Here is a 72,089-nt window from a genome sequence, read left to right as displayed (position 1 = left end):
CCAAAAGAATACAAATTTTGCAATATATCTTCAAAACGGTTGAAGCAGAAATTGATATCTAAAAGGAAACTTAAATACACAATTATAGTTGGAAATTCTAATACTCCCTCTCAATTACTTTTCAATGATGTTGCAAGAAAATCAGTGAGGCTTAACAGCATGATCAACCAACCTGACTTAATTGACCTCTATGGAACATCAAAAAGCATTCCTTCTGACTGTACATAGGACATTCAACAAGATACACCACATTCCTGGCCAAACACCTTAGTATCTAGACAAATTCAAAAGAATACAAATCATACAAAGTATGTCTCAGACACAATTGAATGAAATTACACATCAATTGCAGGATGATATATCAAAAATATCCAAATATTTAGAGATTAAACAATACACTAGTACATAATTCATATGTCAAACAGTAACTTGCAAGAAAATTTGAAAAATATGATTTACTTAAAAAAGAAACATAAAATATCAAAATTTGTGCATTGTTACTGAACCATTACTTAAAAATTTAGAGCATTGAACACATATTTTAGCAGAAAGATTTATCATCAAAGCCTAAACGTCAAATTCTTCAAATAATTAGAACAAATAGATTTCAAGCAAGAAGAATAAAACAAAAGATAATGAGTAGGTATAAATTAAGGTGAAAATAGGAAAACAATATATATGTTTATTTATATGTTTATTTTTAATTTTTTTAACTCTTTGTATTTCAAGTTTTTATTTAATTCTAGTTAACAAATAGGGTAATATTGGTTTCAGGTGTAGAACTTAGTGATTCAACACTTACATATTACACTCAGTGCTCATCACAACCAGTGCCCGACAAAGGAGAGAAGCAGACTCCCTGCTGAGCACGAAGCCCAACACCAGGCTCAGGACCCTAATTAAAATCAAGTTGGACACTTAACTGACCGAGCCATCCACATGCCCCAAATTTGATTTATTTCTAAGACTATATTATAGGCCTATCTCATTTTATCACATTTTATTAAACTTCACAGATACTGCATTTTTTATAAATTGAAGGTTTGTGGCAACCCTGTGCTGAGCAAGTCTATGAGCACCATTTTTCCAATGGCATTTGTTCATGTTGTGTCTCTGTCACATTTTAGTAGTTCTTGCAATATTTCAAGCTTTTCCATTATTATATTTTTATGGCAATCTGTGATCAGAGATTATGAGTTACGGAAAGCTTAAATAATGTTTAGCATTTTTTTTAGCAATAAAGTATTTTAAGGTGTATATATATATATTGTTTTTTAGACAGAGTGCTGTTGTATACTTAACACACTACAGTATTATGTAAGCATAAACTTTTATATGCACTGGGAAACCAAAAAAAATATATTATTTTCTTGCAATATTCACTTTATTGTGGTGGTCTGGAACCAAACCCACAAAATCTCCAAGGTACCTCTTTATTGCCTCTGGGGAAATAATTAGAAGTGGAAAAGGAATCTAGAAAATGATTGTATTTGTTAAGAGAAAAGGCCATCTATATATGTCAACAAAGTAATATTCATGATTCTATTCAGACTGAAAAGGAGTAAAAGAAAAATCCTTAAATGATCCCAATAACACGCTGCATACTTATTCCCTTAGAGAGAAAGTTCTTATTATTGCATCAAGTTTTTGAGTTGCTTATTTCTGAATGGCAAACTTGATTTTTAAAAATATTTTAGTTCCTATGAATCCAATTTCATATGTCATTCCTTCAGTGTTCTGAAGGACCTGGGTGATTGAACTTCCCTTCTCTTGCACAAGTGTCCAGCAGTGCCAGGTTGCTTCTCTGGCACTAAAACAATCTTACTCTCCATCTAATATACTAATAGCTGGACCAGTTTAAGATGTATAGATGTACTGAATACCAACAAACACACTTGATTTTAAATTTATAGCCCTCTGAGGCTATTTTTTCATTGCTAATAGGATAGATCTTCTTATCTCCGGAGTTATTCATCTTATATGAGCAGTGCTTTCAAGGTGAATTGATTTCAGCCTGTGAAAACAAATACATTGCTCCACGACAAGCTTTATTAATGCTGCCTAGTGTGCTGCCACAGTCTTAAGAGCCTGGTTATAAATAAAATGACACATGATGAGTAAAAACACTTCTATGCTACTAAATTAGCCCAATCAGAAAACACAAACATGCAAAGACTTTTAAGACTAAAAACGTACAAAATTTTTAAAAATGGTTAAGATTGAAATCTAATTGTATAAGCTTAATAATTTATTTTCAAGCTAAAAACAATAAAAATAACAAGTAAAAGTGATGCTATATACAGTGTTGACCAGTCTTGAAAAAATCAAATAGATTCTAAAGCAAATAAAATCAGTAGTGAAATAGGACAAGCCTAGTTATTTATCAGGTGTTATACATAAATACATGAATTAGAATTAATTAAAAACTATTTTAATAACATTTGAAAACAAATTTATCATTTCTGAGGAACAAAAAAATGCATTTATCAATTCAATACTTAGTAACAAAATATTTAAAGGATAGAATTTTGGAAGGCTGAATTAATTTGGAACGTACTTTGAATTAATTCTCATCAATTCTTAGGGGAACAGAAATTGATATTTTCAAAATCACTATCTACATAAATATTTCCCAAGTCATATTACTAACATTTCACACAATGCATATGATTTATTCCCACTCAGACACTTTCTCTTATGGATAAATACCAATATTAGGAATGAAAAAGGATAACTGCATTGGTCAAAGTGATCTATGACAGATATTAGAAATGAGCTTAAGAAAATAAATTTGAAAACTTAGATGAATGGACATTTTCTCAGAAAAATATAACATGATAATTTAAGCTAAAAGACCATACATAGGGGATCCCTGGGTGGCTCAGCAGTTTAGTGCCTGCCTTCAGCCCAAGGCGTGATCCTGGAGTCCTGGGATCGAGTCCCGTGTTGGGCTCCTGGCATGGAGCCTGCTTCTCCCTCTGCTTGTGTCTCTGCCTCTGTGTGTGTGTGTGTGTGTGTGTGTGTCTTTCATGAATAAATAAATAAATAAAATCTTAAAAAAAAAAAGACTATACATGTATCAATTGGAAACTCTCCTATATCCTTGGTCTTCTCATTTAATGAAGGTACATTTCACTTTTCATAGTCACTTTCTTTCTTTCTATCTTGAATACTTCAGTCAATAACCAAAGCTTCTCTGCTTTAGATTTTTCTGGCATCAGTCAAATGCCAATCCTTCCTGTTCCCCAAATCTAAAAGACATATATCATGAACTGTGCATTTTTTTCTTACAAATCATGGTTCTTCACACATTGTTGAAATGCTTTAGTCAAATCAGTGTTTTCTAGCATTCAATTATCTCCAAAGAAATTCTCTAGTGACTTCTTCAAACTCAACACTATTATTCCCTCCATGTGGATTTTAAGCTAGGTTTGAGATGCAGAAACATGTACTATTCATACAATGTGTGTTCATTCCTCTGCATTTCTCATCTTCAAATTACTTGGCCAAACAACTAATTGTGTCCATAGTACTCTTGTAGGTGGAGTGCAGAATTTCCTGCAGATGCATTTCAGAACTTGTTCCAGAAAAAATAGCTAGTTTCTCCAATTATCATAGTGACTACAGAGAAATTATTTTCTACATTATTAGTTACATAATTTTAGAGGTCGTCAGCCAGCGTACTTTAGCAACTGCAGGCAAAGGCTGCTGAACTACGTAGCACATAAGGAATGAGTTCAAAAATAATTTTGTTATGGTGAATCATTGAGAGTTTAACCCCCAAAATCTCTACTATATCCTAAATACTGCAGATAGATATCACCGGTGAGTGTTTTTATAAGAAATACTTAAAATATTGGTGTTACAGGTGATAGGGCAAAAATCAATACTTTTGTTTTTTTTAAATTAATACTTTAAGATGGAAAGTAAGTTTTTAATTTTATGCAGTGGCAAAATTTTTGGTAAACTGTAATAATTTTGAGACAGATCACACATACTGAGTAATTCTAGGAGTAAAAGCTTACAGTGACTATTGGTTTTTATTGGTTGTGTTTAGTAAAGTGCTACAAAGAAATGATGTTAAAAAAAAGCAGGTTTTCAAGGAAATATGAAAGAGTTTGGACATTAGGTAACTTGGAAAATTGTAAAAGCTGATTCCTGATAGAATCCAAAAACCAATATGCAGGAAAATAAACATCCAATGATCTCATTCTCTTATCAGATTCCTAATATATTTGTTTTCATCATCCAAACTACATATAGGAGAAATAATACTACAAAGAGACTAAAATCTTCCCTAACAATAGAAAAAGCTAGTGGATGTATGCTATAGTTTTATGACCAACGAGAAAGAGAGGGTAAAATGGCAGTGAGCAGGAACAATGGGTATTTTATTTAGTGTTTACTATGTAATTTCATATTCCCAAGGCCATAAGATAGTAAGTAAAAAATGCATAAATCATACATCCCACATGAGATTATATATATACAGATTTTATACATATAGATTTTATATACACACACACACACATATATATATCCTTATTTTAGCAAGTAATAGGCATTGTTTCATTTCATATGAATAGCATTTACTGATGTTCCATTTCTAGGCATTTTTTAAAAACATATTTACAACTGCAGGTAATGCATTCACACTTATATGGAAACTATACAAATCTGAATTGTGGTTTTTCACCTTTAATTGATTTTATTTATGAGTTAAAATTCTAGAAATTTTATAGAAATAACATTACCAGATATTTTAAAATAACTGATAATTCCTTCTGATATTTGGCACATTAAATGCTAAAATATGTAATTTAAAAAATATCTTATTTATTCATTCATGAGAGATCCAGAGAGAGAGAGGCAGAGACACAGGCAGAGGGAGAAGCAGGCTGCATGCAGGAAGCCCGATGTGAGACTCAATCTTGGGACTCCAGGATCACACCCTGGGCCAAGGCAGGTGTGTGCCAAACCGCTGAGCCACCCAAGCATCCCCCAAAATGTAAATCTTAATGAGAAAGCAAATTTAGTCTTATTCTTCATCTTTCTATTTTTTTAAGATTTATTTATTTATTTGAGAGAGAATTGCAGGGGGTAAGGTCTGCAGGAGAGAGAGAGTGAATTCTCAAATGACTCCCTGCAGAGAGTGGAGCCCAATGTAGGGTTGATCCCAGAACTTGGAGATTACCACCTGAGCTGAAATCACGAGTTGGAAGTTTGACTAACTGAGACACCCAGGCGCCCCTAGATTTCTTTACATATGACACAAAATACTAACTTCATGCATTATGAGTTGCCTTGCATTTAACAAATGCAGTATTTAGTGATATAATTAACTTTTTAATTAACAGATTTAAACCAAGTCTTTAACATGAAGTAACATGATATGGATGTCTGTAATCACTCTTATGAAAAAAAATATGAAATACTATTTGTCCCACACAATTGTTCCAACAGAAGAAAAAGTTGTTAAGCAGCAATTCTTTTTAAGTATGTTGAAATGAGTGAAGAAAAAAAACAGTTGTTCCCTGCATTTTTACTGTTATACCGTATGTAATTATGCTAACTGCTGATTTAGATTTTCAGATTTAATATTCATTAATGTTTAACAAAGTTAATGAATATGACCAAAATTTTAACCTAAGGAGTGTCTTAAACTTGGTAGTTTACTATCAATTTAGTATTGATAATAAAATGAATTGTTAATCAATAATATTAGTGACTTTAGGAAAATATTTTCACTTATTGCATATATACATATTTTGAAATATTATTTAAAATAGTAACTTTATGCAAATGAAAACTTTAAGTAAAATTTCCTATAAATTATAGGATGTAATACATAATTTTAATATACAATTTGAAATTTCTCATTTTAATAATTGGCATCTTTACATTCAAATAGATAGGTGGTTGAAAGACACAGATAAATAGATACTTTTTTTTAAGAAAAATATTCTTTAGAATCTCTGAAAGCATTGTTTTCATGTTGAAGATAGTAATGCGTTTTTCTGCATCTAAGTATTTAAAAAAAGGAATCCTGTTAATAACATTTGAATATTGCCAAAATTAAAAATAAAATGCAGGGGTGCCTGGATTGCTCAGTCAGTTAAGAATCCAACTCTTTATTAAGCCTCAGGTCTTGATCTCAGGGTTGCGGGATCAAGTACCACAGGGCTCTGTCTGTACTCAGTGGGGACTCCCCTTGGGATTCTCTCTCTCCCTCTCCTTCTGCCCCTCCCACCACTCTCTTTTTCACTCTCTCTTTCTAAAATAAAAAATCTTAAGAAAAAAATGCAATTGTTCCTTCCTCACCACTCTTGTTCTATTTAAAATATATATATATATATATATATATATATATATATATATATATATATATTTGTTGTTGTTGAAAGTCCTAATGTAATCTAGAAGATATTTCAAGTGTTCTTCTACCTTCTATTCTGTACTTTGGTTGTAGCTTAATAATTGAGACCACAGATTTTTCTGTATCTTACACATAAATCTATATGTGTCTTTTTCAACACCATTTTATTTATGACACACACTATATTAATTCCATTCCTTCTTAAAAGCTACTCCAGGATACTTCCAACCAATATAGGGCTATATTAAGTTATTTGTGCATTTTTATTTTGAAAGTTATCATGAAACGTTTATACCCTAATAGGTACTATCTATTCATCTACCAACACCATATTTGTGCCCTTAATTTCATATTTCACCCAAGTCATATACACTTTTTATTTAATATATTTCATTATATTTCTTTAAGTATGAATGATGTTGAAGCAACTTTCACTTATTAAATTGTGAAGGTGTCTTTTTTATATATTGTACTAATACTTTATGGGTTGTCATCCCTTTGTCATATTTTTGTAATCATATATTTTTTTTCTCTTTTAGCTTTGGATTTTGATTTTCCTGTTTTTAAAGATTTTATTCATTTATTCATGAGAGACACAGAGAGAGAAAGAGGAAGAGAAAGACAGGCAGAGAGAGAAGCAGGCTCCATGCAAGGAGCCCGAGGTGGGACTCAATCCCGGGACTCCAGTATCACGCCCTGGGCCGAAGGCAGACGCCAAACCACTGAGCCACCCAGGGATCCCGAATTTTAATTTTCTACATGATGATAATGTACTCTTCTGACAACGAAAATTTTACTTTTTCCTTTGTAATCTATGTAACTTGGTTTCTTTTCTTGTCTTGCTGCACTAGAAAGAGCTGCTGATACAATTCTATAACACAGTGATGAGAGGGTACATCTATTTATTTTTTTCCTGATCTTACCCAGAAAGACAATTTTTTCAACATTACATATAAAGTTAATTATAGATTTTTGTAGATGCTCTTTATGAAGATGAATTAGTTCCCGCTATATTCCTAGTTTGAGAGAGTTTTTAATCATGGATGGGTATTGGATTTTTATTTTTTATCATTTCTTATAAATTCTTAAGTTTGTATGTAAGGGAAAGAAACAGAATAACTCATTTATTATGGAATGAGAAGAAGAAAATTGAAAGACTGGTATCTGACTTCAAGCTAAGAGAACTAATTAGAAATGAGATGTCAACCTATGAAAAGACATGGAGGAAACTTATTAGTGTAGTAATTAATATTAAAAGTCTCCAAAGAGAATAGCATATTTTTTCTATTAATTGTTGTTGAACTATCAGGTTGACTTCATGTATATTGATGCTTTTTTGTTAGGCATAAACATGGTAATGATCATTATGTCCTCCTAATGAATTGACTCCTTTGTATGTTAGCAATGATCTTTTATATTGCTGATCAAGTTTCTTGTTTTGAAGTTTGTTTTGTCTGAAATTAATATAGCCATTCCAACTTTCTCTAATTAGTATAAACTTGTATGCCTTTCTGCATCTTATTGATGTTAATCTATTTGTGACTTTACAGTTAAAGTGAATTTGTGGGGATCCCTGGGTGGCTCAGCAGTTCAGTGCCTGCCTTTGGCCCAGGGCATGATCCTGGTGTCCCAGGATCGAGTCCCGTGTTGGGCTCCTGGCATGGAGCCTGCTTCTCCCTCTGCTCGTGCTTGTGCCTGTGTCTCTGCCTCTCTCTCTCTCTATCATGAATAAATAAATACAATCTTTGAAAAATAAAAATAAAGTGGATTTGCTCTAGACAATATATAGTAGGGGCTTTTCCCCCCCACAATGCTAATCTCTCTTATTTCATGCAGCTATACCATTTACATTTAATATGATTATTACTATGTTTAGATTAGTATTTACTATATTTAATAATACAGTAATTTATCTTTCTATTCTTTGTGCTTTTTCTTTGCTTATACTCCTTTTCTTCAACCATTTTAATTGACTTAAGCTATTTAATTTCTATGATTACATTACTTATACTTTCTTAATGTATCAGTTATACTTTTTACAAAATTTTTTAGTGCTTGCCAGAAATTTTGCAATATTAAATTATGACTAATCCATATACCTAAGACTATACCACTTCACAGGTAATATAGGTCCCTTATGAAAGAGTAAATTCCCGCTTCCTCCATATCATACTTGTAACATTGTTATTATTCATTTCATTTATCCATATGCTATAGTCATCAAAAATGTTGTTACTATTATTTCTTTGAACAAGTACCTAGTAGATCAATTAAGAATAGAAAATAAATGATTTATTTTGCTTTTACGTATTCATTTGTTAAAACTTTCTTTTTCTATGTGGATCCAAGTTTCTTTTCTTTTTTTTAAAAAAAGATTTTATTTATTTATTCATGAGAGATAAAGAGAGAGAGAGAGAGAGAGAGAGAGAGAAGCAGAGTCACAGGCAGAGGGAGAAGCAGGCTCCATGCAGGGAGCCTGATGTGAGACTTGATCCGGGGACTCCAAGATCATGCCCTGGATCCAAGTTTCTGACTTATATTATTTTCCTTCTCTTTGTAGAAGCTATTTTAGCATTTCATCAGAATAATTATGCTAGCAATAAATTACCTCAGTTTTTGTTTGATGGAGGGAGTTATATTTCCTTAAAGTTGATACAGAATTTAAGTGGATATAGAATTTAAGTGGATATAGAATTCTAGATTGTTTATTTTTCCTTTATTCCTTGAAATATCTTATTCCACTCCTTGATTGCATTTTTCTGATAAAAATTCTGATGTAACTATCATAATTTTTATTTTATGCTAATTTTTCCCTCTGGATTTTTTTTCAAGATCTTCTACATCTACTCATGATTAAAACTCTCTACAAAATATGAATATAAAGAAATTTTTGCAACACAATAAAGGCCATCTATACCTACTCTTCCACTTTGATTCAACATAGTAGTGGAAATCCTCGCCAGAGCAATTAGACAAGTTAAAGAAATAAAAGTTACCTAACTGGAAAGGAAAAAGTGAATTTGTGTCTATTTGCAGGTGACATGATAATATAAATGTATAAAACCCTCAAGATTTAACAACAGAGAACTACTAGAACTAATAAAATAATTCAGTACAGTTTCAGGATATGAAATCAACATACAAAAAAATCAATGGCATTTCTGTACACTAACAATTAGTTATACAAAAAGGAAATTAGAAAGACAAGCCTATTTATAATAGCATCAAGAATAGTAAAATAGGGATAAACCCCAAAGTGAAAAACTTGTACACTAAAAAACATAAAACATTGATCAAGAAATTAAAGAAGACACAGGTTAATGGAAAGATATCTCAAGTTCATGGAGTAAAATAATTAATATTGTTAAAATGTCGATTCTACTGAAAGTAATATGCATTTTCGATGAAATTCATATCAAAATCTCAATGGCATTCTTTACAAAGATAGAAAAAAATCTACAATTCATATGGAACAAAAGAATACAAAGAGCTGAAATAATCTTGACAAGAATAAAGCTGGAGGCATCACACTTCATGATTTCAAAATATATTATGAAGCTATAGTAATTAAAACAGTGTAGTGCTAACATAAGGATAGACACATAGACCACTAAGAAAGAACAGAGAAGCCAGAAGTAAATTCATGCATATGAAGTCAATTAATCTTTGATCAGGTATCAAGAATTCACAATAAAGAAAGGACAATGTCTTCAAAAAATAGCAGGTGGAAAACTGGATGTACACATGCAAAAAAATACAACTGAAACCTTACCTTGAAAAGAAAAAAAACAACTAAAAATTAGTGCAGAATAAAACATAAGACCTAAAAATAAAACTACTAGAAGAGGACATAAAAATTTTGACATAGCTTTGGCAATAATTTCTTGGATATGACTCCAAAAACACAGGAAACAAACATGTAAATATATAATTGGGACTACATCAATCCAAAAAGCTTCTAGAGGGCAAAGGAAACAATCAAGAAAGTGATAAGACAATCTACAGAACAGGAGAATATCTGCAAACCACCTGTTTGATAAGGGGTTAATATCCAAAATATATAAGGAAGCAGTAGAACTCAGTTGTTAAAAAAACCAAATAGCTTGATTTAAAAATGGGCAGTGAGGGGATCCCTGGGTGATGCAGTGGTTTAGGGCCTGCCTTCGGCCGAGGGCATGATCCTGGAGTCCTGGGATCGAGTCCCACATCGGGGTCCCTGCATGGAGCCTGCTTCTCCCTCTACCTCTGTCTCTGCCTCTCTCTCTCTCTCTCCCCCTGTCTTTCATGAATGAATAGATGGAATCTTTAAAATAAAAATAAAATAAAAAATGGGCAGAGAACCTGAATAGACATTTCTCCAAAGAACATATACATTGTACAATGTGTATATGAAAAGGTATTCAACATCAGTAATCATTAGGAAACTGCAAATCCTAATAAGATATCACTTCATACCTCTTAGGATGGCTATTATCAAAAAGAAAAAGATGACAAGTGTTTCCAAAGATATGAAGAAAAGGGGACCTTGGTGAACTGTTGATGGGAATGAAAATTGATGCAACCACTTAGAAAATAGTATGGAAGTTCCTCAGAAAATTAGAAATAGAATCATTATATGATCTAGCAATCCCATTTTTGAGTACTCATCCAAAGGAAATGAAATCAAGATCCTGAGAGCATATCTAAAGTTCCATTTTTATTGCTGCATCATTTACATTAGCCATGACATGGTAAAAAATTAAATGTTCATCACCAGAAAAATAAAAGAAACTGTAGTGCCTGTGTGAAGTAATTCAGCCACAAAAATGAAGAAAATATTGTCATCTGCTACAATGTAGATGAACCTAGGGAACATTATGCTGAGTGAAAGAAGCCACACAAGGAAAGACAAATACTGCATGATGTGGAATCTAAAATAGCCTAACTCAGAGAATCAGATAGTAAAATGCTATTTGTCAGGGACTGTGAGATGGAAAAAATGGTAAGATATTGGTCAAAATGTGCAAATTTTGAGTTATACAAGTTGAATACATTCTGGATATCTATGTACTACAATGAAATTTGCTAAGAGTGTAGGTTTTGAGCATTCTAACCAAGAAAGAAGGAAAGAGAAGGGAAGGGACAAAAAGGGAAGGAAGGAGAAGAGGAAGGGAAGGGAGGGAGGGAAGGAAGGAAAGGACAGGACAGTACAAGGGAACACAAGATAAAAAAGAAAAAAAAAGAAAATAAATGAAGGAGGGGAGGAGGAGGAAAGAAGAAGAAAGAGAACAAAGAAGAGAAAAAAGGAAAGAAAAGGTAACTATGTGAGGTGATGCATATGTCAGTTGATTTTTGGTCGTCATTTTATAATATATATTATATATAAATATTATATTTATATTTATAATATTTATATATTATGTATTTTTATATATTTCATATATATGAAAATAAGTTCTACAGTTTATTTTTTCAATTTTTTAAAATATTGTATTTATTAATTTGACAGACAGCAAGATATCACAAGCGGGGGGAAAGTCAGAGCGGGGGAGGGAGAATCAGGCTCCCTGTTGAGCAGGGAGCCCAATGTGGGGCTCAATGCTAAGGACCCTGGGATCATGACCTGGGCTGAAGGCAGACACTTAACTGACTGGGCCACTCAGGTGCCCCTCAAGTTGTGCACTTTAAATACATACAATGTTTTGGTCAATTTTACTTCAATAAAGCTGAAAAAAAAAGATGATTCCTCATTTGGAATGAAACTATAAACTTAGCCCACCCTTAAATCTAAATATGAAAAAGGCAGAGAAAATTAGAGAGTATCTCTATGTTTGTAAAGTTGAAAAGGTGTTTATAAACAGGGTACCCACATCTCTCCCATAAAAGAAAAGATTAATACATTGGATCTGTTCAAATTTAAAATGTCTTTACTTTTAAGATAATGAGATCATAAACTGCATTTTCTTTTAAAGATTTTATTTATTTATTCATGAGAGACCCATAATGAGAAACAGAGATATAGGCAGAGGGAGAAGCAGTTCTTTGCAGGGAGCCTGATGCGGGACTTGATCCCAGGACCCCAGGATCATTACCTGAGCCAAAGGCAGATGCTCAACCACTGAACCACCTGGTATCTCAATAAACTGCATATTAACATTGTCTCACATAGTAGTAAATTAATTCGAAATTTTTCTGAAAAAGAAAAAAAGCTCCAAATATTCAGGAATTAACTAATACATCTACTTATGGATTTGATAGTGAAAAAAATAACTCTAAAAATAACTACAGGTTTTTTTGGCATTTATTTATTAATTTATTTTTATAATTCTCTAAAGTAATTGATTTGATCTAGTTCCAATAATCTTGGTAATACCAGGTAGTTTCAAATCTCTTGACTATGATATTTCTTCCAGTATATTAATCTGCATTTCTAAAATTATGGCATTCTGAATTACTACATAAACCATTTTAGATAAGTAATTTTTACCCAAATTCATAAGCTGAATTCAAATTTGTACTTAGATTTTGAGCTAAACTATATTGCCATTCACACACACACACAAAAGATCATGTATTAACAGTGGTCTAACTTCTCCTTTTAGACTACTTCCAAAAGTTCCTTTAGCTTTTCTAAAGAAAAATAAACTATGTTTTCAACATAGAGAATATTATGTTTTTACTCAGCATATTTATATTTTCTCCGTATTTTTAGTATACTATGTATTGTTATTTTATGATTCTTCTGTGGTTTGGGACTCAGTACAAAAATTATCATATACTTAAATGTATACCAAACAATATTAAATATGTGGGTTTCTACAATACCTGGACCCAATTATTACTTTGTGTTTTGTTTTCTTATGTTTTGTTTTGTTTTCCCAAGCCCTTCTCTTTGACTCTCTCATTGATCTGATCTTCCAAACCCTTTTTATATTTGAGCTCTGCCCACTCAGGACAGTATACTAACTTTGTGATGAGGAACTCCTGGTGAAATTTTATAGCTTTTTCCTAAGGCTGTGAAACCCCTGAAATCTCTGTTCATCCATTTAACTTTTGCTAGACTCTGAGTTTATTATTTTTTTTTTAAGATTTTATTTATTTATTTTGAGAGAGAGAGCTCCAGCAGGGGTTGGGGGTGGAGGTGGGCAGAGGCAGAGGGAAAAGCAGACTCACCACCGAGCAGGGAGCCTGATACAGGGCTAGATCCCAGGACCTGGGGATCATGACTTGAGCCAAAGGCAGACACTTCACTGATGGAGCCACCCAGACGCCCTGGATTCTAGGTATGGACTGGAGTACATGTAAATTGTGATTTCTAGTGTCAATTATTTTTAAATAAGAACAAAAATTAAAATTGTGATTTTTAGTTTTCTTTGACATCTATTTATGTTTTCATTTGTCCTATACCTCCTCTGTCTTGTTAGGAAGAGATTTGAATCTAGGAAGACATTATGCTCTAGAATTGATTTCACTCATGAAGCCTGGAATGGATCCACTCCTGAACAAGTCAAATGGTTGTGACAAGCTGTACTGGCACACTGATAATGACAAATAGAACAAATATTTTCTACTGAAAATAAGTTTTTTGGTAGCCTGTTACTCACCATTGTGAGTTGAAGGTATGTTAGTGGTGAAAAGTGGGAAATATTTGAAACATTCCAACCTCCTTTGGAGAAATTACTGAATCTAGATTTGGACAGAAAATGCATTAAGTGAGTTTGAGACAGCTTGTGCCAGGAAGCAAAACTAATGAGGACTTATCAACATGCTAAAAGAAGCAAGTTTAAAGGCCTAACACAGTTTAGTTAGTGAAAATTTTATGGTAAAAATGATGTAAGTGTATGAAATACACAATATTCAAAAAATCCATGAGTCTGTAAGAAAACTACAGAAAGAGAAAGAAAGTTGAAAATTTCATTTTACAATATGGAAACATTGTTTACATCAACTTCTTACTCTAAAAGTTGGGAAATAAGAATATAATAAGTCTTTATTTTGCCTTTTACAAAGAATTTTACTAGATGGCAATCAAATAGCTCCAGATAATGAACAAGTATTTTTCACAGAGCAATAACATCTATATATGTAGAAAAAAAAGTATACGGTTTAAGCATAGTTTCACCATAACTTTGGTGAAAGGGAAAGCAGACATAAAAACAAATAAGCAACTAAAAATCTATGTTGATATATTATTTATAAAAACCCCAAGTACATTTTCCAATTTCTTTCCATCTACCTCAAATTTGTAATACAGAAATGATTTTCTAAATATGTTCAGTGTTTATTTTTTAATCATTCATCTGTGGCTCTCAAATGGATTTAATCTGGGATAAGGATGTAAGCCAAAACAAGCAAAGCACCACTTGACTCACAGAGATAAACAAATGAATCTGAGGTTATCAGAATATGCATGTGGTTTAATAAACTCACGGAGAATGAAAGTTTAAAATTTAATATGCCTATGTACATTATAATAACAAAGCTGAACATAGTGTGAATATTTTCCAGCTTGCTACATTAAAATAGTACTTATATATATATTTATATATATATATAAATACTCATTCCTATTTAACTGAAATTTTGCTGACTAGAAAGCATATCTCATGCTAAAGTAAATTCCAGTGTTAATCCAATAGTTCAATTACTCGTCATCTAACTTAGATTTGAAACATTAAAATTAAAATTTGTAAATATCAAGGGAAGCCAAATTCACATTTTGTCATTTGGAAAAGTTTCTTGGTAGTTTAGAAAGGCTATAAAAAGTAAGAATTATCAGAAGTCATCAGAATAGAATGAATGCCATAAAAGATAAATGGAGTTGTATGCCTTTTCCTGGATGAGACACTATGGCTAAAGAGCATATTGGTTTAAATACTAAATATGTTTGGGGATGTTTTCCTTGTTAGAAAATACAGCCAACATGATCATATAGTAAATACCTTATTTATTTAACAGGCTTTATTTCAACTTTACATTATCATTATTTAATTATCTTTTCAAATCACAATAAAATGTTCTCTTATTTGTATTAAATCCAAAGGTAATATCAATGCTATTACCTTTTTAGAAGTGACTACTTATTTAAAAAATCTCACTAAATATTCAGACAACAAAAAGAGTTGATGAAATTTCCCATGAAATTTTCTGAGGGATTCTATGTCAATAATTAAGCCATGCCTGCAAGGTACTGTGCTGCCAAGAAAATCTGGTTGTAGAATCAGAGTAAAAGATGTAGATAAATAAAATAGACTTTATAATAAAGGCTTAAATATTTTTAAATGAAAGTATGATTGAAAGATATTTAATCTTAAGCACCTTTATCTAGTTAAGATCATTATATGTATACAAAATAAATTAGTTTAAAGTTGTTTGCTTTTGAATATTAAGAAAGAAAAAGGAGAAACAAAACAAAACACAACAAAAAAACAGCTTTATTTACCAGTCTGGTACAAAAAAAATAACAAAGCTTTACATGAAAGTTCATAATGAAACTAAGTTGCCAAGGGCAAATGGTGAAAATTTCTCCCACAACTTCACCAGCTGCTTAACAGTTGAAATATAATTATTTTAGGGCATTCAATACATCTGCCATTTCATGTTACTGCAATTGAACAAAGCAATACGTAGCCCGAGTAGATGCATTTCCTAGAGATTGTATAATAGCAGAGGGGAGTGACTATGTATACAAGGTATGCCAAATACGTTTTTGTTAAGGGATAGAGGAATAATATGTTCTTAAAGTAAAATGACTGGCTGATCTAGAATGAGAAAGACTAATATGAAGGAGAAAATCTAAATAAATAAGAAAATCTATAGATGGTTAGTGAAGTAAGAATTTTTGCAGGTGTATGATGATGATTTGACTTGTATGTCAAAACTATTATTTGGGGTAAAATTCATGTTCATTTATTTGTACTATTTAAAAAGGACTTTTTAAAAGAAGCTTTAAATAATAGCATATTGATATAAAACCAAAGGATGATTTTCTTTATGTTAAAATGGCAGATTTTTTTCTTGGATTATTGGTTTGCTATTAATACATGGTTATTAATGGCTTTTCTTTACCTTCGGAGTCAGCTTTCTAAAGGTCCAAGATTGTATGTCTTATCAGAATAATTCACCTGGGTGGCTCAGTCAATTAAGTGTTTCCCCTAAGATCATGATCCCAGGATTCTGGGATACAGCCCTGCCTCAGGCTCCATGCTCAGCGTGGAGTCTGCTTATCCTTCTCCCTCTTCCCCTCCCCTTGCTTGTGCTATCTCTCTCTCTCTCTCAAATGAATAAATAAAATCTTTAAAAAAAGGAAAATTTTTCTGTGCTTTGTTCCCTTTATCACACTCTTGATTATTTTAGAGAACCCAGTCTCACTTTTTTATTAAAAGAGTTGAAGGTTTTATAACATTTCCTCCTACATCTAGTTTTTAATATACTGTCATTTTAAATAGTAATATTGTTTCTCAACCACCCATAATCCAATTTACCCAACTGGCCTTACCCAAAGGAAATGTAAACTTTTTTTTTTTTCCTTAACATAGTATTACATTAGTTTCAGGTGTGATTCAACAGTGATTCAACAAATCTATATATTACTCAGTGCTCATGATAAGTGTACTTTTTAATCTCCATCACCTATTTCACACCCCCTCCTTTGGTAATCATCAGTTCTTTACAGTTAAGAGTCTTGTTTTTCGGTTTGTCTCTCTCTCTTTTTTCTTTCCTTTGCGTGTTTGTTTCTTAAATTTCATATATGGATGAAATCATATGGTATTTATCTTTGTCTTATTTCACTTAGTATTGTACTCTTTACCTCTATCCACATCCTTGTAAATGGCAAGATTTCATTTTTTTTTACTGGCAGAATAATATTCCATTGCATATGTATATCACTTCTTTATCCATTCATCTAATGATGGGCACCTCGGCTGCTTCCTTAATTTTGCTATTGTAAAAAATGGTGCTATAAACATAGGAGGGCTTGTATCCCTTTAGTGTTTCTGTTTTGTTTTGTTTTGTGTGTGTGTGTGTGTTTTTCTTTTTTTTCTTTCTTTCTTTTTTTTTTTTTTTTTTGGTTAAATATCAGTTAGTGTGATTACTGCATCACAGGGTAGTTCTATTTTTAACTTTTTGGGGAATCTCCATACTGTTTTCCAGAGTGGCTGCACCAATTTAAATATTCACCAACAGTGCAAGAGAGTTCCTTTTACTCAACATCCTTGTTTTTTTTTTTTAATTTTTATTTATTTATGATAGGCACACAGTGAGAGAGAGAGAGGCAGAGACACAGGCAGAGGAAGAAGCAGGCTCCATGCACCAGGAGCCCGACGTGGGATTCGATCCCGGGTCTCCAGGATCGTGCCCTGGGCCAAAGGCAGGCGCCAAACCACTGCGCCACCCAGGGATCCCTCAATATCCTTGTTAACACTTGTTTCTTGTGCTTTTGATTTTAGCCATACTGACTGTTGTGAGGTTATAGCTCATTATAGTTTTGATCTGCATTTCCCTGATGATTATTGATATTGAGCTTTTATTCATGTGTCTGTTGCCCATCTTTATGTCTTCTTTGTATAAATATCTGTTTACATCAGCTGCCCATTTTTTATTTGTATTATTTGTTTTTTATTTGAGTTTTATAAGTTCTTTATTTGAGTTTTATAAGTTCTTTATATGTTTAGGATACTAATACTTTATATGTTTAGGATACTAATACTTTATATGTTTAGGATACTAATCCTTTATCAAATACATCCTTTGCAAATATCTTGTCCCATTTAGTGGTTTTCTAAATAGTTTTTGTTGTTTCCTTTGCTATATAGAAGTTTTTTTGTTGATGCTTTTGTTTTAAATTTGTATATAGTTCCAATGGCTACAAGTTAAATTTTTGCTTTTATCTCCCTTGCTTCAGGAGACATATCTAGAAAAATGTTACTATGGCCAATGTCAGAGAAATTACTGCCTGTGCCCTCTTCTAGGATTTAATGGTTTCAGTTCTCACATTTCAGTCTTTTTTTTTTTTTTTTTTTAGATTTTATTTATTTATTCATGAAAGACCAGAGAGAGAGGCAGAGGCACAGGAAAAGGGAGGAGGAGCAGGCTCCATGCACAGAGCTCGATGCAGGACTTGATCCCAGGAGTCTGGGATCATGCCCTGAGCCAAAGGCAGATGTTCAACTGCTGAGCTACCCAGGCATCCCTTGTATTTAGGTCTTTAATTCATTTTGAGTTCATTTTGGTGTATGGTGGAAAAAGCAGTGCAGAGTCATTCTTTGGTATGTTGCTGTCCAGTTTTCCCAACACCATTTGCTGAAGAGATTTCCTTTTCCTCAATGGACATTCTTTCCAGCTTTGTCAACGATTACTGAACCATATAATCATAAGTTTATGTCTAGGTTTTCTATTCTGTTGTATTGATCTATGTGTCCATTTTTATGCCAGTACTATACTGTTTTGTTTATTACAGCTTTGTAATATAACTTGAAGTCTGGAATTTGGATTGGAACCTTCAGTTTTGTTTTTCTTTTTCAATATTGCTTGTGTTATTCATGGTCTTTTGTAGTTCCATACTATTTTAGGATTGTTGGTTCTAGTTCTGTGAAAAAGGCTGTTGGTATTTTGATAGGGGTTGCATTAAATATGTAGATTGCTTTAGGTAGTATAGACATTTTAACAATATTTGTTCTTCCAAACCATGGAATGTCTTTACATTTCTTTTTTTTTTTAATTTTATTTATTTATGATAGTCGTACAGAGAGAGAGAGAGACGCAGAGACACAGAGACACAGGCAGAGGGAGAAGCAGGCTCCATGCACCGGGAGCCCGATGTGGGATTTGATCCCGGGTCTCCAGGATCGCGCCCTGGGCCAAAGGCAGGCGCCAAACCGCTGCGCCACCCAGGGATCCCTGTCTTTACATTTCTTTGCACCATATTCAACTTCTTTTACCAAAGTTTTATAGTTTTCAGAATATAGGTCTTTCAGTTCTTTGGGTAAATTTATTTCTAGATATTTTATTGAAAAGCAGTTTCCTGTATCTTCACAATAGAGGTAATTTCACAATTTGGAACAAGGTTCCTACCTAAATTAGATTCTTACCCACCCACAGAGATTGGGAGATTGCTGCTCTGTTTTCCTTGATGATTTAATTAGAAAGGAATGGCTCCCAGATCTTTGAGAAAGACAGTGCAGGTTTGCATGAACCCTTAGAACAAGAGGCTAAGCAGTTGGGAAGAAATCTAAAAGATCTGACAACTTTAGCAGATCACATAGGGTAAATTTAAAATCTGGAGCTGCTTCTATAAGGGCCATTCAAGCAATCTGCCAAAAAATTTTGAATGTTCCATATTCCACTTCCCAAAAAATCAGGATTGTGGACAATCTTAACCAAAACCACCAATATAACTGCCAGAGAACTATAGGAACTGAAGCAAGAGGGTCTCAACAATCATCTGGTATTAGTCATGATTATCGCTTCTTAAAGGGGTGCTTGTGTAGTGTATGGAAGCAACTGTTATACATGTCTCACAAAATCTCCCTACTGTCTATGCCACTACCAAAAATATTTAGACTACAACCTGGATATTCATCAGATTGACACTGTCATACTCTGTCTACCATTCAGAGACATTTTGAGCACAGTATCTTGGAATTGTCCTGATTGGCTCCCTTCATAAATCACAATTCTTAGTTTTCACTTAGTCAAAGTTTAGTAATTATTATCTTTTTTATTTCCTAGATACACCTCTCATTAAATACCTGATCTCTAAGGACTTCCAACTGTCAGTTCAACAACATCCTCAATAGATAATATAACTCATCTTTCACAACCAACAAGAATGTGAAGGGAAACCCATCATTGAAAAATACTCCGACCAATCTTAACCTTGGAATGACTTATGTCATCTTCATAATGTTAAGGACAGATTTTGTCTGTCTTTAAACAACAGGGAACTGACCAAATGTTCAGTTACCCATTTCTTATCCTTTGTTTTGTCTTGACTCAACTTTAACCAGGCTTCTATTCTTTCTAAGTATTAATTTGCCCCCAGGCCTGAATAAGCACTAAAAAATGGTACTATTATTAGCTTATCCTGAGAACTGGCTGACCACAGTGAGATTTTATTGTCAGACTCCACTGGTCATTTCTTCTTGCTTACCCAACTTCCCTTAAGAGTTTCTGCTAAAATTTTTGCTCACCTCTCCATACATTATAAAAGAGAAGCTTTATCTCTTTTCTGAGATTTCTGCAGATTTCTGAGATGGGGGCATTCTCCTGATTGAAACAGACTTCATAATTAAAATCTCCTTTTTATCTAGGTTCCGGTTTGTTCTTTAAAAAAAAAAACAACTACTGAGATATATTGATACTTAAAAACTACACATACTTAATGAGTTTGGACATATGCAGACACTCATGATAGCACATCATAGTCATGGTTAGAGATACATTCATCAATTCTAAAAATGTTCTTGTTCCCCCTTATTTACTTATTTTGCTTTTTCTTGATAAGAACACAATATGAGATCTATCCTCTTACCAAAATATTAGGTGTGTAGTACAATTCTGTTAACCACAGACATTATGTCCTATAGCAGGTCTCTAGAGCTTATTCATCTAGGATAACTGAAACTTTATATCCATCAAACAACAACTTCTCATTTTCATCCTCCACCCCTCACCTGAGTCTCAGACAAGTGTCAATGAGTATGTGAAGAAACTGGAAGACTTGTACATTGTTGGTGGGAATATAAAATGGTTCAGCTTCTTTGAAAAGTATTTTGGAAGTTTCTCACAAAGATTAAAAATAGTACTATGACAAAAATTAAAATTAAAATAGTACTATGATATGGTCCAACAGTCACACTTCTGGGAATCCAAAATAATAGAAATTTTGAACAAAAATTCTGAAGATACCTGCACCCCTATGCAAACTGTAACATTATTCACAATTGCCAAAATATGGAAACAACACAAATTTCCATCTATAGCAAAATGGATAAAGAAAATGTGATATATACATAAATGAAATATTTAGTCTACTAAAAAAAAAGGAGGGAATCCTGTCATATGCGATAACATGGATGAACCTGAAGAACAGTATAATACATGAAATCCTGCCACAAAAGCACAAATACTACATGACTCCACTGATATGCTGTATATAAAATAGTCAAACTCATAGAAGCAAAAAATACAACAATGATTGCTAATATATTTTTATGACACAAGCTATATAGACTGCTTTTGTTTTTCAATATAGATAATTAATAAGGGATATAACTACTATAAGAAGGATTTGAAAAAGTCTACTCTCTTCTCATATTCATTTCACCGAAATAGCCTTTATAAAAATAGAATCGACAGGTTGTTTAAAAAACAAAAAAAAAGGGCAACCCGGGTGGCTCAGCTGTTTAGCTCCACCTTTGGCCCAGGGCCTGATCCTGGAGACCCGGGATCGAGTCCCACATCAGGTTCCCTGCATGGAGCCTGCTTCTCCCTCTGCCTCTCTCTCTCTCTCTCTCTCTCTCTCTATCTCTCATGAATGAATACAATCTTAAAAAAAAAAAAGAAAGAAAGAAAAGAAAACTTATCTGAAGGGACTTTTAGTGACCATCAGCCAGAAATGTCTTTGTTCAACAATTTAAAAATACTGTGCAAATGTATATTTCCCTCATTACGTGTTCTACTTCCCCCATTAAAACCTAGATCTAAAAAAAAAAAAAAATCTAGATCTCATTTACCTTAGTACTAAGGCACAGAGATGTGACTTAGCAATATTACCAAAAGATAATTAAATCATGAGGACATGACTAAGAGGTAGTTGCTTAGGGCATTCTTAATATGTGTCATTTCTCTTTGTAGGCATCAATGGTGCAGGGTCCTAGGAGTCACCTGAGTTAGCAGACTCTTCATGTTACAGTGTTGGCTCTGGGTAGTGGGGACAGTGGCTTCGGCTACTTGTCTGGAAGACTCCTTCCTCAGTTGGATCAGAGAGTATTCTGAGCAATTAAGTTCGGAGATTTTTTTCCTGGAAATTTTGTGAACTAACATCTTTTAATAAATTTAATTTTCTGTTATAACCAGGCAAAGGACCTTCTGCTAATTGCAACTAGAACTCTAATTACACAGGGTTATAGTTCTGTATCATGTGGATAGGAAAAATAAGTGAAACGGTCTTCAGAAATGTAGCTAAAAAAACTTCATAAAGAAGTAGTAAAATTTAATATCTGAGACACAATACAAGTTTAAATAGTTTCTATATTTTTAATAGTTTCTCTATTTTCTAATAGAGAATACAAGTTTCTCTATTTCTAAAGAGGAAAAATGGAAAACTTAGAGAGGGAAAACCAAAGATACATTTCTATGCCAGTGGGTAAAGGAGGTAGACATCGATCAGCAAAATGAGACTAAGCACTTTGAGTTGAGAAATAAAGGAGTGGAAATTACCCCCTAGAGGATGGAGGGAAAATATTATTTTGTCAAAAAGAGGTGCATAAAGGAAGAATGGGAGTGAACTGAAAGGTTCATTTTGGTGCTATGTCAGAATAGCCATTAAGCTGCTGCTTTCTGGTATCATTTAACTCTTTTTTTGCCTAAGGTATAAATGGTGTTAGGTAGATAAATAAAAATGTTTAGAATGGGTATGACCATTTTTCTTTTAAAAGTAACCAATTGGTTCAAAATTACCTATGTATATATGCATGAATGTAAACTGACTAAAATGTGTTAAGTTTGTTATGTGGAATAAGGACAGGATGTATCCCTTCCCACACACAAAAAATTTGTTTTATGTTTTCATTTTTAAATAAATAGAAAACTAGAAAAAGTATTCTAAATTACTATGTACTAGCATAATGGTATTATTTTACTTTTTTTTTTTTTTTACACTTTCTTTCTTGACTTTATTTTATGTACAAATACTCCCTTGGGCTATTTATGCTAATCTTAAGAGCGTTAATTATTCAGAATTCTTATCTGACAAATGCACACTCACATACCATTTGTCTCCAGGCTTAGTAACATTTTAATGGTGATAAACAGAAATACTTCCAAGAGTAATTGACTGCTATTTTCTAATTATGTTTTATTCTATTTCTTTGCTGAAAAAATTTTTACTGATGCATGAAAAATATTCCAAAAGCAGGAGGCATATTTTGGATTATTTTATTGTTTTCTGTCAGAAGTCTGGTTTTGCTTTAAACTACATACCTGAATATTTTGGTATTTGAGCCTACATAGCCTTAGTTTCTTAGTAGTTGTAAAGTTAACACAGATTTAAAACAGATATTTATAGAGAAAGACTGTGATAGTGAGGTTTATCTGAGTTGACTATTTTTAAAAACCCTACTTTATTATGTACACAGATGTTTTATAATGTTCATTTTTCATGACAATAATAAAGAATCTAAGAAAACATCTAACTAATGCAAAATAAATTTCAAGTGTTTGAAAACATGTGTTTTGGGCAGCCCAGGTGGCTCAGTAATTTAGCGCCACCTTCAGCCCAGGGCCTGATCCTGGAGTCCCAGGATCCAGTCCCACGTCAGGCTCCCTGCATGGTGCCTGCTTCTCTGTCTGCCTCTCTGTCTGCCTCTCTCTCTCTCTATCTGTGTGTCTTTCATAAATTTAAAAAAAAAAAAAAAGAAAAGAAAAAAAAGAAAACTTTTTTTTTTTTTTTAAGGGTATAACCAAAATACATTTTAGAATGAACTATTTAATGCTATAATGGTATTTGGGGCTTCTTCCAATTAAAATAGAGTGATTTTTTTTTCACGAGACTAAAATTAAACTTAGTTGGAGAAACTTTTCCTACTGATATCCATTTTGAATCTGAAGCAAATTTAACATAAATGAATGGATAATATGGATATTTATTTACCTAAATTTTGATTATATAAAATCATTTCTCTTGTCAAATATATATTCCACTCTAAGTAAAGACACTATTATTAAATTTTCCAATAGCTTGTGACATAAATATGCATCATACTTACTTATATAAAAAATAACCTTAATTCTATATTAAGAATTTATAATGAATATCAACATATTAGAAATTATGGACATTATTAAATGTCCATACTTTATGAATTCCTACTTTAATGTTAAGCTTGATCTTCGTTTTCTAATAAACATACAAAAATCTTCATTTAATATCAGTTGTGTTTCATTCAATGAGAATATTATGGAGAACAGGAGAGACAAGAACTGCTTTCAGTTTAACATGGTCAGAGACAGTCATATAAAAAAATAAATAAGACCAGAAAAAAAAATTTCTTCAGTTAGTGACAAATTTTATGAGGAAAATAAAAGAGTGATGAGATAGCAGCCAGAAATAAATATAGTTGCCTCAGTGATCTGGTAAATTATTTCTAAAGAGGTAGTATTGGAGCTGAGATTGAATACATTTATATTCACAATTAGAAGAGGGTCCTCAGTGGAGGAAATATCAGGTGCAAATAACCTTAGAAAAATAGATTTGGAGGAAAAAGGTAAACACAATAAGGTGACTAAACATTGATTATTATTCATTTCCTTTTGGGTATTTAGTAATGGGGAGACATAAAGCTCAGATATCAAGTAGAAAATAAGATGCTAGAGCTTGTGGCAATCTCATTGGCTATGGCAGACAGAATTTGGATTTCAAAGTTAAAAAAGTAACCATGGCTTGAGAATCTAAGATCCTAGAGAAAAAGGGAACTACCAAGAAGTAAATCCAACATTATATCCACAAATCATCATTAAGGCATTTCCTCCTTCCTAAACCATGGTTATGTGCATAAACCAAGCAGAAAGAAGGATCTAGGAAGTTTAAAGAAATAAAGAGTTTTTGGTAGGAAATGCATACTCAGTCTGAAAGCTTCAGGTTCTATGAGAAACTTGGATTCTAGAAAATAATTCAGATCTACAGTTGGTATCTACAAATTCTGATAAAACCTCAAGCTTATTCCAAATTAACCATGGATAAACTTGAAAATAAGTCTTGTTTGCTCAAGTGCTGACTATATTTAGTCCAAAAAATTAAATCCTTTCTTAATAGGATGATATCATTCGTATTAGCCAGAATTTTCCAAATGAAGTATTCTATATCATTCAGAACTATCAGTAATGTTCAGAAACAGGATAGAATGACAATAAATAAACAAAATAATTTATTAATAAATAATAAAATAAAATCAGAAAAATACCAGGAGCATGAAAACAGAATCACAAGTGTTCCTGTTACTAATGTAAGGAGGAAAATAATACCTTTTAATAATATAGTCTTTATATTTAAATTTATTTGAGAACTATATTCTATCCTTATATATAGTATTTGATTCTAAATTTGAGAATAAAACCAATTAAAATTAACTAGGAATTCAAATATAAAAAACACATTAATGGAAATAATGTATTTTATAGATGAGCCAAGAAAACTAAAATCCTTAAAGAAAAAAATAGAATAATACTGACTACAAATATGAAAGTCTTTTTGAAGTATTATACTGAAAAGTGTTTATTGGTGTAAGAATATTGTACACAAAAATAAATGGAATAGGAGAGATCAGAAGCAAACAGATGTAAATTATGTCTGCTTATCTTTGACAAAGGAAACACTGAAGTATAATAGAGCATATTAAATTGCATATTCACATGGGGGAATGAACCTAAAACCTTATCTCACACCATATTTTGAAAGCCCTTTTCAAATCTATCATGAACAAAAGCAGAGTAAAGCAATGAAGTTTCTAAAATATACAATAGAAGACTACCTTTGGGATGTAGGAATTTCACATAACTATTTTAAGTAGGAGAAATAACTTTAACAAAGAAGAATGCTTAATCAGACTTCATTAAAATTAACCACTTTGTTCACACACAAAAAAACTAAGTAATCACATAAACAAACAAAAAACAACAAAAGAAAACATACATTTATACCAAAAGAATGAAAATGCAAAGCTGGAGTGATAGGAGATACACAATAACTATATCAAATGAAATGTTTGTATTCAAAATATATAAAGTACTGTTATTATTGCAAACAAAAAGTGAAGATAGATGATCTAGGTTTAAAAAAGAGCCCCACACTGAATAGGCAAAACACAAAAAAATGTAACCACATGGCAAATAACCAAAAAACTACTCAACAGAGGACAAAAAATTGACAATGAGATTTCCTGCTGCAATTTGAAGATAAAGAAAACAGCAAAAAATGTGTCGCTCCATCATTTACAAAATGGTAGAAAAACTTTGAATGATTTTTCTTTAATCCATCTGAGAACTGAGATGATAGAGTTAAGAAACTGTCTTTTAGGACTGCAGATATCAAGAAGTTTGTATCCTCTCCAGAGATGTTTCCCTCATGACATCAACTAGGTGCTCACAGGAAGAACAAGAGAGAATCCCAAGTAAACTTCTCCTTCCTGCTGACTGGGCAAAGGGAGAAACAGCCACTGTTAGACTCTCATCTACCTCTATGATAGAATAAACCCCTTGATTTACAAACAGAAGAGGGAGAGGGAAAAAGACAAAGCAATACAAAACAAAAAGATTTCTTAGGGTCCTGGTAGAAATCCATTTCAACTAAGGGAGGAAAAAGATAAAAGAAGTTCTCCTCTGGGAGAGGAGTAGGAATATGTGCTAGCACCAGCCTTACAGTAAGTTGAGATGCAAGAACATTGAAAAGTCATATAACACCCAGATTTTCTGTGCCTAATACTTATACAAGAGAGACACACAGAGAGAGACAGAGACACAGGCAGAGGGAGAAGCAGAAGTAGGGAGAAGCTCCCTCCACACAGGGAGCCTGATGTGGGACTCCATCCCAGGTCCCCAGGATCACACCCTGGGCTGAAGGCAGTGCTAAACCACTGAGCCACCCAGGCTGCCTCCCTTGTTCCTAATACAGGCAGAGGCTTAATCTGCAAGACAGAGAACACTTCCTTTCCTCAGTTCCCATCATCACACATCAAATGGAGTTAAAACAACAGTGCAATATTGCTGGGAAAGTGGAGAGAGACAAATTCTTTCAGTGAGCAGAGACTGAAACAAAACAAAACAAAACAAAACAAACAACTCTGATAAATTGGCCTACAAATTGAAACACTAAGTATTCCTAGAGGAATTTAAATTCTGTGGTGCATTGAGGGTAAACTTGACAAAAACCTTCAAATTTAGCTTAAGTTCTGACTAGATTAACACAAATCCACCTAAAGCTAGTGGAAGGAAAGGAATGACATCCAGGCATTCAAAATACCTTTTAACATATCTAGCTTTTAACAAAATATTATGAAAATAAAATTATGAGATTTATGAAAAGATAACATAAGACTCACTCTAAAAGAGGGGGAAAAATCAGAACCAGAGTTCTAGAAGACATAGATGGAACAAATAGAATTTGAAATAACTATGATTAATACGTTACAGATGCTAATGGAAAAAATGATGTGCAAGATCTGATAAGTAGTTCAACAGAATGATGAAAACAATAAGAAAAATTCAAATGAAATACTAATCTCCAAAAAAAAAATATATGGAGAAAAAGAGTAGCTTTAAATAGGCTCATCAGTATACTTGACATAGCTGAAGGAAAAAATGAATGAGTCTGAAGACAGATTAATAGAAATTACTGAACTTTGCAGAAATAGAAAAAGAATTGGGAAGAACAAAACAAAATGGAGCATTCAAAATTTGTGGGACAATGTAAAACAAATTATAGAAGAGACAATTTCAATGATATCAATTCAAGGTAATAAGAAATAATATAAAAATATATACTTATAAAAATTAGGAAACATTCATGTCAAAATCTCATAAATTAACAATACCAAGAATAAGTGAAAAAAAACCTTATATAAAGTTTAATTTTGAATGCATAAGTACTAAATTATTATGTTATTAATACTTCCTCACAATGGAAAACATTTCAAGAATAGCTTTTAGGATATTAGTAAAATTTACTATATTAATTAGTAAAAGTAACAAATTATACTATCTTCTTTCATAGATGATAAAAGGAATTGAATGGTTTTCTTTTTTTTTTTAAGACTTTTTATTTTATTTATTCATAGAGACACAGAGAGGCAGAGACACAGGCAGAGGGAGAAGCAGGTTCCACACACGGAGCCTGACGTGGGACTCGATCCCGCTCTCCAGGATCACGCCCTGTGCCGCAAGCAGTGCTAAACCGCTGCGCCGCTGCGGCTGCCCCAATTGAATGGTTTTCAATACTGATTCTTGTTAAAACAACAACTTTATAGTAAAATAGGAATGAATTATTGTTTCTTTACCATGGTTGCATCAGTTTGGGTTATTTGGTTGTAGACACCAGAATCTGCATCCAACTGAATTAAATAAAAAATAAATATGCTGAAGATAAACCATAGTTGGTAAAAGTGGAGAGAGTGAAGATCAAGACATGGAAGCAAAACAAGAACCACTGAGGGAGTGAAGGCAAGTCAGGACAATGTAGGCTATAATAACAATTTACATTCCATTTCCGTTTCTATCCCTCTAGCTGACCTTCAGCATCTCATAAGAGATAGAGTGATTATCTTAACTGGTCAGGGGCATCTCATTTGGAGAGAGAAAAGCAGAGCATCTTGATTATACTTGTAACAAGAATATACTCTGGTAAGAAGGTAGGTTCTCAAATGGAAATTTGTATGGCCTTAGAAATTTTTTTTTTTTAAAGTGCAAATGTCCTCTGTCGTTCAGAATTTTTATTTCCTTGCAACACACACAAACACACATATCTTTCTATCCAACTGTGTTACGTCTTTAAATGGTCCCTCCCAACCTAAGTAGGCTGTCCCATAAAAAGGCTCAAAATATTAACCAACCCCAAAAAGAAGCTGCAAAACCTGCTCCAGCATCAGGTAAGCCATCATCTACTTTCATGTTGCAGATAACTGGCTCTGATATCCATTCCCTCTCTGCTTTGGATTTTCCATACATATACTTAAAACCCTTGAAATAAGCTTAATTTTGTAGTCCATTGTGACATTTCATGCATAATAGCAGAGGATGGAAGAATCAAGGAAAAAATAAGTTATTTGAGATGTGTAAACTTAAAACTCAAAACAAAGAGTGGAATATGCCCTAGTATCTCAATATTTCAATTTCTGAAACTAATCATGAGGGCGTTCTTGACATTTATGATTGATCTTTCTCTACCATACATTCTGTGTATTTCTTTCTATAAGTGAGTTGCCTCAAATGTGTGACTCAAAGCTTAGTCCTAAAGGAACAGAAAAGTGTTTTGTTTATTGTGATACATGTGTAGGACTCTAGTAAAGCTAGACAAATGCAAGAAGTTCTACAAAATACCCTCAGTTTCCATATGTACTCTTGGTTTCCATACACCTTTGCCCCCCAGTGACCTAATAGCTCTAGTAATCTATCTTTGCCTCTGCTCAGTTGCACAGGGATTCCCAGATAAACACTAATCATTCTAGCTTGTAAACCAGCAGTGATAGGTAGAGCCTTCAATTTAGCAGAACCCAGAATAAAAGGAAAGAAACATCCTCTCCTTCAAGTTGTCATTCAGTTTGTTACAAGTAATATCTTAAATTCTACCCCTTCATTTTCTAATTAGCTGCTCTAGGAGATTCATGGACATTCCTGCTGAAAAATCCTATGGCTTGTCAACTCTATTAGCTTATAATGTCTTTGAACATAAGATAACACAGTATGTGAAGATTTATACTGCTATACCACCTCAAGATAATTTAGGTAAGTTATAACAAGTAAATTACTGTCAGGACAAATGTTATTATTTACTCCGCTTACTTTAATAAGTGGTTGCTTTTTTAGTGTGCACATATTTGTACAATGAAATTGAAGCAGCCTATCTCTCATACCTCAAATAAGAGAAAAATATTTATAAAAGATCTTTTCTCTGCAGTGGCTTTGAGTATAGAAGATGGAGACAGTGTTTTATATTTCTGTAAGACAGTAGAGGAAGCTTTTCTCTAATGCCTCAAATAAGAAAGGAAAAATGTAACTTGCTGCTGTCACTTTAATTATTTTGATTATTTAAGATGAAGGAGGTTCAACTGCATGAGAAATGAGGACCAGATAACCACCACTTATATCTTTTTCTTTTAAGAGGGACTAAAATTACAAAAGGGATTTTATAGTTTGTGGAGAGCATTTCTTTCACCAGAAAAAGAAATGAAGTTATAACAGTAATATTTGTTCAAAACATGAGTAACATTATCTTAATAATATTAAAGAGATGGGAGAAAAAGAACCTTTTAACAAACTTAGTCTCCAATATTCTGACTTATCTTTTAGTGGCTTATAGAAAGAATCCACTGTTTTTGGTCTTCATAAAGTAAAGGGAGCTTAACTAAATTTGAACAAAAATTATATATACTAGCTGTACATTATGCTATTGGACAAATTTTACATTCTTGATATGGTATAGAAAACATGAAATTAGACAGGAGACATCAAAATGTATTAGATATTGTGCAATATTTTCATCACAAATTAACCTTCAACAGTGCATCCAACCAACTTGAAGACTAATTGCTTTTCTTGTCGGGGTATATAGAAAAGATGTGAAATTCTTAGAAAGTATCTCACTGCTTTACCATCGACTCTGTAAAGTAAGGTGGGTTTGTTTGTTTGTTGTTTGTAAAGTAAGGTATTAAAAAGCAATGATGGATACCATAATGTTCTATAAAATACTTAGTAAGTCTATGGGGGCTGGCATTGAAAGAACTATTACAAATAATGGAAGGAAATGAAAATCCCCCAATTTCAGTGAGGACAATAATTTCTCCCATCATTCTGGAATCAATAAAATCAATCTGTCTCTAGTTAGCTAGTATGTTCATTTGAGAAATTATGTCTTATTGGTGGAATGTGAGCAAGTTTGTTTTAATTTGGCATCAGTTGTTTATATGGCCTACTGTACTTCAGTGAGGTCAAATTATCATTGACCCAGTGTAAAGCCTCCATCCCCCAATCAGGGCCATATTTTTACAACAGCACATTAAAGAGAATGAACAAAGAGACCAATTGATCTCTGCAGTATTGTGGATTATTGGCAATCCCTTGTGATTATGAAGTATTTGTTTTCTGGTGTGGGCATTTTTAATAAGCATTCACAGAATATGGAATTGTAAGTATACATAACATTATATCTCGTCTTGGAGTTACCAGTTAAAATATAGAATGTCCAGGTTTGTGTTCCCTGAAAATATATATGTTGAATCTCCAATATGATGTTATTTAGAGGTGGGACTTTAAGGAGGCAATTAAGTCATGAGGGTGGAGCCTTCATGAATGAGATTAGTGCATTTATAAATGAGACCTCAGCGAAGTCTCTTGCTTCTTCTGCTATATGAAGAAACAGCAAGAAGTATACCACCTGTGAACCAGGATGCAGGGACCTCCAAGACCCTACCAAGGGTCTTGATCTTGGGCTTCCTAAGCTTCTAGAACTGTGAGAAATAAATATTTGTTATTCACAAGCCACTCAGTTTATGGTACTTTGTTATAGCAGCCTGAACTAATAAAGACACCAAGTAAATATGAATTTCAGTTAAGCAATCACATTTGTTGGAACATATTTTACAAAAAAAAAACTATTTGTTGTGGGGCATCTGAGTGGTTCAGCGGTTGAGTGTCTGCCTTTGGCTCAGGGTGTGATCCTGGGGTCCTGGGATCGAATCCTGAACTGTGTTCCCCACAGGGAGCCTGCTTCTCCCTCTGCCTGTCTCTGTCTCTCTCTCTGGTGTCTCTCATGAATAAATAAATAAAATCTAAAAAATACCCTATTTGTTGTTTATCTGTAATTCAAATTATGTTTATACATTTGCAACTATTAAATCTATCAACCCTACCACAGACTCAATTATATATTATTTAATTATGTCAACAATTATCTGATGTTGCCTCTTCCATTTCCCCAGATAAGTAGAAAAATTTTGACTCCATATTTCATCTTGATGATTTTAAGATTTTTATATAAGAATTTATTTTTTCTGATACACTTTATTCACTACTTTATGGGCAATCTTTCATTATTATTGTATTTTCAGTGATAGTTATAAAACAAAACATTGAATATCTTCACTTATTAAACAAGATTGAGTTTGCTTTGTGACTTTACCTCCTTGATATGACTGATTATTCACCTATTATATAGACAGGCTGCCCATATGAATGAGGTGGATCCTAAAATTGAGTACTTGAGGAAAGTGTAATAATTCGAATAGCACTTATTTCAAAGATATGGTCGGATGTGAGGAAATGGCAAGTGATAAGGTATTATCCTAGACTTAACTAAAGGAAATAGTTGTGAGGAGAGGGCCTTACGACAGGAGAATAACTGCATGACAATTGCAATACTGCAGGCACTTAGTCAGGGCTATCATTATACTAACTCCATCTTCCCCATTACCCCTCCTTTCTACACACTTGGAACTAGAGTGCAAGAGCCCTGAAGCAAAGGTCAGGTAACTTGTACTCAGAGACAAGATGAAATACAGGGAAAGAGAGTGAATATAAAGAAGCAAACCGAAGATATCCAAAACACTTCTGTGACTTTGTTTTTATTTTTTATTTTTTGCTATGTTTTTCCATCATTTTCTTATTTTATCCCTTTCCTGGATCTTTCTGCATTCATCAACTTTAGTTGATTTTTCTACTACTTTATGGTAATTTATTACAATTTTCATTGTTATTTAAATAGTAGTTTAACATTTAAAGAAATGTTCTAAAAACATATTTACATTTTATTTTTTAATGATCAATTACTCATACTTCCCTTCTAGTAAACTAAGCAATGATGAAGAGCAAATAAGTTAGTATTCATCTAGTTCCCCTCTGACAGTCTCAAATTCCTTGTTTATGTAAAACACATAGTAATAGAATTTGAGAGAACATATATTTTTTTAAGATTTTATTTATTTATTTATTCATGAGAGACAGAGAGAGAGAGAGAGGCAGAGACACAGGCAGAGGGAGAAGCAGGCTTCATGCAGGGAGCCTGATGCAGGACTCGATCCCAGGACTCCAGGATTACGCCCTGGGTCAAAGGCAGGTGCTAAACCAATGAGCCACCCAGGGAATCCTCCTATTTTCTTTCTTTCTTTCTTTCTTTCTTTCTTTCTTTCTTTCTTTCTTTCTTTCTTTCTTTCTTTTTTTTAGTAATAAATGGTTTGGTCTGGTTGAAACTGAAGTGATGAAAGCCAGGGTTACCAGAGATTAAATAAATAAATAGCTAAGAATACTTTGGTGAAAGGAGGCTAAAAATATCTGGTGCAGTTTAAAATAGAGACAATATAGAGAAAGATAAATGACAGTACAGTTTCATAAGCAAAAGAAAGTTTATAAATAGATATGTCAATTTTTTACATTTAACTTTTACTTAGACTCCTTTTCCATCTTCCTAGCTCATTCACCTATATTCTGAATGACATTAATTCATTCAGATAATATCAATTCAGTGATGATTCAACTCAAGTGAAATGACCTCAACTAAAGAATGCATATAACTTCATAATTTCAAATATTCACTAATTTGATATTCATAATATATTCTCTAGAACTCAGGCAAGGGTTCAGATACTATATCAATTTTATTTTATTTTTAATTATTTTTTATTTTTATGGTATATTTATTTATTGGAGTTCGGTTTGCCAACATATAGCATAACACCCAGTGCTCATCCTGTCAAGTGCTCCCCTCAGTGCCTGTCACCCAGTCACCCCATCCCCCCACCCACCTCCCCTACCACTACTCCCTGTTCATTTCCCAGAGTTAGGAGTCTCTCATGTTCTGTCACTCTCTCTGATATTTCCCACTCATTTTCTCTCCTTTCCCCTTTAATCCCTTTCACTATTTTTTATATTCCCCAAATGAATGAGACCATATAATGTTTGTCCTTCTCTGATTGACTTGCTTCAAACAGCATAATACCCTCCAGGTCCATCCATGTTGAAGCAAATGGTGGGTATTTGTTGTTTCAAATGACTGAGTATATATATTCCATTGTATATACAGACCACATCTTCTTTATCCATTCATCTGTAGATTGACACCGAGGCTCCTTCCACAGTTTGGCGATTGTGGACATTGCTGCTATAAACATCGGGGTGCAGGTGTCCTGCCATTTCACTGCATCTGTATCTTTAGGGTAAAAAACCCAGCAGTGCAATTGCTGAGTCGTAGGACAGTTCTATGTTGAACTCTTTGAGGAACCTCCACACAGTTTCCCCCGAGTGTTGCACCAATTTACATTCTCACCAACAGTGCAAGAGGGTTCCCCTTTCTCCACATTCTCTCCAACATTTGTTGTTTCCTGTCTTGTTAATTTTCACCATTCTCACTGGTGTGAGTTGGTATCTCATTGTGGTTTTGATTGGTATTTCCCTGATGGCAAGTGACGTGGAGCATTTTCTCATGTTTTGTTGGTCACGTCTATGTCTTCCTCTGTCAAATTTCTGTTGATGTCTTTTGCCCATTTCATGATTGGATTGTTTGTTTCTTTGGTGTTGAGTTTAATAAGTTCTTTATAGATCTTGGAAACTAGCCCTTTATCTGATACATCATTTGCAAATATCTTCTCCCATTCTGTAGGTTGTCTTTTAGTTTTATTGACTCTTTCTTTTGTTGTGCAGAAACTTTTTATCTGGATTAAATCCCAATACTTCATTTTTGCTTTTGTTTCCCTTGCCTTCATAGATGTATCTTACAAGAGGTTGCTGTGGCCAAGTTCAAAAACGGTGTTGCTTGTGTTCTCCTCTAGGATTTTGATGGATTTTTGTCTCGCATTTAGATCTTTCAACCATTTTGAGTTTATCTTTGTGTATAGTATAGGAGAATGGTTAAGTTTCATTCTTCAGCACGTGGCTGTCCAATTTTCCCAGCACCATTTATTGAAGAGACTGTCCTTTTCCCAGTGGATAGTCTTTCCTGCTTTGTCAAATATTAGTTGACCATAGAGTTGAGGGCCCATTTCTGGGTTCTCTATTCTGTTCCATTGATCTATGTGTCTATTTTTGTGCCAGTACCATGTCTTGATGACCATAGTTTTGCAGTACAACCTGAAATCTGGCATTGTGATGCCCCTGGCTCTGGTTTTATTTTTCAATATTCCCCTGGCTATTCAGGGTCTTTTCTGATTCCACACAAATCTTAAGATGATTTGTTCCAACTCTCTGAAGAAAGTCCATGGTATTTTGATAGGGATTGCATTAAATGTGTAAATTGCCCTGGGTAGCATTGACATTTTCACAATATTAATTCTTCCAATCCATGAGGATGGAATATTTTTCCATCTCTTTGTGTCTTCCTCAATTTCTTTCAGAAGTGTTCTGTAGTTTTTAGGGTATAGATCCCTTACCTCTTTGGTTAGGTTTATTCCTAGGTATCAATTTTTTGCCCCTAGGTATCAATTTAAAGAAAAATAAAGTTAATCTTGGAGACTACCTGGTTCATCCCTTGTAACAAAATGGCAGACCAAGTGGCTTAAGCAACAGAAATTTATTTTTCCTACTTTTGGAGACTGGAAGTCAGATAAGGGTGCCAGCATGGTCTTGTTGTGGTGAGAGCTTTCTTCCTCCCTTACAAAAGGCTAGTTCTGTGTCCTCAAGTGGCAAACAGAAAGAGAAAGAGCTCTGGTCTCTCCTCTTCTTAAAAGAATACTAATTCCTTATTGGACTCTAGTGTCATGATCTCAACTAAATTTAATTACCTCCGAAAGGCTCTACCTCAAGAACCATTAGGGAGCTAAAAATAGGACATTAGATTCCAAATGGAGTCAGTTATGCTAAGCCCCAAACTAAGTCACCAAATCAAGGCATAATTACAGTTTTTGCATGTCCAGAAATATAATCTAAAATCAGTCAGTCATCAACTGCTTGATAAGCACTCCTGATAGACCCCTGCCATCCCATAAAGGAAAGTGACCTTGCAATAGTTATTCCCTCACCTTTTTTTCTTAGTGTAATTTCATTACACTACAGCTTTTTTTCTATCTGCTAAATTGATGCTCCCAATTAAAGTAAATTTTTTTCGAATAAACTCTTAAAAATTGTTAAATGTTTCAGTTATTCTTTTAATAAAAAAATGAAGACTTCAGGATATGAACTCGGGTGGGGCACAAAAATTCTGTCCATAATAGAGATATTAGGTCAACAACATTATTTATTTATTAGTTTTGTTTGCTGTGTTGAAGAAAATCTAGTTTTACATTCCTTAGAAACACAATTATATTATACATTGATCTTCCATAAAGTGTCTATTTTACCAACTGTAATACCTGAGAAATTAAGTCGGTCGAATGGAATTCACTATCAGTATTTATTTCTATCCATTCTCTACAGAATACCTTATACTAATAAGGTGGGTTCTTTCATCCCATTTTCAGCAGTCTTCTCTTTCAGCGTATTGTGAGTTTTTAAAAATTACTAATTGAATGGATAAAATAGCTCATTAAATGGAATGTTTTATTGAACATAACCTATATACCTCACTAGCAATTTATTGTGATCTAATCTTGTTTCCACCAAAAAAAAGATGGTTAGAAAGAAAAATATAGGTGATGATGATAGATATATAGATATAAGATAAACACAAGATGTTAAGGGAATGTGGCTAAAATTATGCCAAGACATCCATTCATTAAACAGTGAAGCATTAAGTTTTAAGCAGAATGCCTTCTAGTATTGTAAAGTGAAATTGTACTGTTGAGTCAGCTGTGTATATATCTGAATAAATATATGAAGTTAAACTTAAGGAATTCTAAAAGTGCTAAGAGAAGAAAAAAAGGATTCTGGTACTATTAAGCATATTGTTTTAAATATATTTGAATGTTTCACTGAAAAACATACATAGAAATTAAAGTCATACATTTTTCCTGTATAGTTCTGATAAAATCTAGTAGAATAAGTAAAAATGTGGGTATAATGTGGGTAACTTTAAATGTAATATTATGGAAAATAGGTTAGCATTACTTTTGTTTTCTAAAATGATAGTACTAATGAAATCACATATAGTAAAATAAATTACATCTTTTAAGAAGCCTCAAGTATTATTTGTATGACTAAATAGAGTTCAAAATAAAAGTTATGGAAATTATATAGAAAGACGTGATTTACAGAATAACTCCAACATGCTTTTCTGCTACAGCCTGAATGTAGCAATAAATCCAACACCAGTTACCTGTTTTTTCAGTTAACATAACTATGTTTTATTTTTATGACATTTTAGAATCAAAGCAGCCACTAAAATACAGTTACTGGTGAACAGATATAATAGATACTGTTCTATAAGGAAAAAAATCACACACTTAGCAAGTAAAAATATCCAAAGACTATAGATAGAATTGAGAAGACAAGACTTGCCTAAGTTTCCTTTTATAATTGAAAAATTGCTATATTAAATAGAACCTACTACATACACTGAATAATGAATTCCTCTTAAAGTTAAATTGGATTAGACAGGAGTACAAGTATCATTACACATGAATCACTTCTTTCAGAAAGGGATTGTAAGGGGGGAAATCAATTTCTATGGTTTTCTTGGGAATTTTAAATTATTAAATTCAAAATAATGATCTATTCAGAGAAGTGAGAAAATAATGTTCATGTTCACATGGAATTAGGCTAATTTTACATCATAGATCACTGCATTTTTTCTTAGATTTGATGGCTCTGAAGTATTGCCTATTTTAAAAGGAACTGAATTATTTTACTCTCAATCCCAAGGCTTTTATTCTTTTATCACAACACTGCTTTGCAATTCAGTCTTAAGATATGGCTCAGCTTTGACAAAAAGAAATTAGAAAAAAGGACAGAAAAGGCAAGTGGAAATTATTCCTTTAAGTCACTTATTTTAAGTTTGGTTCTTAAATTGAAATTGCTAATTTTCATTAATATATTGCTTTGTTAAATTGAAGAATAGTAAATTAAATTCATTGAAAATATCCATCAAGTTTTAGCTTAAATAATTTTTTAGAAAGCTGAAATTAACCTTGAAGACAGAGTCTTTAATAGAGATTCTCATATTACACTTAAGAAGACAATTTTAAATTGAGTTGTCATAACAAACTCTATTTTTTTCCTAACCAATAAAATCAGTCGATTCAGGTTCAATTACTCAGGCTCTTGCACCAGAATTTATTCACTCTTCAAAAACATGTTACTTAAAACCTTTAAATGTTAGGTGATGACAGTGTTAAGTTGCAATTCATCTGTTGATTTAAAATAGGATAAGGTTAGCAGAATCAATTTCTACCTCAAAATCACAAGAGCATATTCATATTCAGGCATGGTGTATTTAATGTAGGTATTGAACATGATACTAAAATTTGGGATAATTTTGATTCATAGCTGACAATCTTGATACATAACTGACAATAGCTGACATATGATAACTTATTTAAAGAAATGCAACTTCACATTTTCATAAAACAGTTGGAAGTTTGTGCTTTATTATATATTGACAATAATGACTACTATGACCTGACTAGTTTGTAGTCCTCTGCCCAACAGAGCAATTAAGCAAAAAAAAGTATAATATGTCAAACTCTCTTTGATTATAATTTTTTATAAACTATCCAGTAAAAATTACTGTATAAACTGTACACTAGGCAGATTTATCTTTTATTGCTCAATTTGGGATGGGGTAATTTTACAGAAATTGTCTGGATTTTCACAAACATTAACAGTTTCCTAATGAAATACAGACAGAAAAGAGTTAGTCTAACACCTACACAACTCTAGATACTGTTGTGATTACCATTCTTTTCTGTTTGAGACACTCTTTTCTTTTTCAGTATATTTTTAAGTAAAAATTAAAATAATAGTACATGCTGATGTTAAGAAAAAATAATTTTAAGCATTCCAAGAAACTATTTTCTCTTTGTGATTAATAAATTGAGTTGTTAAATGCAAAGATGAAACAGAATCATTCAAGATAAATTTCAGAAATCATAAATGTTATAAGCTTTCAATGAGTATAATATATTCCAATAGATGTTAATGAGGATATTATTTTAGTTGTGATGCCAATGAAAAAGGGGAAAGTAGAAAATAAGGATATTATGATTGCAATTCAGAAAATTCATTTTCTGAGTATTGTAATTGGTATATTTTGGTCTGCCTCATAAAGTGTGTTTCATTAATTCTGAAATAGCACACTATCCAAAAGCAGTTCCTAACACTCTGGCTGCTGATGATTCCCTTCCAAAACTGTTATGACTCATTTGAAAGGCAGTGTTTTTGTTCATACTGAATATTAAGCTAAAGAAACTGGAATATGTTAATATAAGATCTTGATCAGTATGATAGTGTCTTGATGAATGTGACAATTTCAACCAAAGTTTTTCACTGGTTTCACATTTGAAAACCTGATTACTAAAATAATAATAATAAAAAAAAGTCCCTTGACTTAAAATAAAAATAGAAAGTTTGAGATATTTAGACATCCCTAGATAATTACCATTGGTGTTGCCTTCGGTTATTGGAAGGTATTATGCTGGTAATGTATATTTGTTTATTTATAGATTAGAAAATATTGGGGTTACTTTTAAGTGAGTGTGTGTTTTTATGGCAATATAGATCACATATTAGAATGTAAAAATATCAAGTTTACCATAAAATAAGTAACTGTGAAGTATATACATAAATATATATATATATATATTTTAAGATTTCATTTATTTATTCATGAGAGACACAGAGAGAGAGGCAGAGACATAGGCAGAGGAAGAAGCAGGGTCCCCACAGGGAGTCTGATGGGGGACTCAATCCTGGAATTCCAGGATCATGCCCTGAAGCCAAAGGCAGCCACTTAACCACTGAGCCATCCAGGCATCCCTGAAGTTGTTTTTTTTTTTTTTTTTTTAAATGTGTGTTTATTTTAGAAAGAGAGAGGGAGTGCAAGTGGGGGGAGGGGCAGAAGAAGAGGAATCACAAGCAGATTCAGTACTCAGGGCAGAGCCTAATGTGGGGCTCGATTTCAGGATCCCAAGAATCACGACCTAAACAAAAATCAAGATTTGGATGCTCAATCGTCTGAGCTACCCAGGTGCTCCTTAAGTATATCTTAATATGCTATTTTTAAACATTATTAAGAAGTGCCTGTCTGGCTGAATCAGAAGAGCACGTGACTCTCTATCTCGGTGTCATGAGTTTGAACCCCAAGTTGGGTGTAGAAATTACTAAATAAATACACCTTAAAAATAAAAATAAAACATTAAAATAACAAAATATTCAGATGTATTAATTGTAGAGAAAGTACAGAAAATAAAAAGACTTGAATAAAGGCTGTGAAGTGTGATTTTTTTTAAACTAAAGAGAATAATTCATATAACTCTGGGTTTATTAAATTGCAAAAAAGTATAAGCCATGGAATTTTTGAGAATATAAATCATTAAAAAAATAAATAAATAAATAAATTATTGAAATTTATACAAAGGAGGTGAATCACAGAAATAGTAGTAGTACAAAATGCTGAAGAATAAAGTTAATATAAAAGTTTACTGGGCAGCCAGGGTGGCTCAGCAGTTTAGCACTGCCTCTGACCCAGGGTGTGATCCTGAAGACCCAGGATGGAGTCTTACATCAGGCTCCCTGCATGGAGCCTGTCTTTCCCTCTTCCTGTGCCTCTGCCTCTCTCTCTGTGTCTCTCAGAATTAAATAAATAAAATCTTTAAAAAAAGTTTACTAAAATTATTTCTAAAATATAGTCATGTAAATTCAATTTTAAAATATTTTTTCTTCTTTTTCAGATTGTTAAAAAAGTTCTAATGCTATTTGTGACCTAATATTCCTTGTGCTTATCTGTCATTTATATTTATTGTTTAGTAACATCTGTTTGTTGTTTTCTGTTCAATTTCTATGGATATTTTTAAACTGAATTTTCACATTTATTTCTATTGATTTTTGAAAGTTCTTTATAAATCCTGGGTAAAAATACTATAACAGGTAAGTGATTTAAAAATGTTTTCTCCCAGTCAGCAGGTTGTCTGTATACTTTCTTAAAATGCCTTTTAAAGCAGCAGTTTTTAATTTGATGAAGTCTAATTTATTAATTATCTTTATATCTAGTGCACTTTTTGGTTTCATACCTAAAAAATTCCTGCTCAACTCAATGTCACAGAGATTATGTTCTATTCTATCTTTTAGAAGTTTTATAGTTTAAAATTTTACAGTGAGATTTTGCTACCTTTGAGGAAATACTTGTATTATGTTGTAAGGAATAGATAGAAGCATTTATATAGGTATGCATGTACTTTTTGCATGTAGATATCCAATCTTTCTGCTGATATTTGTACAAAAGATTACTGTTTCTCCACTGAATTGCTTTTATACTTTCTCAAAAATCAGTTTAACATATATGTATGGGTATATCTGTAGGTTCTCTTTTTGGTATTCCATTGACATTTTTCTGTCTCTATCCATGCCAATACCTAATCATCTTGATTGTCGCAGCTTTAAAATTGGTCTTGATATTATAGTCAATTATCTAACATGGATCTTCATTTTCAAATTTGTTGTGGCTGTCCTCTATTTCATGAATTTTGTATACATTTTTAAATTTGTTTGTTAACTTCTACCTCCCCCGCCCCCTAAAAAAAAAAGTAGTGGGATTTTTATTGGGATGGCCTCAAAGATACAGATTAATTTGAGGAAAACTGATATATTAACAATATAGAATCTTTTGATCCTGTACAAAGTATATCTAAATTATTTCTGTCCTTTAATGTTTTATAATTTTCAGAACAGAATTATCGCATATCTTTGACAGATTTGTCCTTCATGGTTTGTGGGCATCTGGTGATTTTCTAATTTCCAGACTCTGACACTTTAAGGACAATTTATAAAAACTAAATTTATTTTTGTATGTTGAATATATAAACTTGCTATAAACTTGATGAACTCACTATTTGCTTTAACTATCTGAATGTCCCATAAAAGTCCTACAAAAATGATAATGTCACCTGAATATAAAGACTTTCACTTCTTCCAGTTGAATGCCTTAATCCCCTTTTCTTCGCTTATCACACTACTATATGGATTATCTAGTAAAATGATTAATAGAAATAATGAGTGTGGGCAGCCCGGGTGGCTCAGCGGTTTAGCGCTGCCTTCAGCTCAGGGTATGATCCTGAACACCTGGGATCGAGTCCCACGTTAGGCTCCCTACATGGAGCCTGCTTCTCCTTCTGCCTGTGTCTCTACCTCTCTCTCTCTCTCTCTCTCTCTCTCTCTCTCTCTGTGTGTGTGTGTGTGTGTGTGTGTCTCATGAATAAATAAATAAAATCTTTAAAAAAAAAAGGAAGAATGAGTATATATCCTTGCCATGTTCTTGGTATTGGGGAAAATAATTGTCTTTCATCTTTGGGTATTATGGCACTGCAAGATTGTTCATAGATGTTCATTTTAAGTTTGAAAAAGACCCCTTCTAGGGATCCCTGGGTGGCGCAGCGGTTTGGCGCCTGCCTTTGGCCCAGGGCGTGATCCTGGAGACCCGGGATCGAATCCCACGTCGGGCTCCCGGTGCATGGAGCCTGCTTCTCCCTCTGCCTGTGTCTTTGCCTCTCTCTCTCTCTCTCTGTAGCTATCATAAATAAATAAAAAAAATAAATAAAAAGAAAAAGAAAAAAGAAAAAGACCCCTTCTATTCCCACTTTGTTGAGGGTTTTTATATATAATGAACGACCAACAATAACAAATGTTGGAAAGGATGCATAAAATGGGAACCCTTAAACCTTGTTAGTACAGTTATTTTTTTAAAAAACACTAAGTCAATATCTTATTTAGTTAAAAACAGGTTTGACATATGACCAAGAGATTCTACTACTACATATGTATCCAAGAAAAATTAAACATATGTACACACAAATACTTGTGCAATAATGTTCACAGTAGCATTATTCATATTAGCCCGAAGTGGAAACAATCTAATGGCTCATTATCAAGTGCTGAACAAAGTGTGGTACATCCATACTGTGGGATATTATTTGACAATAGGAAGGAAAGGTGGGATACTATTTGACAATAGGAAGAAAAGAAGAACTGACACATGTGACAACATGCATGAAGTTCAAAAATATGTTGTTCAGTAAAAGAAGCACAATGCACAAAAAGCATGATGAAAAATTCCATTTAAATGAAATATCAAAAAAAAAAGCCAATTCTATAGTAATATAAAATAATGTCTTTATGTCTTTTTATTACTGCGGGGTGGGAGTGGGTAGTGACTATAAATTGTCACAAGTTTTCTTTTCAAGATTAGGGAAATGTTCTAAAATTAGATTGTGGTGATAGTTTCACAACTGTGTATATATGATGAAATTCATTGTTATAAACTTGAGGGCAGCCTGGGTGGCTCAGCGGTTTAGCGCCACCTTCAGCTCAGAGTGTGATCCTGGAGACCTGGGATGGAGTCCCACATCAGGAACCCTGCATGGAAGCAGATTCTCCCTCTGCCGGTGTCTCTGCCTCTCTCTCTCTCTTTCTGTCTCTCTTTCTGTCGGTGTCTCTCATGAATAAATAAATAAAATATTTAAAAAACAAAACAAAAAACTTGAAAGAGATGAATATTATGGAATTAGAATGAGATAACAATAAAAGTATTTAAAATTTACTAAGCTATTCTTTTAGATCAGGCAATTTGCAGATGTACATGATGAAAAGGCCAGCAAAATATTAGCACTTATTCTACAGGTTTACTAAGTATGGTGTGTAGTGACACACATATGAGCAATACACTTACATGCTAAAGTGACATAATAAATACATTTATAATCAAATATTGATTTAAAAAATGTGGTTGTTTTTCTGTATTTGGTGATAGATTTATGAGAATTGTGAGTTGAAAATGTTTGTATTTGTAATTATAGGTATGTAGTTTAATCTTAATATTTTTTTACATAAGGAAGAAAATTAGAAGGTCAAGTTTGAGTAATTGTATCAGATATTACTAAATGGATCATTCACAAAGAAATAAGTAGTACAATTTACTTGCTCAATTATAATAGTGGCTGAAGACCAAGGAGAGTTCAGTCACAGGACATAAGAAAGATTTCATATATATTACATCAGTTTAACCAGATACATTAAAGTAAGAACTCATAAACAACAATTTGTTGGAGAATTTCTTATTAGGCCCATGATAGAAATTCTTGGTTAAAATGTGACTTAATTTGTGTTTTGCAGTAAATATTGACTCTGAAAACAAATTCAGCATGCTAATTGTTTTCTGTTAGTACTTAGACTCTCCTAAACTCCAAGTGCAAATGTATGTAAATTAGGCAAATTATTCTTTCAAACTAATTGCCTAGCAATATTTGACTAAACCAAAACATAATGTACCTTGTGCTCATCTGTACCAAAAAATATTTATATTATATGAACATATTCTTCAATCATTCATCATTTAATCTATTTGTTCATTCATTCACATATTTGTTCATTCATTCATTCATTCATTCATTTGCTTATTAATTCATTTAGTTGATGTAACTAGTGTTTATTTTAAACACCTGCAATGCCATATATAGAATATTTATCATTAAAACCCGGGCCAACAAGTACATATATTTTAAAAGTCATGTATATATACATATATATCATATATATAATATATATGTGTGTTTCATGTATATAAATATATATAATACATACATATGGGTGTACACACACACACACACATACACACACAGATGTGGCAAAGACAGAGTAGAAACTTTTTTCAGAGTATATCCAAAATAGCTTTTTTTTTCTTTTTTTTTTTTAAACACATGATATCTTTCCTTCTTTTGTTCAAAAACCTCCAATGGTTTTCTTTTGAAGTCAGAGTAAAATCCAAATTGCTGGTTATATGACATGGGGTCATCTTCTACCACTCTTCCCTTTGCTCATTCACTTCATATTCACTGACCTACTTGATACTTCTCAAAACAATCCCATGGTCACAATCTTCCATTTGTTGATTTCTAATAGAAATGCTGTCACAGATATCTACATGGTCCTCTAACAAATTTCCTGAGATTCTTCACTAAATGCAGCAATTAAAACAGGCCTAACTTATTTCTCCTTGCCTCTTAACATGTTCTGTTTTCTTTATTCTTTAAATCTCACCATGCAATAGGACAAAGATACCAGTTCTTATGGGTAGGTAGTTTGTAAGCAAAGGCATAATTGCTGTATTACTCTAGAAGAGACAGTCATTAGGCTAATAATGGAATCTGGCTTTTATTTGTTTATTTATTTATTGAATCTGGCTTTTAGACTTTGGCCTGGGGGATACTTGAGTGAAAGAAGTCAATGAAGGTGTCTTAGCATCATATATCACACACAGAGCACAGAGAGAAATGTTACAAGTATTCTGCAAGACATAATTTGTCTGGCTAAGCTGAACTATGTTTTTTTTTTTTTTTTTCATGAGAGAGAGAGAGAGAGAGAGACAGAGACAGAGACAGAGAGAGAGACAGAGAGAGAAAAAGAGAGGCAGAGACACAGGCAGAGGGAGAAGCAGGCTCCATGCAGGGGACTCGATCCCAGGTCTCCAGGATCACTCCCTGGACTGAAGGTGGTGCTAAACCGCTGAGCCACCGGAGCTGCCCTAAGCTGAACTATCTTGTGGATGAACTACTTTCCTGGAATTTTTGTTGTTGTTGTTAGACTTCTACCTTTGACAATCATCTTGGCTTGCAAAGTTTTTCCACAAAGAGTGCTTATCAACTAAAAGGAAGTTATCCATTTATTGTTGTATGTGCATTATACAAAAATTACCCTGCTCAACTTATTCAGACTTTTATTTTTTTTAAGATTTTATTTATCTATTCATGAGAGACACACAGAGAGAGAGAGAGAGGCAGAGGGAGAAGCAGGCTTTCTTTTATAAAAGAATAAAATGGAAATAGAAGTGAAAAAGTTAGGGTACAAATTATTAGTTGTCTATTAATATTTAAGGAGGAATTTTTTTTATCCTAGGATTCCTTGGTTGGCTTGTCAATCAAAGACTGAGAATCCAGTCTGTAGAGCTTAGTTTTTTTTTTTTTTTAAGATTTTATGTATTTATTCATGAGAGACAGAGAGAGAAAGAGAGAGAGAGGCAGAGACATAGGCAGAGAGAGAAGCAGTTGTCATGCAGAGAGCCCAATGCAGGACTTGATTCTGGGACTCCAAGATCACGCCCTGGGCCAAAGGCAGGCACTCAACCACTGAGCCATCCAGGTGTCCCAGTAGAGTTTATTGATTGATATAACCTTTATACAGCAGTCTGAATTGTTTTTTTTTAAAGATTTATTTATTTATTCATGAGAGATACAGAGAGAGAGAGAGAGAAAGAGAGAGAGAGAGAGAGAGAGAAGCAGAGACACAGGCAGAGGGAGAAGCAGTCTCCGTGCAGGAAGCCTGATGTGGGACTCAATCCCAGGACTCCAGTATCATGCTCTGGGCCAAAGGCAGGTGTTAAACCTTTGAACCACCCAGGGATCCCAGAAGTCTGAATTTTGATCATATTGCTTTAATGTATATTTAATTTAATGTATGTTTAGAGAACAAACCATTTCTCGAAGGAGCTTTGATTTCCTTTATTGGGTAATGATATTAGAAACCAACTTTTAAGTGTTGGTTGTGCTTGTTGGTCTTGGAATAGCATTGCTTCTCTACCTTCTTTCAGCTAACAGACAAGAAAATATATATGTGTATACTATCCTGTGTATGTATCCAATTTATAAATATTTTTATGTGCAGTGATCTGTATCCACAGTAAGCTAAACATGAGTTGATACTGATTTCATCTACTCTAATCCATTACCAAAGAGATCATCTTAGCCTCCTTCCCTTGCTTATCTCTAACCCATCCCACTCCAAGTATAAGAATCCTGGCTTAGCTATGCACTATTCATTTGTTTAGCTGTTTAATTAAAAATTTCACATATAGTTGTTCCAGAATTGTTATTCTATCCCTCTAGAAGACAACTTTATCAACTAGACTCTAATTGTTACATATTTCTCTTTGCATTTAGTTATATAGACTCCAATCATTTCTTGATTACCAGGTAGGTGTCTTTTGCTTTGACTCCCTTCAGTGACAGTACTAAATAATGACAGCACTAAATGCAATTAAGAAGGTAGAGAAAGAAGATAACTCATATATTGCTGGAGAGAATGTAAAATGTACTGCTAACCGAGAAAACAACCTGGAAGTTTCCTATAAAAATAAAGATACATTAACCACATGACTCAACGATTGCACATGTGGATATTCATCCCAGAGATATAATTTTTTTTGTCTTTTTACAGAAGACCTGTCAACGAACGTCCACAGTAGTTTTATTTGTAATAGGCAAAAACTGGAAACAATCCAGTGTCTTTTAGTGGTTAAATGGTTAAACAAACTACGGTAAATCCATATATGCTGTGAAATACTATTTAGTCCAAAAGATAGAGAAGGAGGAGAGAGAAAGAGAAAGAGATGAGAGAGAGAAAGAGAGAGAAAGGTAAGAGAGGAAGCGAAAGAAAGAAAGAAAGAAAGAAAAGAAAGAAAGAAAGAAAGAAAGAAAGAGAAGAAAGGAAGAAAAACACAGTTGACACATCCAAAAACTTAGATGAACCACAAGATAATTGTGTTGATTAAAAAAAAAAATTAAGAAAAAAGGCCCAAGGGATTGGTGATCTTGTGTGGTTACAAAAGCACTACAGGAGGATCTTTTTAATGGTACAATTTTTCAATATCTTGTCTGTGGTGGTAGGTACCTGGATCTAGAAATGTGATAAAATTGCATAAAACTAAAGACACATTCACACACACAAACACACACACAGATACAGACACACACACACATACATAGAGGAATATATGTTAAACTAAGGGAATCTAAATAAAGTGTGTGGGTTGTTTCAAAGTAAATATTCTGGTTATGATACAGCATTTAGTTTTGCAAGATGTTACCATTAGGGAAACAGGATTAAGGGTATATGACATGAGAGCTTTCTGTATTATTTCTCACAGCTATATGCAAATTTATACTTCTCTTTACAAAATTAAATTCAAAAAATAATTGTAAAAGCTGCAAGGAAAAAAATTATTTCTCTAAAGATTTATATCACAGCAAAAGGTTTTAGCCCCTGATAGAGAATTTTTACAAAATTTAAAGACAGAATCTACAAGTTAACACAAAAATGGCTGAAGGATATGAACAGACAGCTCAACACACAAAAAAGGGTGAATATCTTAAACCCAGGAAAATATTGTTAAGCTCAATAGTAATCAAATAAATAAAATATTCCAGGGTACACATTGTTATAGTTATATTCAATATGCACAGAAAAAATAGAATTAAAATAATAAAAATAAATATTATTACTATGCAGAAAATAGGAAACGAGGAATAAAATAACAGATTATACTGGAAAAATAGAAAACAGGATAATAAATTTGAATATAAAACCATCAGCAAATATATTCAATGCAAATTTTCTTCCTAAAGTGCATAAATTTTCAGGCTACATTAATGAGAAAGTAAACCATATTTACTACTATTTATAAACACACATGGTGTTTATAAAACATACCCATACACAGTAGGGTACAGAAAAACTAAAAATACATATACAGAAAAAGTTGTGGTTTTTTTAAATTTTTATTTATTTATGATAGTCACACAGAGAGAGAGAGAGAGGCAGAGACACAGGCAGAGGGAGAAGCAGGCTCCATGCACCAGGAGCCCGATGTGGGATTCGATCCCGGGTCTCCAGGATCGGGCCCTGGGCCAAAGGCAGGCGCCAAACCACTGCGCCACCCAGGGATCCCCCAGAAAAAGTTTATCGTGCAAAAGTTAACTAAAAGGAAGCAAAGAGTGGCACCTAGGTGACTCAATCAGTTAAGTGTCTGCCTTCGGCTCAGGTCATGATCTCAGGGTCCTGGGATTGAGTCCTCTATTGGGCTCAATGAAGAGTCTGCTCCACCCTCCTTCTTGTGCTCTCTCTCTCTCTCACTATCTCTCTCTCTCAAATAAATAAATAAAACCTTAAAATAAAGTAAAATGAAGCAAAGATGCCTACCTAAAGATTATATAAAATTTAAAGCCAAAAAAAATACAGGTGGTAAAAGATATATTATTATGATTCAAAGTATTACTTCTAATAAGAGGATATAATAATCCTAAATTGTATACATTTAATAAGAGTATTTTTTCCAAAAAATTGAAGATTTTTTTATGTTCTCTTAATATACACAAACTAGAATGCAGCGTTACAAATCTAACTGCAAAATCTGCAATAGTTTAGAAATCGAGCTACACAAATCTATATAACCTATGTATCAAAGAAGAAATCAAATGAGTGAGCAAATGTTTTCAATGTAAGGATTATGAAAATCAATATATTAAACATTGTGGGATGAACATAAAGCACGTTCTGGAGATTATTTTTTAATAGCAAAGAGTGGGAACTGCTTCAAGCATTATTTATTCATTAAATAGATAAACTGCAATATATTCATACAATGGGATACTACAGTATTGAAAATTAGTGAAAAATTTGTGTACACAATACCATGAATAAATGCCCCAGACATAATATTGAAGGAAAAATCCAGATGGATACACCACAATACTAATGCTATTATATTCCATTTACATTAAATGCAAAATGATAAAAACTAATATTTGATGGTAGGAGTAGAATAGTGGTTATCCTTAGCTATACTGTTAGAGAGCAGCACCAAGGAGCCTTCCAGGATGCTGGGACTGCCTTGTATCTTGACAAGAGTGGTGTTCATAGAGTGAACATATATGAAAATTCATACATACATATCTAAAAATTCTACAAGTTGTACACTTAAGATTTATGCATTTTACTATGTGTAAATTCTACCTCAATAAAAAATAAAGCAAACTACTCTGTCATACAGTATTCCATCTTTCCACATGACCAAATACAATGCTGGGAACAACCTCTTTTTGTGAGACTAAGGAAAAAGTATATTTCATATATTACTGCTGAGAGTGAACATTGGCACAAACTTCCTAGAGGGGAAATTGGCAATATATGTCAAAATTATACATGTATATACAGCTTCTTCCAGAAATGTCATGTCTGGTGATTTATCTTATGGAAATTATTACACATGTGAAGTGATATATGTACTAGTTTATTCATTTAGCTTTGTTTGAAACAGCAAAATATTTTCAACAACTCAAATATGCAGCAATAGAGAGCTGGTTAAATAAATCATGGTATATATACAAATGTAATAATATGCACTACAAAAGAAAAAGAAAGAAGGCACCCTATGGAAAATATTGAATTTTCTCCCCAATAAGTTGTTAATGAAACAACCAAGTGGGAAACAAAGTATCAAATGTGCTACTTCCTTTATTAAAAAGAAGTGATGGGGATGGTTATTGTGATAAGCATCAGATATTGTATGGAAGTGTTGAATCACTAAATTATACACCTGAAACTAATATTACACTTTATGTTAACAGGAGTTTAAAAACTTAAAAAAGTTAAGGATTTATTATGCTTCCACAAACATTAACACTGCAAAAGTACAAAAAAATATTATCAGTGAGGAGAGGCATTTAAATTCATAGATTATATTTTTAGCCATCTGAATATATTCCTTATTAAAATGTACTTTAAATGAAAACACAGACAACTGTCCAGGACACAGGTACTAGGTTTAAATACAGAGAAAATAAGGTAAAAAGCTTGGCTATCGTATATGGTTTGGCACAGGGAGACATCTTCACTTACCATGAATACAATCATAGTATTTACCCTTCTGAATATCCAAACAGACTCAGAATCCCTTTCATTATAAGAATAATAATTTTAACAAGTTTAATATGAAATTAGTGACATTACTGATGCATTTAAAAGAAAAGGGCTCTGCAGACTTGGGGTAGCATGTATTAGTTTGCTATTTAGTCTGGTACAAAGTCTTAAAAGTTAGATTTTATGTTACCCTCCTTCTCCTCTCAATTTTTAGAGCATTGATCAGGGCAGCTGCATGCATTGAGCAGTTTGTGTCCTGCCCTAGAAGGTACCAAGAGGAGAAAACAACCCAGATTTTGCTCTCCAAGCCTAATTCTCCGACCTGATTTAGGGTTGCTGAATAAAAGGCAATGCCGTTTCCTCCACACAAAGTTGCTATCTACTAATCATGACTTCTTTTGTGAGGCTGATTCTGCTGAATAACTATGTGATGGGGAAGAAAACTGGAAAACTATTTTAAGCTATTAATGGAGTTCTACTATAAGGCAAACACAAAAAGGTAGATATAAAGTGCTTCATAGCCTATAAATTTTCAATATTCATATACCCTTATGATTTCTATTAACTCATCAGTGTCACCATTCCTAATGGCATATGCAGTATTTCCTAACCTGTGCATTTAAAAATTTTGGAAAGTTTCATCTAATCTAATTCCAGAGAAATTTCCAAAATATTACGCTGAAAATTTTTGTGATAATGTAGTAAAGTAAGTGCTCACAATAAATTCAAATTTAATGCAGTATTTTGTAGATTCGTTTTTTCCCTAAAAGAAGGGAATGTGTATAATAATTTATATGATTAACAATATCGAAGGACAAATAATATCTAAGGAAAATATTATTTCCTATACATCTCTAATATGAAAATAAATGCATTCCTTTAAATACATGCTATTACATGCACACATACAATGCAGGTTACAACATGAATTTTTTTAAGACATATTTGTTGTGATTTTCTTACTAGCACTAGTAGAGAATTTCTTCCAGCACTAGAGAATACAATGAACAGAATGCATAAAACCTCTCTTCTTTTACTTAGCAAATGGAGAATACATAAAACAAAAAAGTGTTCATTGCCAATGAGAAAAATAAAGCAGTAAATGAATTTAAGATATGTGTTAAGGTCAATAGATATTTATTTTTTTCCTAGAGCTTTTCTAACAAAAAGGGGATGGGTTTTATCCCATGGTTTATTTTATTTTTATTTTTTAAAAGGATTTTATTTATTTGTTCATGAGAGACACACACACACAGAGAGAGAGAGAGAGAGAGAGAGAGAGGCAGAGACACAAGCAGAGGGAGAAGCAGGCTCCATGCAGGGAGCCCGACATGGGACTCGATTCAGGGTCTCAAGGATCAGGCCCTGGGCTGAAGGCAGCGCTAAACTGCTGAGCCACCGGGGCTGCCCCTAGATAAAAAATCTTAATGATTGATTTTGTTTTGCCTTGTTTGGTCACTTGCTTAATATTTGGGCCAATTTAGACTTGCTCTGTCCCCAGGAAACCAAGAAAAACTGGCTATCATTGAGTACTTCCTCTACCTCAAGTGAACAGACAGCAAGTGATTTTTTTTTAATTTTATAATTTTCTTTAATAAAATATATTTATTTTGTCATATATAGTATTTTTGTTGATTTAATTTTACTGCAAAATATTTTTAATTTCTTTGCAGATTTAATATTTTCCTTTTTTATCATTTTTTCTTAAATTTTCTACTGTTCTTTCATTACCACATTTAGTAATGTAAATACTCAAATTTGTAGGCCAGTTTAGGCTTTGTTTTTTAGTACAATGTTATTTTTTCCTACAATTGGTTATTTTTTAGTTGCAAAGTACCTTTTTGGTAATTAGTGAAATTGACTGAATTAGTGGTCTCAATTCATCAGCCCTCTCTCTATCCTTTGCCAACTTGGCAGCATTCTACTTTCTGCTGGAATATTTATAACCTGCTCCTTGCACTTGGTATTCTTTACTCTGTAATCATCTTCTCCCACTGTATTAGTTTCCTTCCTAGGGTTGCTATAACAAAGTACCACAAACTGAGTGGTTTACCACAACAACAATCTATTGTCTCACAGTCTGGAATCTAGAAGTCCAAAATCATGGTATTAGCAGGTAAAGGCTCTCTCTGAAGCTTTAGGGGAGCCTATTTCCTTGCCTTTTCCAAGATTCTAGTGGTTTGTCAGCAGCTGTAGGGATTCCTTGGTATGCAGCTGCAGGAGTTCAATCTCTACCTCTACTGTCACATGGCATTCTTGCAGCTGTGCCATTGTATTCTGTTTTTCCAAGTACACTGGCCATCTTGAACTAGGGCTCATTCTAATGACCTCATCTTCATTTGATCGTGTTATAATTTCCAAATAAGATCACATTCACAGATATCAGAGAGTTAGAATTTCAACATATGTTTTTGGGTACAAACTTCAACCCATAACACCCAAATACGGTCCTTTTTTTATATCCATCATTCTCTACTCAAATTTTACTTCATCAGAGTGGCTATTACTAATAAAATAATAATTACTTATAAAATAATAATGCTCTACATTCTATACCTTCAGTCTTGTCTTTTTTTTTAATATTTATCCCTTACAGACAATACATTTATTTCTTATTCTGCTTATAAAATTATTTTGTCTGTCCCCATTAAATGGTGAGTCTCATGAGAGTAGATATGTCATCAGTTTTATTGATTGTTTTGTCTCCAGCAACTTGAGCAAGGCTTGGAAAACAGTAGGTGTTCAAGAAATATTTATGAAAATGTTGATTGAGGGATCCCTGGGTGGCGCAGCGGTTTGGCGCCTGACTTTGGCCCGGCGGCGATCCTGGAGACCCGGGATCGAATCCCACATCCGGCTCCCGGGGCATGGAGCCTGCTTCTCCCTCCGCCTGTGTCTCTGCCCTTCTCTCTCTCTCTCTCTCTGTGTGACTATCATAAATAAATAAAAATTTAAAAAAAAAAACTAAAAAAAAAAAAAGAAAATGTTGATTGAGTGTAAAAAGATTAAATGGAACTTGGTTACTACTGATTCATTCAAATGGCTAATTGAACAGTAGGTCTTTGAATGATGCAGGAGTTGGGGGTACTGATTCCTCACAGGGTCAAAAATCCTCCTATAGCTTTTTACTGTCCAAAACCTTACTATTAATATTAATATAAAGTTATTTAAAACATACTTTATATATTACCTATATCATATACCACAGCCTTACAACAACATAAGCTAGAAAAACAATTTTATTAAGAAAATCCTAAAGAACTGAAAGTACATTTACAGTATTGTACTGTAAAAAAAATCTATTTATAAGTGGACCTGCATAGTTCAAACCTAGGCTGTTTAAGCATCAACTATAGTTTCAGTCATGTCTTCATAATAAAGCCATATGACTCAAGGTGTCAATGCAGTGATAATAGTTTAAAACAATGAAGATAAAGCACTATTTTAATAATTTACACCGTTGAATACTAAAAATATTTCAGTAGATCTGTCTGACTGGGAGAAAAGTTTAGTTACTTTTTTCCCCCTAAGTTCTTTTGCAGATAAATAGGTTAGCATTCAAACTATTTGATATTCTTATGTTTTTTTATAATATCAATTTTAATACTCTTTTAACTTCATTGTGTTCTTTTTAATTTTTATTGTTATTTCTGACAGACTGGATTCTTTTCTTTGGGCCACTGGGTACAACTATATTTTATATTTTAATTATGTTTCATTTTGCATAATACCCATACTTGATGATGAAAAAGAATTTCTTTGGAAAATGTAAATAAGATACAGTACTACATTTTGTTTTCTACAGCTATATGGCTTTCTTTCTAAAATAAAATTAAAATGTTTGACTAAAAGATGTAGAAATCTGTTTTTGATGTTAAAAGTCAAGTAGAAAATGTGCAGTGCATTTAAGTCGTTTATCAGGCATAAATTATGCACATTAAGAGAAATTATTTCTTAGTAAGACAGTAGGTGAGTAAATATAAATTAGACCCACATGGTTTTTACATGTTATTTACATCTTTTGTAAATATATACCTCCTGAAAATTCATGGCTTTTTGCTACATTTTCATTTCCTGTTTTTGTCTTTGTTTGCCATAAGCTTTTTTATAGTGTATAGTGTTATACTAGTTCTTTCCTCAAAGGAAGGACTGTAGGATTAATTTACTACAGATGGCCCTTGTTCATCATTAATTTCATCTGTACTCTAAAATATATTTCTAAATGAAAACAATTCTATAATTTATTATGAATTATATACTTTTGAATTCTTATTATGTGCCAGATTGACTTCATTGGCTATTAATCATTATGTGCACAATAAGATTTCATGAAAAATAAGATATACAAGTTTTTATATGTATATATGTATATAGACACATACATAAATATGTCAAATCAAATGAGGTATTCTATTTTAATCTATCTCAAATTTTGAGACAGCATTAAATGAAGTGTATAGAGTGGAATTAGATTCTTTTTACCAAAATGATGATAGCATATGGCAATAGTACTTATAATTCATATTTCTGGGGTCACCTAGAAGTCAGTGAGGCAGCTTTGTGACCTTGGCTGGATTAGTTTGTTTACACACTGGGATTTGGCCAGCTGTCTGTCGATTTGAGATGGCCTTAGCTGTGACTATTGAAGTATATTAGTGCTAGCCTACATAGCTCCACTGCTAGCAGGCTAACTTGGACATATTCTCATGACGATGGCAGAGGTGCAAAAAAAGAGCAAATTCATTTGTATATGTGCATTCATAAGCTGTTGTCTGCATCGCATCAGCTAAAAACCCCTTGGCTAAACAACTCACATGTTCAATGCAATAATTTGAATGGGAATGGACTTCAAAACCCTATGGCAAGGGAGGTGATAAAGAATTAGGATTGTTTTTGCAAACATATAACACATTTGTCCCACACAACTTAATTATGACTGTAGTTGATAGTACCAATAAAGTCATGGATTTCTGATAAAACTGAATTTCCTAGATGAGATAGCAAGATTTTTTGTTCTTGTTCTTTTCTCTTTTGTTTGTTGTTGGTGTGGTTTTTGTTGTTTTGTGTTTTGTCTTTCCACAATGAAGGGCACAATTTGTAGATTTGACAAAATATCATTTATATTAATCAATATTTTGAAAGTGTAACTATTAGGCCAGCTACATGATCTTAATATTTAATACATTAATAAGGACAAAGTAATAATAAAACAGAACAAACTTATTTGACGAATGTACAACTACATAACAAAATAACTTGTTTCCTTGGTAATCTTACATATTTTATACAATTCAAACATTATTCTGAGAATGGATTTACAACTTTGAATTACTTTAAAAAGTAGATTTATGGACCAAAAAAGTTAATAAAATACAATACAGTTTGAATGCAAATAGTTTCTGATTCTATTTTCATCCCCTTCTTGTAAAATTTAGAACAGTATTTAATAATAGTGTGTTATCAAGATACTTTTTATATAACTAAAATAATTGAATCTGCTTCCACAGTGTTTCTCCTTCTCAGATCTTTACCTTAATAATTGATCATTAAATGTAACATTTTAATACAGTAATTATATCAACTAGGCCTCTTAAATGTGTCAATCTCTTCTGTTAATTCTTCCCTTATTCAAAAACTTTTCTTAAGCATGTCTGCTATAGCTAAGCACCAAATTGTAAGTTAGAGCTTAAGTGAGAACTAAGATGTAGAATTTGATATGAAGTATTTAATAATTTACTAGTTGAAAATGACAGAGAAATGCACAACTAAAATATTGCTTAACATATGCTATGATAAAAATGAACTCAGAACGTTAGAAGGTATACTTTAATAATGATGCAAAGAGGGAGATGTGTAGGGTCAACAAAAAATGTCATGCTTCTATGAATTTCTACATGTTATTTCCTCTATGAAAACACTTCTTAATAGCTGCTGGAAGGCTAATAATTATGAAAACTTAGTTTAGATGCCATATATGTGATTCCTTTCCTCTTTGCAATATCATAAGGTTTTGTTCACTACTCTATTTATCATATCATTTATTCACTAATGTTATCTTTAACATTAGACTGTGAAAGAAATTTGTGAGTTTACGGACTTAGTTTTTCTTGTTTGTCTTCTTAGTATTACTTTAGCATTTGATAAATCCTTAGTAGTAATGAGGAGCTGAGGATTTGGACTCAAATGGCAGTAATTCAAACATTAGCCTCATCACTTGCTTACTGGGTAAGTTGGATGAGACTGTTTCTCTCCTGAAGTAAAGATTTTATAATATAATCCATATTATACAGATATTCTAATGACATATAAATTTATAGCATATTACTTATACAGAATAATGGTAGTTATCTAATATTTTATTATTTTTAAAAAATATTTGTTTTTTATTTGAGAGAGGAGAGAGCGAGGTGTGAGCAGGGAAGGGGCAGCAGGGGAGGGAGAAACTTAAACTGACTCTATGCTGAGCTCAGAGCCTGACCCAAGGCTCCCCATGGGGCTAATCTCATGACCCTGAGATCATGATTCTGACATGACCTGAGCCAAAACCAACAGTTGGCCACTTAACCAACTGTGCCACCTAGGTGCCCCAAGTACTTATATATTATCATCACATACTATAAGAACAGTGATACCATCTTTTGAATGTTTGTGGCACTTAATCTCTACATGGTCAAAAAAGAGATTAAAAAAGTGAAAATCTTGAACATAAACTCTGTATTTCTTAGAAGTAAATAGGATTACAATTTAAAATTGTAGGTATCTAGAAAATTAATCTGTCTTGCAGTTTTAGTAACATTTCTGAGGGAGATATTACTTATACGCACTTGTTGAGTAATTGATAGGATACTGGAATCTTTACTTTTTAGGATGTTTTCCATCCTAAACATATAGATAAGTGAATCAACTGACATAGAGCAGTGTACAATGTAGATGCTTATGTTTTATTTGAAGATAATGAATAATTTTCCATATAATTAGTTAGTATAGTTGCTTTGGGGAATCAAAATGATAATCACATACATCTGCATCTTTCTTTTTTCTATCGTTAATAACATGAGCTCCTGGTTACAAATTATAATACTCCCGATTATTTTTCTTACCATGTTCATTACTAACTTAAAAATATAGGATAAGTAAATGGCATGCATTGTGTTGAGTGGATAGGCTGCATGTTTAAAATTGGGCATGAATTATTTAGAATTTTTACTGTTAATCACATGATATAGAAACGCATCAAGTTCTGTATTATTTCAATGGCATGACAGTTCTTAACCTATTCTGTGTGGAAGTATTTATCAAACATTACAATAAGATCACTTTATATAATTAATGTGAATATTTATCTTAGATACACAGTATTCAGAGTTTACATGAAGATTAAAAATAATGAAAAAGCATCTGGATTAAGTTAAAGCATTAAACATCCATATGGAAACAATATTGTTGTATGACTTAAAATGGTATAACTTAACATCTACATTGGTTTTATAAACCAACTAAATTCTCTTATAGTTACTTTAATACTCTCTGCAATTCAACATATTGTTGGTTTATGAACACCTAAACTTGATTAAGGGAAGGTTAAATTTATATTAAATGTATACATATTACTTTAGAAAAATATAAAAAGATAAAATATTATTTTTTAAATTTTTTAAACATTCTGAATCAAGTCCAAGCTAAATTATTTAGTACCTTAGATATGACTAGTGTTCCTTAGGTAGGCAAATTAGAAGTGTCAGGAAACATATTAGTGAAAATTTGACATTTTCACTAAGACTGTGGGAATGTCTTTCTCTTCTCTACTTTTAAAGTAAAATTGCCCGAAGTGAATTTAAGTTGAGGCTTTATTTAAAAAGCAATACTATATTTTATTTTATTTTCAATGAGTTATATCAGAAATATCTCTAATCCAAATATCTTCAAAATTTCATGGTAGAAAACTCAAATACAATCACTTTTTTGAGGGTGCCTGGCTGGCTCAGTTGGTAGAGCATGTAACTCTTGATCTCACGGTTGTGATTTCAAGCTCCACATTGGGTGTAGAGATTACTGAAAAAATATAATTCTCAAGGAAAAAGAAAAGAAATCACTTTTCTTGTTCGTGAGTTGCCCCATTTGTTTTCAGAATGCTGTCTTAAGATAATGAGTCACAAATTAGTAGGTAGAAGTTTGTATCAGATGGGGCTGCAAAATATTTACTGTCATGTTTTTTTTCTGGAAACTTCCCTCTTCCTTTTGCAAACTGAAGTTTAATTCCTCTCACCTTAGTCTTGGCAGCTATGACTATGCCAGAAATGAGCTATGAGACCTCCCAGGTTTAGTTATGAAAGCAGATATAGCTTTGACCTTTCTTACTGGAAATCTACCTTACAAGGCAGAGACAGGCAAACTTGGTTCTGTAAAAGGTCAAATAGTAAATATTTTAGACTTTGCCAGGCATGTGGTCTCTGCTGCAACTATTCAACTTTGCTCTTGCAGTCCTAAAGCTTCCATACACAATACCTAAATGATTTGGTTTGACTGAGTCCCACTTAAATTTTATTTACAAAAATAGAAGACCATCCAGATTTGGTCCATGGTTACTGGCTGTAGTAAATAGAAATACGGGATGCCTAGTTATATTTGAATTTCAGATAAACAACATATACCTTTTTATTTAAAGTGTTATTTGATCCCAAATATTGTCCAGACTATATTTATACAAAAAAGTTATTCATATTTATCTGAAATTTGATTTAACTGTATCCTATTTTTCATCTGGCAATCCTCCTTGCGCTATACTTTCCTGACTCTTGGTGTAAGTAATCTCACTCATGAGAAGTTATGCTATAAGAAAATCCAAAACAGCAAAAAGGAGAGAATCCATGGAGAAGAATTAAGACAATACAAAGAGAGAAATGCCCAGCCTGCATACATCCATCCCATCAAAGTCTCTGCCATTTCAGCTCCAAATACTACCTGATTAACTGCATGAGAGCTCCTGGCAGAAATGTAGATGAATTTTTGCTCAAATCTTTATATGCAAAACCACGAGAAATAATAAAATGAGACTTGTGATTGTAAGTTACTAATTATTGTGTACATTATTATGCAGTGTTATTAACTGGAATACCCCTTCTACACTTTTAAAAAACATTTTCACTGTTTTCTATTTGCATCTAGAATTCCAAGTTGCATGTTTAAACATGATAATATTTGGCAACTCCATCTGAAACCATACCCTAGAAAGTTTGATCACAATAGAGATATTTTTGTGTCACCTCAATAATTACATCTTATTTTCTGGCTCAGTGCTATCACAAGTCAAACAATAGCATTATATAGAAATCTATGTATTCCACATATTTTTTCATAAAATTCAAATGCCAGTGAGTCTTCCTTATTCTTCTATTTATGAGAAGATTATTTGCAATTAAATCATCATATACAGGGATCTCTATTCAAATTTTTTTAAAGATTTCATTTATTTATTCATGAGGCACAGAGAGACAGGCAGAGACACAGGCAGAGGGAGAAGCAGGCTCCATGCAGGGAGCCCGACTTCAGACTCGATTCCGGATCTTCAGGATCACGCCCTGGGCTGAAGGCAGTGCTAAACCGCTGAGCCAGCGGACTGCCCCTCTACTCAAATTTTAATAATGTTGAGCTGAAAATGACTCTTCCTAATGGGATAACGGTTTTGCTGTCAATTTCATTCTTTGAATTCAGCTATTTGAGCACTAAAACATTCGTCTCAAAAACAGAGACCGGTTTTCTAATATCAGGAAAGAAGAGTAGTTCTCAATCTGTGTTGTGAAGTATTGTCACTTGGAGGCTCATCAAAGACACAGGAATTATTATTTTTTTATTTTTTATTTATGATAGTCACAGAGAGAGAGAGAGAGAGAGAGGCAGAGACATAGGCAGAGGGAGAAGCAGGCTCCATGCACCGGGAGCCCGACGTGGGATTCGATCCCGGGTCTCCAGGATCGCGCCCTGGGCCAAAGGCAGGCACCAAACCGCTGCGCCACCCAGGGATCCCGACACAGGAATTATTACCCCCAAATGACTCAATGGTTTGAAAACGAATTTGGACCAGAAGAATATAAACTTCTAACATAGTCCTGCTAATCAAAGTTTGGGAAACATAAAATAAGTGAAGCTAAAATTCTGAGTTGTCTTAGTATCATTTTAAAAGCATCTTGTTCTTTTTGATTTATCTTTCAAGTTCCTAGAATTCTTTTTATTTTTAATTATGTGCTTCATTTCCATTCTAGCTATGCACATACACACTCACAAACTTAAATAGGAATGCCATGAGAGTCCTTCACTGGTTTTTGAGAATGCAGTGTCAGCAGAATGATCTGTTTCTATAAGGAAGAATATGATATCTAAATAGTAGTTTCTGTTTATTTTATACTTATATGAAAGTGTTTTATGAGGTGTAACAAGTACTTGACGGGATGAGCACTGGGTGTTATTCTGTATGTTGGCAAATTGAACACCAATAGAAATAAATTTATTATTAAAAATAGATAAAATAAACAAATATTTGATAGAATTCACCTGTGGGGGGGGGGAAGAAAGAAAGAAAGAAAATCAAAAGTAATTACTTTTGGATCCTGATCTGTATTATTGATAACTCATTTCTATTCTTCATTATGTAACTGTTAAATAAAGATCTTGAAAGTTGGTAATGTCTGAATGCTATCTATGCATGTCTATTTCCACAAATAAATAAAATAGAAAAATATTGTAAGTCAAATAATTGATGGTTGGCATTAATATATGAGTATGTGAAAAAATGCTCTATTATTCCAATAATAATAACAAAGCTAACAATTCTGACTTCACACAGTTAATGAATATGTGCATATCAGGTGGTAAGCTTATTCTAACCCCATCACTACATTATCAAGAATGATTAATACTCTCTTTGTTTCACAATAAGAGTTTTTAAAATGATGTAGTGCAAGTAACTGAATTATTGACTTTCAGAACTAAACTTAAATGCAGGTCTAGACAGCATTCACCAGTCTACATAATCAATACAATATATTTGTCAAATATGATTCATCATAAATAAGCTTTAAATGGCTTATAAGTAAAATTCATTTGTACTCATGGCCATTCCTCTGTTTATCATGATGTTTATCCATTGTGTGAGTATTCTCATTACCTAGATCAAAGTTCCAGATAGACCAAATTTATTAATTTTTGAATATGAAACCAACATTACATTCCTAAAATAAACACTACTTGGTATTAATATTTCTTTCATGTATTAGAGATTTATTTATTTATTTATATTTTATTTATTCATGAAAGACAGAGATTGAGAGAGAGAGAGACGCAGAGACATAGGCAGAGGGAGAAGCAGGCTCCATGCAGGGAGCCCGATGTGGGACTTGATCCTGAGACTCCAGGATCACACCCTGGGTGGAAGGCAGGCACTAAACACTGAGCCACCCAAGGATCCCCTGTATTAGAGCTTTAATGTGATCATAATCTATTAGAATTTTTCTGATTTGTCATGATCTTTGGAATACTGGCTTAGTTTAAGGCTTATATTTCCATCCAATCATCTAATTTAGTTACTATTTGACAGCCTCATATTTTTTCCAAAGATCTAGTTGTTATGCAATTTATACTAGGTGCTGGCCAACAATGCTGCCATGCTTCATATAACTAATTTAAAAGATATTTTATCTTTCTTATGGGCAGCTGTTGCATTCAGGAGCTGAAAATATCCTTTATTTCTGGTTATATTTCTTATAGCTATCACTCCTGGTACCAATAAAAAGACTTATCAGCTCACTTTTTAAAATTAAAGTCAAGGGCAGCCCGGGTGGCCCAACGGATTAGAGACGCCTTCCGCCCAGGGTGTGATCCTGGAGACCCGGGATCGAGTACCATGTCGGGCTCCCTGCGTGGAGCCTGCTTCTCCCTCTGCCTGTGTATCTGCCTCTCTCTCTCTCCCCCTCTCTCTGTGTCATAAATAAATAAATAAATAAATAAATAAATAAATAAATAAATAAATAAAATTTTTAAAATAAATAAGTAAAATAAAGTCAATAATCATGGAGATTCTTTTCTAGGTCTGGGCACAATTATCCCAGATCTTATAAATCTGCCTGATAGATGCTCTGGAACTGTAGCTTTGTTTTCTCTATTTCTTCTCCTTTTTTTTTTTTCTCTCTAAAAACATAAATGGCATAGCTGCTAGAAACTAATCACCTGCTTCATTAGGTAGATGGTGATTGGCCCAATGCTTCTTAATGATTAGTATCATAATTAATACTACATTAGAATTGCTTATATTTCTTGTAGTGGTCATCATACTGCTTACTTTGGCCCTTTTTTTCCCAATTCCATTTTTTTCAAAACCTTTTCTGATTTTGTTTTTCTGATTTTTGCATTTGTCTGATTATTGATAATATTAAGAATGTCTTTATTCATTTACTTCACAATTTCATCACCTAATATTCTAGCTATTTAGAGCATTATGTAAATAGCATGTACGTGGAATTCTATATGGACTTCCTTTATTAGAAAGGAAATTTTTATGGGGAACCAAGGGATGATTTCTAAGAAATTTCTTCTTTCTCTTTATTAAAACTGTTAACCATTTCTCACAGAGCCTATATTTCTACACTTATTGTTATGTATTTCCAGCACATCCAAAGTAGGAGTAATTAATATTCAATGCGACATTTCTGCCAAGGTAGGGATCTGTTTCTCAAGATCCTCCTCTTAAATACATTCCATCTCATTGCCAGTTAAATGATTCAGAGAAACAACAAATCAAGATCAACCAAAAGCCTGCATTTCAGATCTATAAGTTGGAAATAACCCATGTAGCTGGTAAAACTTTTATTTTACTCTTTTCAATGGATTCATTCATTTATCTCTTTGCTTTGCCTACTGTCCACCCTAAGCTATTGGGCATAGTAGTATTTTTTCTCAAACAAATGAAATCACTTTGTGATCAGCTTGTGCTGATTTACAGCCTGTTCAGTTGGAGAGACAAGGGGAAATGAGGCACCTTATCAAATTGGTTGGCTTGGATTATATGCTAAATAAAATAGTAGTGAGAGCTTTCTGTTAACCTCACATATCATTTGTCTGAAGCTGCATTTGCAATATTTGATTGGTTATTCTATTTTATGATGCATTACATACATTATGAAATTTGTTTTGTGAAACTTGTTTTATATTATGAAAATTTTTTCTAATGCATGCTAGAATCTCCTGGTACTTTCCAATCATAATTATTACTGTTGTCTACAACTCTGAGCTGAACTCTTTTAAGAGAAAACATTGTTTGCCAATAAAGGAACATTTCTGGTAGTAAAGCTAATTTTAAATATAGCAAAAACATTAATATTCACATATTAAAATAAAAAAAATGAGGCATCCTTTGTGAACTTCAAATAGTGGATACAGATAAATGCATAGACAGACATATATAAACCCAAGTACATGCTATTTACATAATGCTCTAAATATCTAGAATATTAGATGATGAAATTGTGAAGTAGATGAATAAAGACATTCTTAATATTATCAATAATCAGACAAATGCAAATGAAGATGACAAGATAGGCAATTAACTTTTTAAAATAAATCAGCTGAATATAAACAGGATATTATTCATCATTATGACTTATTAATTGTTTGTGTGATTACATATTATTATAGATTCTTCATAAATAAAAATTGTCATTTTACTTAAAGTTGAAAATTATGGGTTTGAGACGCCTGGGTGGCTCAGCAGTTGAACATCTGCCTTTGGTTCAGGGCGTGATTCTAGGATCCAGGATTGAGTCCCACAAGGGGCTCCCTGTGAGGAGCCTGCTTCCCCCTCTCCCTATGTCTCTGCCTCTCTCTCTGTGTCTCTCACGAATAAATAAATAATTCTTAAAAAAAAAAGAAAATTCTAGGTCTTACATGCATGAATGAGGACATTTTATAAAATGTTTATAACATTACTAAATGCTTTTGAAGGACGGAATACAAAGAGAAATGTGCACAACTCATTAACTATACAGGTCAGTGGATTACCACAACATAATCGCATCTTTGTAACTACAACTGTCAAAGGTCAACAAATATAAAAAGTAATTGCAACCCAGAAGACCCCTCCTGGTCTCTTCCAATTATTATCCCTGTCCCCCTCCATAAAGGCAACTATTATCCTGATTTGTAATAGTCATTTCATTTTGCTTCCTTTTGAACTTTGAATAATGTCATCACGGCACAAGTACTTTTGTGTTTTCCTAATTTCTTTCATTATTATGTTTGTGAGATTCACTACACTGTTTTGCATAACTCTAACATGTTTATTTTTATGGCTATTTAATAGGTCGTTGTATAAGTATACCTATTTTATGCATGTTTGCAGAGATATACATTTGGGTTGTAGTAGCTATTACTAATAATGCCCCCAAATACATTTTGTGCATGTCTAAAATTGCACATTTGTACACATTACTCTTATATATATATAACCAGAAGAGGAATTTCTGCTGATACACATGTATGGGGACCCTTAGTCAGTACTTCCAAAATGAACATCTCCATTCATACTCTAGTAACAGCATGTATGTGATTACAAATTGTGTATTTTATTTATTTATTTTAGAGGGAGAGAGAACATGAAAGCTACAGAAGGGAGAGGGACAAGCAGACTCCACACTGAGCATGGAGTCCAATGCTAGGCTTCATCCCATGACCCTGAGATCATTACCAGAGCCCAAAACAAGAGTGAGACACAACTGAATGAGCCACCCAGGTGCTCCACAAATTATATTCTTGAAAACACTTGGTTATTAGGTGAAAAAAAATCATTTAGTCAATCTGGTAGGCACTCATGGTATAATAGATTAGATTTAAATTTGAATTAACCCTTGTAATTAGGATATATTATTATATATTTGTTAGCCATTTGAATACTTTTCATGTCATGTCCAAGTATTTTTATCATATTTTTAATTTTATGCATGTCTTTTTATAAATAATTGATAGTAATTATTTATGGGTTCTATATAGAAGACCTAAGTCAGTATGTATCACGAATTGTTTCTCAGTATTTCAGCCTTTTTAACTGTCCTAAATATTTAAGCAGATATCAATTTTAATAAAATACAATTCTTTAAAGGTTTCCTTTTTTGGATAAGTGTTTTTGTATCCAACTTAAGAAATGTCTGCCTACCCTAAGATTGTCCTCTGTTATATTGTAGATGTTTTACTTGTATTTTATCTGTTTTACAGTTAGAACAATAGGCCTTTTTTTTAAGGTAACTAGTGAAATTATATTTTTACTCCATATTGACATTGATATAAACCTAAAATTAAATAAATATTGATCATTACAAATAGTAAAAAAGTGAAAAATACACAGAATTTCTATGAATTATTTCTTATAATAATATGTGATTGTATCATTATGTTAACATAAAATTTTTAATTTAAAAATAATGAAACTAATATAAGGCAAATTGACTTCATGAAAAAGATCTTGGGAGAAATTTCATAGCACCACTTCTCATGATAGAAAAACCTTAAAAGTCATACAACATTCATTTTCAGAATATGAATAAACTATAGTATAGTCAAAGAATGAAATAGGGTACAACAGTAAAAATAAAGGTCTATAATGATATGCAACGCCATGACTGAACTTTAAGAACAAAAATATTGGGTGAACAAAACAACTCTAAATATATTACATATTGTTTCATAATCCATATCTCTAAAAATATATATAACTAAAATATTATATAACCATGCATAAATATGTGATGATTGTTGAGAAACAAGAAAGGGGAATGATCAACATTTAAACCTGGTAGTTCTTTACCATTTTGGGAGAAGTAGTGCACTTGGCAGCTTAGGGGAGGAGTATAGGTATCTATAAATACCAGCAATATTTTAATTCTTATATTGGATAGTGGATTAATAAATGTTTATTATTTTGAAAATAAGTGTATGAATGGTTTACAATTAATAAATAAAACAAAGTTTCATAATGTTCTTTTATATATATGCATTTATGTACTGTTAATAATGAAGATTAAGATTAATCAATATTTTTGTGTTTCAAATCCTACACCAAAATTACATTGACTATAGATACTTTTTTTTTTTTTTTTTTAGGATTTATTTACTTATTTCAGTGGGGGGGTGGGGAACAGACTACCTGGAGAGCAGGGAGCTCTCCTGGGACTCTATATCAGTAGATCAAGATCTGAGCTGAAATCAAGAGTCAGACCTTCAAGTGCCTGAGAACCCAGGCAACAGATTATGGACACTTTTAAGTAAATAATTACTTTTTAAAAATGTATTTAGCGGAGAGGAGGGGCAAGATGGTGGAAGAGTAGGGTCCACAAATCACCTGTCCCCAAAAAATTACCTAGATAACCTTCAAATCATCCTGAAAATCTACTAATTCGGCCTGAGATTTAAAGAGAGACCAGCTGGAACGCTACAGTGAGAAGAGTCCGCGCTTCTATCAAGGTAGGAAGACGGGGAAAGAGAAATAAAGGAACAAAAGGCCTCCGAGGGGGAGGGGCCCCGGAGGAGCCGGGCTGAGGCCGGGGCGAGTGTCCCCAGGACAGGAGAGCCCCGTCCCGGAGGAGCAGGAGCTGCACCAACCTTCCCGGGCGGGCGGAAAGGGGCTCGCAGGGAGTTGGAGCAGGACCCAGGAGGGCGAGGATGCCCTCGGGCTCCCGGGGACACTAACAGACACCTGCGCCCCGGGAGAGTGCAACGAGCTCCCTAAGGGCTGCAGCGCGCACGGCGGGGCCGGAGCAGCTCGGAGGGGCTCGGGCGGCGGCTCCGCGGAGGGGGCTGCGGGGCGGGAGCGCGAATCCACCAGCGCAGGCCCCGGAGCACAGGGCGCCGGGACACAGCCCAGGATCCGGCCTCCCCCGGGACAGGCAGAGGCCGGGAGGGCCCAGGACAGCGAGGACGCTCCTGCCTGAGCTGAGCAGATCAGCGGCCCCGCCCCGGAGCCTCCAGGCCCTGCAGACGGAGAGCCCCGTAGTTCCTGCTGAGGCTGAATCCAGGCTTCCAGAGTTGCCATAGCAACTGTGGCTGTTCCTCCTGGGGCCCCACGGGGTAAACAACCCCCGCTGAGCCCTGCAGCAGGCAGGGGCAGAGCAGCTCCCCCAAGTGCTAACACCTGAGAATCAGCACAGCAGGCCCCTCCCCCAGAAGACCAGCTGGACGGACCAGTGATACTCCCCCGTGTTCCAATACAACTTGTTTTTGGCCACTCTGCACTGAGCAAAATGACTAGAAGGAAAACCTCACCTCAAAAGAAAGAATCAGAAACAGCCCTCTCTCCCACAGAGTTACAAAATCTGGATTACACTTCAATGTCAGAAAGCCAATTCAGAAGCACTATTCTACAGCTACTGGTGGCTCTAGAAAAAAGCATTAAGGACTCACGAGACTTCATGACTGCAGAATTTAGATCCAATCAGGCAGAAATTAAAAATCAATTGAATGAGATGCAATCCAAACTAGAAGTCCTAACGACGAGGGTTAACGAGGTGGAAGAACGAGTGAGTGACATAGAAGACAAGTTAATGGCAAAGAGGGAAACTGAGGAAAAAAGAGACAATCAATTAAGGACCATGAAGACAGATTAAGGCAAATAAATGACAGTCTGAGGAAGAAAAACCTACGTTTAATTGGAGTTCCTGAGGGCGCCGAAAGGGACAGAGGGCCAGAATATGTATTTGAACAAATCCTAGCTGAAAACTTTCCCAATCTGGGAAGGGAAACAGGCATTCAGATCCAGGAAATAGAGAGATCCCCCCCTAAAATCAATAAAAACCGTTCAACACCTCGACATCTAATAGTGAAGCTTGCAAATTCCAAAGATAAAGAGAAGATCCTTAAAGCAACAAGAGACAAGAAGTCCCTGACTTTCATGGGGAGGAATATTAGGGTAACAGCAGACCTCTCCACAGAGACCTGGCAGGCCAGAAAGGGCTGGCAGGATATATTCAGGGTCCTAAATGAGAAGAACATGCAACCAAGAATACTTTATCCAGCAAGGCTCTCATTCAAAATGGAAGGAGAGATAAAGAGCTTCCAAGACAGGCAGGAACTGAAAGAATATGTGACCTCCAAACCAGCTCTGCAAGAAATTTTAAGGGGGACTCTTAAAACTCCCCTTTAAGAAGAAGTTCAAGTAACTCTGAATGTGAATGGGCTTAATGACCCCATCAAAAGGCGCAGAGTTTCAGACTGGATAAAAAAACAGGACCCATCTATTTGCTGTCTACAAGAGACTCATTTTAGACAGAAGGACACCTACAACCTGAAAATAAAAGGTTGGAGAACCATTTACCATTCAAATGGTTCTCAAAATATACCCTAAAAACTACAGAACACTTCTGAAAGAAATTGAGGAAGACACAAAGAGATGGAAAAATATTCCATGCTCATGGATTGGCAGAATTAATAATGTGAAAATGTCAATGTTACCCAGGGCAATTTACACGTATAATGCAATCCCTATCAAAATACCATGGACTTTCTTCAGAGACTTAGAACAAATTATTTTAAGATTTGTGTGGAATCAGAAAAGACCCCGAACAGCCAGGGGAATTTTAAAAAAAGAAAACCATATCTGGGGGCATCACAATGCCAGATTTCAGGTTGTACTACAAAGCTGTGTTCATCAAGACAGTGTGGTACTGGCACAAAAACAGACATATAGATCAATGGAACAGAACAGAGAACCCAGAAGTGGACCCTGAACTTTATGCTCAACTAATATACGATAAAGGAGGAAAGACGATCCACTGGAAGAAAGACAGTCTCTTCAATAAATGGTGCTGGGAAAATTGGACATCCACATGCAGAAGAATGAAACTGGACCACTCTCTTGCACCATACACAAAGATAAACTCAAAATAGATGAAAGATCTAAATGTGAGACAAGATTCCATCAAAATCCCAGAGAAGGACTCAGGCAACACCCTTTTTGAACTTGGCCATAGTAACCGGAGAAGGACAAACAGTGTATGTTCTCATTCATTTGGGGAATATGAATAATAGCGAAAGGGAATATAAGGGAAGGGAGAAGAAATGTGTGAGAAATATCAGAAAGGGAGACAGAACATAAAGACTTCTAACTCTGGGAAATGAACTAGGGGTGGTGGAGGGGGAGGAGGGTGGGGGGTGGGGGTGAATGGGTGATGGGCACTGAGGGGTACACTTGACGGGATGAGCACTGGGTGTTATTCTGTATGTTGGTAAATTGAACACCAATAAAAATTAATTTATAAAAAAAAAAAGAAATTGTAAATAGAACTACCATATGATCCAGGGGAAAAGAATATATATATTACTCACTCAACCATGAAACAGAAGGAAATCTTGCCATTGCAACATAGATGGACCTTAAAGGTATTATGTGAAGTGAAACTAGTCAGACAGAGAAAGACAAATACTGTATGGTCTTACATTTGTGGAATCTAAATAAGCCAAACTAATAGAAACAGTATAGTCCTGTTTACAAGGGGCTGGAGTGGGGGTAAATGGAGAGATGTTGTCCAAAGGAAACAAACTTTCAGTTTTAAAATGAATAAATTCTGTGGCACTTGGCTGTCTCAGTCAGAAAAGTGTATGACTCTTGTTCTCAGGATCATGAGTTAGAACCCCATGTTGAGTGTAGAGATTACATAAATAAATTTAAAAATAAAAAGTAAAATGGGTAAGTTCTGAGGAAAAATTGTAAAACTAATGGTTGTAGTTGACAATATTGTATTGGAGAAGCTCATGTTATACTTTGGGGCATATAATAATAAATATAGGGTGGTTAGCAAAAAAAAATTAGATTTTTTTTAAATCATAAACTTAGATCATTATATGCCCCAACACAGGAATATAGTAAATGATAGTGAACCATACATAGTACCCAAAGAGAGCCAGATAAATCTTGCCAAAAAGAAAAACAGGAACAAAAATAATCTTACTAGTAATAGAGACAGAGTAAGCTGGGTCCCATCTTAGATGAGTAGAAAAAACAACAGACAATCAAATATCAGATTCAAACATTAACTTTTACAAACATTCTATTCATCAGATCTGGGATTTAATTAGAAACCAGGTCTGAGACAAAGAGTAAGGAGTATATTGGAATATAATCACAAGATGAGAATGAGCTGAACAACTAACACAAAGATAAGGAAAATCCAAAAATGTGTGATTGTTTTACACTTTTTCTTCATATATTCTACAAGCAAGCATAGAACAGTGATTCTATGGTAAAAGTGCTTTACAGTGTCTCCTCATAAATTATTTACCATAGAATAGTGGTTCTCAAAAAAATTTTAAAAAAAGGATAGTTGTTCTCAAAATTTACTATGCCTAGGAAGCACATGTGATACTTCATAAAGATGCAAATTTCTGGGCATCCTCTACAAATATTCTGATTCAGTAGGTCTGAGTAGACTCCACAATTTATTCTAAATTAACATTAGAGGGTTTTTTTTTTAATTCAGATTTTCCCTAAAGCTTCCTTTGAGAAACATTATTTAGAAACTGGTGCATGCCCAAGCCTTAAATTATTTAGTCTTGGGGTTGGGCAGAAGAATGGAGCTTAAAAAGAAAGGCAGTGACAGAAACAAGAGGGAATTAGAAGACAAGGAAACACTGCCAACAAATCAGTTCCCAGTATTGGTCAAAGACATAAATCTACATGTGACAGTATTTATCTCATAAAATTAAACGTTGACATTCGTTGCTGAATATTTTAAAGATGTAATTATATCTAGGTGCACTTCTACCTGAAAATATCATTGGAAACAAATAATGAATATTTTACCTTTTAGACAAAACTTGTAGTTGATATACAGCCTGTCTTCAAAGCATGGGCTTTTATGCTACAAAAACAATATAAAAAGGGACTGGATTAAACTTAAAAGCTTTGGGGATCCCTGGGTGGCTCAGCGGCGTAGTGCCTGCCTTCGGCCCAGGACATGAT

The sequence above is a fragment of the Nyctereutes procyonoides genome, unplaced genomic scaffold (assembly GCF_905146905.1).
Source record: "Nyctereutes procyonoides isolate TBG_1078 unplaced genomic scaffold, NYPRO_anot_genome, whole genome shotgun sequence".
NCBI classification, from domain to species: domain Eukaryota; kingdom Metazoa; phylum Chordata; class Mammalia; order Carnivora; family Canidae; genus Nyctereutes; species Nyctereutes procyonoides.
This window is presented reverse-complemented; position numbering follows the sequence as displayed.